General features: G+C 42.1%; 1 protein-coding gene across 1 annotated transcript; it reads left to right on the forward strand.

Moving 5' to 3' along the window:
- The first annotated feature begins 27474 nt into the window (after positions 1-27474).
- Positions 27475-59314, forward strand: CFL2 (cofilin 2). The gene is made up of 4 exons (XM_072115516.1): positions 27475-27693; positions 48679-48986; positions 55302-55378; positions 57444-59314. Exons 1-4 carry the CDS (start codon positions 27691-27693, stop codon positions 57557-57559), a joined length of 504 nt encoding a protein of 167 aa, XP_071971617.1. The 5' UTR covers positions 27475-27690; the 3' UTR covers positions 57560-59314.
- The last annotated feature ends 294 nt before the right edge of the window (positions 59315-59608 follow it).

The raw sequence follows: 59608 nt of genomic DNA on the forward strand, positions 1-59608 counted from the left end.
TGGCCATGGTGCGTTCGTTGGCCATGGTGCGTTCGTTGGCCATGGTGCGTTCGTTGGCCATGGTGCGTTCGTTGGCCATGGTGCGTTCGTTGGCCATGGTGCGTTCGTTGGCCATGGTGCGTTCGTTGGCCATGGTGCGTACGTTGGCCATGGTGGTGCGTACATTGGCCATGGTGGTGCGTACATTGGCCATGGTGGTGCGTAAGTTGGCCATGGTGGTGCGTACGTTGGCCATGGTGGTGCGTACATTGGCCATGGTGCGTACGTTGGCCATTGTGCTGCGTACATTGGCCATTGTGCTGTGTTCGTTGGCCATGGTGCTGCGTTCGTTGGCCATGGTGCTGCATTCGTTGGCCATGGTGCGTACGTTGGCCATTGTGCTGCATACATTGGCCATTGTGCTGCGTTCGTTGGCCATGGTGCATTCGTTGTCCATGGTGCCTTCGTTGGCCATGGTGCCTTCGTTGGCCATGGTGCGTTCGTTGGCCATGGTGCGTTCGTTGGCCATGGTGCGTTCGTTGGCCATGGTGCGTTCGTTGGCCATGGTGTGTTTGACCAGATCAAGAACGATGACCTATCCTCTCAGTTTGGGAGATCAAATTATATTATGTGTCTGTGTGCACCTGAAACCTCAATACCTAGACAAAGCCAGTAATCTAGTTCCCAGACACTTGCAGTCAACAAGAGTGCCTACTTCCTGTATTCAGTGCGTCTTATACTAAGCACAAGCCTATTGTGGTTTCCCACGTCACAGCACAGCAGATATTATCCAATCACAACAGTTTACAAACTTCTAGGGCGCTGTCCTTGATGGAGGGGGCCATTCTCCTCTTATCATGCGCAGAACAATTCTTAGTGCGTGAAATCTTCAATGTTCTTTGCTTCTCTATTTCTGCAGCTGCAAGCTAGGGTGGAAGTGTGTGGGTTTCCTGAGTACGAAATGGCATCATGTCATATTGTCAACTGTAGCAATTTGAGCAACGTGCCTCGAACAAAAGACAAAATAAAATAAGTAACAAAGAAATAAGAAATATGTTTTTTACCATTTTAAGTAAGCCAAGCATATAAGCTACACTACAGGTTCTTGGTCAGTTTCTAGGGGGAAATGAGAAAGTCATAAGAATGTTGATAAGCTGACCAAGAACCTCGTATAGCTTATATGCTTGGCTTACTTAAAATGGTAAAAAACATATTTCTTATTTCTTTGTTACTCATTTTATTTTGTCTTTTGTTCAAGGGACGTTGCTCAAATTGCTACAGTAACATCTTCTAGACCAGTGATGGCACACCGTTTAGAGCCCGAGTGCCCAAACTTCAGCTAAAAGCCACTTATTTATTGCAAAGTGCCAGCACAGCAATGTAAGCAGTAATTTATTTCTCCTTTTTCTTTGACAATTTTTAATCGTTCAGCCTCCTAAAGACACCAACAAAGTTGAAAGGAGGAGGGCAAATTCATCTAATATTGTAGGAAGATTCTCCAGGAAGATTCTTTGAGTCCTGTCTGGTGAACTTCATGCTGGGATGATGGCCTGGGTGCCCACACAGAGGGCTCCGAGTGCCGCCTCTGGCACTAGTGCCATAGGTTCGCCACCACTGTTCTAGGAAGATGGGAGGGGGTTTCTTTACCTAGAGGCTAAAATACTTCTAAGTTGCTGCATAGCAGTGTTGGTCGGCTGTTCATATGCTAATCCCCCCCCCCCCCTCTTCCTTCCTGACAGCTCCTGGCTCTCTGAACACAAAGACCTAGAGATTTATTCAGTATCCCTCATCTTGAGTTATCTAGGGTCTGGGCATTCTAAGTGGGTAACCCTTTCATCCTTACATCTAATGCACAGACTCACGGCTCCCTCACATCGGATGGTCCTCCAAGGGGTTCTATATTATCTCTATATTATCATACAGAAGGGGCAATGTGGGGGCTAGGCCATCCACAGAGCAAGGTAGCATCTTCTTGAAACAGGATAGTGCAGCCCGTGATCAGGGGCATTATAAGCAGAAATCCTAACAATAATAATAATTCTTTATTTATATAGCACACGCAGATTACGCAGCGCTGTACAAAGCATGACAAATTGGGGCTCACAATCTAAACAACCCACCAGTATGTTTTTGGAGTGTGGGAGGAAACCGGTGTACCCGGAGGAAACCCATGCAAACACAGAGAGAACATACAAACTCTTTGCAGATGTTGACCTGGGTGGGATTCAAACCCAGGACCCCAGTGCTGCAAGGCAGAAGTGCTACTCAGCCACCGTGCCGCCCACACAAAGCTGCAGCTACTTGGAAGAGGATTCCTTTCCAGTTTCCCAACCACAAAGTGAAGGACAAAGTGTCCACTCCAGAGTTTCTGGACAGTCCTTAAATTTTTTCGAGGGGTGTGGGTAGTGGATCCATAAGGGGGGCGATCGTGGGGGAAAGACCACCCAAAGGCATGTTAAATGCTGCGGTCGCACTGACTGCACTCCGACTGCAGGTGTTACACAGGGGTGCCGGCTATATGTTACAGCCCGCACCCCGTGTTTCCGGATGCCGATTCGGCTCAGATCTTGAGCTGAACCGGCATTCGTTCAGCGTCCGATAAAGTCACCGATAAATCAGACGGTGAGCATTAACAGGTTAAAGGGGGGTCCCTGCAGAGGTGGGGAAATCTCTAGCCTTCCATATGGGTTCATAGTCGTGTTTATACCCCAGAACATTATCTCCAGAAAATTGCCAAAGTCAAGAAGCTTCATCCCATATCCAAGTGCCAAAAAAGTAAAATAAAATATAACTTTTATTCAATCTCAGATAAAAGATTTCCAGGTAAATAAAGTTTTGAGCCCAATGTGTTGTGTGGAGGTAATACAATAAAGTGATTATCTTTTATTTTTTATATATAGCCTTTCGGTGTAAGTGTCTGTTTCTATCTTTGGTAGCGCTAGAGAGGTATAAATGCAAAGCTCATTAGCTGGATTATACACTGGATGCACAATAGCTAAATATTGACACTAGGGGGCACATTTACTTACCCGGTCCATTCGCGTTCCAGCGGTGGCTTCTATGACGAGCGTTCGGGTCTTCCGGCGATTCATGAAGGTCCTGCGCCCGATGTCCACCAGGGTTTTCGTTCGGTCACGCCCCCCGATTTCCGTCGCGTGCATGCCAGCGCCGATGCGCCACAATCCGATCGCGTGCGCCAAAATCCCGGGGAATACAGGGAAAATCGGGGCAAAATGGAAATATTCGGGTAACACGTCGGGAAAACGCGAATCGGGCCCTTAGTAAATGACCCCATAGATGTCAGTGTTGATCACAACATTTATTATGATTCCCGTAGCTACAGATCGCTACAAAGTATCATCTCGCTGACACTACCCTAAGCTGACGCTCCCTATGTAATAACAACTGATACTTTGTTGTCGGCTATTTAGCCTTTCCTACAGCTGCTCTGTCTGCACTACAGAGATATCCATATACGCTGATCGTGTCTATTACTCCTCACACACATTGGGGAACATTTACTAAGGGTCCGCGGACCGCATTTCAGTCGGGTTGTCCGACGGCACGCCCCTGATTTGTGTCGCGTGAAAGTCGGGAAACCCGACTGATTCGGACTAAGTGCGGGATGTAACATTGACCTGAGCGGGGAAGCGACACATGCAGGAAATTGGACGCACAATCTTAGTCAATCGCAACAGCTCCGAATCATTGTCGGACAACGTGCCTCGGGGATCCAGACGGGTAAGTTAATGTGCCCAAATGCTCATATACTATGAGCTCCACAACATGTTTCACCAGTTCCCTGGCTTCATCAGGGAAAATGGGCTATAGATAATGGCAGATAGAAGTTTGTGAGCATATAGGGGGACATTAATCATAGTCTGTTAGACTGTTTTGAGAGTTTTTTTTCGCAAAAATCTGGCGCACGGCAAAGTTCGGCACTTAGTGGCTTTGAGTCCCTGCGCCTTATCTGACATAGTGAGAGGCTGAAATACAGATGTTTGCACGGGATCTATCACTAATTTGCGCCTAAAAAGGCGCAAAAATGAACCTACTCTGAGCAGGTTCACTTCCAAAAAACTTCACTTTTCAATTCCTTAAAGGAAACCTACCATTTCAAATGGTCGGTGTAAGCTGTAAACACCGAGCACCAGCTCAGGGTGAGCTGGTGCCGGTGCTTAGTTTCGTTAGTGTTAAAACCGCGGTATCGCGGTTTTAACACTTTTTAAACATTATAGCAGAAACTGCTTTGGCGCTGCGTGCGCACGATCGTGCGGGCGCCTACATAGGAAATGCCGCAGGCGTTGCGCGCGCACGGTCGCGCGCAGCGCCGAAGCAGCTTCTGCTATAAAGTTTAAAAAGTGTTAAAACCGCGATACCGCGGTTTTAACACTAACGAAACTAAGCACCGGCACCAGCTCACCCTGAGCTGGTGCTCGGTGTTTACAGCTTACACCGACCATTTGAAATGGTAGGTTTCCTTTAAAACAAAGGTTTTCGTTTGCCAAATGACAAATTATCTCTGCAACATGGAAAATACTTCAGAGCAGTTTTAAAATGTAAAATTTCCCCAGTAAGAACTTCATAATTTTCTATCGGTTCATCTCTGTGAGTAATTATTGTCATATTGTACAGATCTGAGAATATTATCAGTCTCCATTTCCTGTACATTATATTAAAAAAGGCAAAGACTCATTTGAGCAAGAATTTTTTTAAATATCTGTAACTTTTTGTCCCTGCAGTTACATCACAATGAGACTTTTTTGTGTAAAAATGAAGCCCTGAACGTTCTTTTTTGAATCTTGTTCCATTATTAGTCTCAAATGAGATCTACTTTGTAGGGTAAAAATTAGAGACAGATTTGGTGCAAAATTAGGCGCTAATGAATCATACATGAGACAATTCCAAAGTGCATTTACTAAGGCAGAACTAGATCCATCAAAGATCACAAGCCAAAAAGAAGAATAAACCAGGCGCAAAAATAGGTGAACCTAAGACCCACTATGATTAATGTTCCCCATAGTTCATGTTTCAAAAAATACCCATTCGGTGCCCTTAACGGGTACGTCATCAGGCCATATTCTTATGTTTCTTTGTTGGAGTTATATGGGGATTGTTTGGCGCGTAGAAGCTAAGATTTTGGTGCCCATTTCTGACAATATGCGACATTTCAGATGTTTTTGCACAAATTTACAAAATAATACAAAAAAGAATTTATAATAATCTAATCCATTACTTTCCTGTTCTTTTTATATTATTTATAAAGTTTCGCATTCGGCAGGATCCTTACTCGGATATATTTTCTAATTGGCAGAGTGTTATTTCCCCTTGATGTCACTAGAGGGCGTATGTATGTATTTCTTGTGGGTGCAATAATTTTTTTTTTCCCAATAGATGGCGTTAGTGTTCTATTTTATTGGTGGCTATGGGGTGTTTTATTTTATATTCTTCCACTAGATGTCCTCAGTGTACATCCCGAAATAAAAACTAAAAGAAAAAATGCCATCTTGTGGGGAAAACATAGTACTACAATCACATAGACAAATCTACCAGAAAAATCCCCTGGACACTGAGGACATCTAGTGGAAGAATAGAAATAAAACAGTAAGCCATTACAGCTGGACAAAGTTGATCAAATGACTAAACTGTTTTATGAATTTGAAGATATAATGAAAGTTGAAACAATGCATCATCTTGATATTATGTATCTAGACATATATATATTAAAGAAGGGAATGCACCAAGAGGATTACGCCTAGCAGCACCCTCCACATTTCCTGAAGACATCACTTATACAGAACAGTGGGAAAAATGTCAAGATAAGTATAGTAAGTATAATGTTAAAAATGCTCCATCACAAAAGATTAGAATTGTATAATAAAGCACATGATAAAATAAAGACAATATATAAAGAGCTATCCCAATATTCCAAATATAAAGACTATGAATATATATGTAACAATATATATACATATACAAATAACAGACTTAGAAACAGAAATAACAAAGGAAAAAACACTAAAGCTAGAAAGGGACAGGAATGACAGAGCACAGGGAAGGTATAGACAATGGAATAAAATCAAGAACAGGGACAAACAGTATAACACTACTAACAGATCAATACCTCAGAACGGAGAACATACAATAATGCAGGGAAACATACATACTATCAGAAAAACAGCAGGGAGCCATCAAAAACAACATATAGGTATACTAAACAGTTCACCAATAGCAAATTTCATAAGAGAAAAGGTCCCCAGCCACCCCCAAGGGATAATACAGATAACACCAATGAAAGAGATCGTAAGACTAATACAGCGGGAATGATACATACAGACACAAATGATATAGAAAAAAAACAAACCAGAATACAGAACACATTATACTGTATCCAGGGACACAAAGACAAATACCCAGGAGAAGGTTATATCACGACCGCTTCTGTCACCCATTAATAAGAAAACAATCACCCCGAAAATATCTGGAACCCTTGCATCAGGGAACAGTCCAGCACAAAGAAACCAAAGGCAGTCAGAACCCAGAAATTCTGACCTCCAAATCCCCTTGGACTTAGTCAATAAATTAAGAGAACTGAGGGAAAAGAATGAAGAATTCAAAGAAAGGTATCATAACCTAAATAGGAAGCTGTCACAAAGGGGAAACTTAAATAAATCAGATTTATCACTCAATACATCAGATTTAACCATACATCTAGAACCACGTATTAAGAGATTTTTATCTGGGACTCAAAACAGTCCTTCATGTTGTAAGGTGACTTTTGAATGAACCCTTTATAGACAAAAATGGCTCCCTGGTACCGGGACGAGGGCACACACTAAGACACACAAGTCTCTTAGTAAATGCAAACTCAACCTTTATTAGCGCGCAGCCACATATATAAAACACAGAAAATCTTCTGCATAGAGGCGTGAAAAGTTGATAGAATACTGCAATGCTATTGGCCATAATGAATATACCAGGACATCCTCTTTAAGACATTCTACCAAAAGGTGGTTGAACTATACACAATTTTCTCTGAGGCCTTGTTCTCACATAAACAGTATGTTTATATTGTCCCAGCTACAAGATGTACAGAGAATGGCTCCAAAAGCTTCCTGCTAACCAAAATATACGATACGGGGAAGAAAACAGGCTGAAGGACAACTATCTCTCACAAGTGTCAAGGAGAAACTGGGAAACAAGCAAACAGATTACTCAAGATGACTGAATCATGACATGAATAGGCATTAAACAATATGGCTTCTGAATTTACAACAACTCCCACTATCACAAAATAGCCCCAGTCATATCGATGGCATCTGTAAAGGAATATATCTCTTACACATGTACATCAACACAAGAAGAACGGCAGGAAGAAATACAATACACCCAAAAAATCCAAGCACTATTGAAGATTTTTTTATGCCTAACCCCCGACTCAAGTTGCGAAAATGAAAACCCCAATCAAGCCTATAATCGCTTATTTCCCCACACAAAATCCAAACAGATTTCTGAAGAGAAAAATAGAAGAAGAAGGGGTAATAGAGGGGGGCAAACAAACCAATAAATAAAGAATGACTAGATCAGAACAGACGATGGAGAGAAGAGAACCTAATAAAAAAAATTTTAACCTCTCAAAATATTGTTTAACAACCCAGGAGACACAAGTACTAGAGAAAGGTCTTTCGTTCTGCCCACCCAATAATACGGACCCTTCTGAAATCTTCCTAGACTTACACAGATTTACGAGACAATTAACAATAAACAGACATTTTAATAGACAATCAAGACCAGACAAAGTATCAGAAAAAGGTAAAGTAAAAGAAAAAAAAGAACTCCGACTCTGAAGATGAAAATAGTAGAGATCAATACAAACATATAGGGGCAAATTTACTTACCCGGTCCATTCGCGATCCAGCGGCGGGTTCTCCGGCGCTGATTCGGGTCTTCCGGCGATTCACTAAGGTAGTGTGCCCGATGTCCACCAGGTGTCGCTGCTGCGCTGAAGTTGGAGTTCACCAAGCTATTCCTGGGTGCAGGTAAGTGCGTGTCAAGCGACACATTTTTTTAAAAAAATACGGCGTTTTTTTCGATTCCGTCGCGTTTTCTGATGGCCACGCCCCCCATTTCTGTTGCGCGCATGCCGGGACCTATGCGCCACAATCCGATCGCGTGCGCCAAAAACTGGGGGCAATTCGCCGCAAATCGGTAATTTTCGGTAAACCGACAAAAAAACGCAATTTGGGCCCTTAATAAATGACCCCCATAGATATAAAGTGACCATCATTCTTTTACCCCCCAAAAAATCATATCAGAGTTTTTAATGAACTGGTAGAGAAAATAATTCAGGAGGTAATTGAAAGTAAAACAACAAGCAAAATGAAATACAACCTAAAAATGAAAGACTAGCGCTAAAATCCCTAGCAAATAATAAAGAAATAGTAATCCGAACCGCTGCCAAAGGCGGGGGCATTGTGATACAAGATTCCAATCATTATCACAATGAAGCACAGAATATACTATCAGATAAAATCTACTAGGATACAGTTGATGGACATAGAAGTAGGAAAACAAGTGGAAGAACTAATTGAAAAGGCACACAAAGATAAAATAATAAATCCGATCGCGTGCGCCAAAACCCGGGCCAATTCAGTGCAAAACGGAAATATTCGGGAAAACCCGACGGAATCGTGGCCGCAGGACCCTTAGGAAATGTGCCCCATAGAGTGGGATGGACAATACATGCTGGTATCCCTTGAAGTATCTGCACTCTATACAAATATACATCATAATATAGGTATAGGTTGTGTAGAATATATATTGATGCAAGACAATAGTATGCAACATAAACAAAGAGGGATTAAAAATAACTTCTTTACATACTCAGATACCATTTATCATCAATTAAGGGGAACGGCTATGGTGACACAGGTAGCTCCCTAATTTTCAAACTTATTTATGGGGGTATTTGAGGAACTGCATATTCTCACTAAACCCAAATATAAATCCAACATAGTGGGGCTTATTTACTAAGGGTCCCGCGGCCGCATATCCATTGGGTTTTCCAAATTTTCAGGGTTCGCATCGCTGGGACAGTCATTTATAAGGGGATTTTGTGATCGGATTTTGGCGCATCGGTGCCGGCTTTCATGTGTCAGATATCGGGGGGCTGGCCGCCAAACAATCTGATGGATTCGGACTGATTGCAGGATTTAACATTAAAATTGTGCCGCAAGACAATGCACTTACATGCACCGGGAAGAAGAAGGTGAACTTAGCGGTCCTCAGCGGGGAAGCGACACATGCAAGAAACCGGGTGCACGATCTTAGTGAATCGTGCCGGAGTCCATGATCGGCGGACAACGCACAGCGGGGATCGTGACAAGACCGGGTAAGTAAATGTGCCCCAGTGAGTTATAGAAGATGTGTAAATGATCTGTTCCTCGTATGGAAAATTGACGAAAAATCCTTCAAGGATTTCCAAGAAGAACTAAATAAAAATGAATGGGGGATACAATTCACCCTGAACTATAATAAGAAGGAATTCTTAGACCTAATTATATTCCCCCAAGGACAGAATGTATATGCTAAAACATATTTTAAATTACATAGACAAATCTACCCGAAAAATCCACTGGACATCTAGTGGAAGAATAAAAATAAAACAGCCCATAGCCGCCAATAAAAAAGAACACTACCGCCATCTATTGGGGAAAATAAATTATTGCACCCACAAGAAATACATACACATTCTAGTGACATTAAGGGAAAATATATGCGAGTAAAGATCGTGATGAATGCAAAACTTTATGAATAATAAAAAAATAACAGGAGAGTAATGTATTAGATTATAATATATTTTTTTGTGTTATTGTGTTAATTCTGCAAAAACAACTGAAACATATCGTCATAAATGGGCAGCGAAATCTTAGCTTCTAAGCACCAAAAAATCCCCATATTACGCCAACAAATCCTAAATAAAAATACATTTGTACTGTGATTTTAATTATAGCTTATTTTAAACTAGAGCAGTGTATTGGACTTCAGTGCAAGTATGTTTAAGTAAAAAAAGTTAAAAACACTAAAGTTTAAACATTAGAATACATTTTTAAAAAATAATAAATAAAAATAGTCACTTTCCCATAAAAACACTTAATAAACACTTAATAAAGTATAAAAAAAACAAACACACAAACCCCCCACCCCACATATTTGGTATTGCCGCGTCCGTAACAATCTGTATAGGGCGTAGAACAGATCAGGAAAAAAAAAGGTCTGAAATCAAAATTTTAAAAAAACGGCGCAGACCATGTAAGATTTTGGTGCACATCTCATTTGTGTCTGCATTTTTATGTCGCCCGACTGATTAGTTCCGTCTGCGCATTAATTACTTACAGCTGTGCGATACTTTAATACATCAGGTTATGCTTCCCATAGTCTGATCTCAGATACCGACTGTCGAGGTTGCAACAGAATTAATAAATCCCTCCCAATGTGTCACGAGAAAACAATCTCAAAACCCACACATATTGTGTATCGCTGCATCCGTGACAATCTGCATAATAAAACAGAATGGTTATTATTATTAGATCCGCAAAGTGAACACTGTAAAAAACAACCCCAAAAAAGTTCAGAAAAAAAGATCATTTTTAATTAATACCCTTTAAAAAATGCTCTAAAAAGTGATTAAAAAAGTCTTTAAAGACCACTAAAAAGAACAATCCTTCTTGTCAAAAATAAGCCCTTAACCAGATTTGTCAGCCGGAAAATAAAAAAGTTATGCATATGAAAGTCGGTGATGCTAAAATGTAACATTTTCACCTTCACATTACTTTTTATTCAGTAAAAATGGGAAAAAAAAATCTATAAAAATCAGGTATTTTCGTAATCGTGGTGACCCATAGATTAAAAATAAACTATTTTTACGGTATGGTAAACAGCCAAAAAAAACCACAAACAAATTTCCTTAAAAATTGATGATTTTCATTTCCTCCACCAACAAATAGTTATTAAAATCTCACCAATTAGCTATAGATTCCCCCAAATTACGTACCAGAAAAGTGCATCTCATGTGGCAAAAGAAAAGAGCCCCTATATGTCCACATTAAAAAAAGAAAAAGAATTATAGCCTGTACAGTGTGACATAGCAAATCTGCTCTGGATGGCGCCTCCTTCCCTTCTATGCCCGGCCGTGCGCCCATACAGCAGGTTACCACCACATAGGGTATCGGTGCACTCGGGAGAAATTGGGTATCAAACTTTGTGGAGCCTTTTTTTAAAATAGTCCATTGCAAATGTTTAATTTTCCACCCAAAATGAGTGTATTGTCAAAAAATATTACAATTTGTAGACTGCACCTCCATTTTGTTTTAACCCCTATAAAACACCTAAAGGGTTAACAAACTTCTTAAAAGTGCTTTTTAATACATTGAGGGGTGTAGTTTCCACAATGGGATAATTTATGAGTCTCGCTATTATTTAGGCCTCTCACAGTCAATTAATAGTTGAGCAGGTCCATCTAAATGCAGGTTTTCCAAAAATTTTCAAAAATGGCACCCAAATTCTGAGCCTCATAACATTCTAGTAAAATCTTTAAAAAACATCCAACATAAAGCAGACATTTAGGAAATGTAAGTTATGAATTTATTTGGCTGCTATGACTATCTGCATCAAAACTAGAGAATTTAGAATTTTTCCAAATTTATGTCAAATTTTGCTTATTTTCATAACTAAACACAAAAGATATCATCCAAATTTTAAAAGTAATTTGAAGTACAATGGGGCAGATGTATTATCTTATGTGTGCCAAAAAACTCACGGGAACTCACATTTTTTTTGGCGCAAAAGTGTTGTGGATCCTTTATAATGCGTTTGCGCCAGAAAGGATAGTTGTTTCCGATTATCCCGACTCGTCCACCTTATTTTGGCACCTTATTTTTGGGTGTGGCCTATATTTTCCACATCCGCCACATTTATGTGGAGTTTGTTGGCTTTTTTTGGGCGTAGAACAGATCAGGAAAAAAAAAGGTCTGAAATCAAAATTTTAAAAAAACGGCGCAGACCATGTAAGATTTTGGCGCACATCTCATTTGTGTCTGCATTTTTATGTCGCCCGACTGATTAGTTCCATCTGCGCATTAATTACTTACAGCTGTGCGATACTTTAATACATCAGGTTATGCAGGGGCGTAACTAGGAGAGGCTGGGCCCCATAGCAGATTTCTGCATGGGGCCCCCCTTCCCCTTAAAATATATATATATGGCAGGCACACGTCGGGCGCGCTGGAGAGGAGAGGTGAGCGCAGCTCACCCCTCCCCTCTCCATAGAGAATAGAGCGCATGGCTGTTCTTACGGCCATAGATGGAGCACGCTCTATCTCTTTTGCTCGAAACAGTGAGTGCTCGTTGTGCTCACCGTACCAAGCCCCGGCGTATAGAAGCCTATGGGGGAAGAATATCTGGCAGCAAATTTGCGGACAGATATACGTCCCCCATATGTTCTTGGGAAGATACCCCTATACCAGTGATGGCGAACCTTTTAGAGACCGAGTGCCCAAACTCCAAACCAAAGTCCATGTAATCATCGCAAAGTGCCAACACGTCTATTTAGCCTAAAATCACACCATACCACTCTATAAGGGACATATAATACTGCTACATGATGACCATTACTAGTACAACAAGATAAATACCACCATACTGATAATAAACAGATCACCATAGAAAGACCAACATCAGCAACTATATCACAAAGCAGGAGCAAGTACAGCGAGGAACACTACCCCCATCCAGCGAGGAACACTACCCCCATCCAGCGGGGAACACTACCCCCATCCAGCGGGGAACACTACCCCCATCCAGCGAGGAACACTACCCCCATCCAGCGAGGAACACTACCCCCATCCAGCGAGGAACACTACCCCCATCCAGCGGGGAACACTACCCCCATCCAGCGGGGAACACTACCCCCATCCAGCGAGGAACACTACCCCCATCCAGCGAGGAACACTACCCCCATCCAGCGGGGAACACTACCCCCATCCAGCGGGGAACACTACCCCCATCCAGCGGGGAACACTACCCCCATCCAGCTAGGAACACTACCCCCATCCAGCGAGGAACACTACCCCCATCCAGTGAGGATCACTACCCCCATCCAGCGAGGGACACTACCCCCATCCAGCGAGGGACACTACCCCCATCCAGTGAGGATCACTACCCCCATCCAGCGAGGATCACTACCCCCATCCAGTGATGATCACTACCCCCATCCAGTGAGGGACACTACCCCCATCCAGAGAGGGACACTACCCCCATCCAGAGAGGAACACTACCCCCATCCAGAGAGGGACACTACCCCCATCCAGAGAGGAACACTACCCCCATCCAGAGAGGGACACTACCCCCATCCAGAGAGGAACACTACCCCCATCCAGTGAGGAACACTACCCCCATCCAGTGAGGAACACTACCCCCATCCAGTGAGGAACACTACCCCCATCCAGTGAGGAACACTACCCCCATCCAGAGAGGAACACTACCCCCATCCAGAGAGGAACACTACCCCCATCCAGTGAGGAACACTACCCCCATCCAGTGAGGAACACTACCCCCATCCAGAGAGGAACACTACCCCCATCCAGAGAGGAACACTACCCCCATCCAGTGAGGAACACTACCCCCATCCAGAGAGGAAAACTACCCCCATCCAGAGAGGAACACTACCCCCATCCAGTGAGGAACACTACCCCCATCCAGTGAGGAACACTACCCCCATCCAGTGAGGAACACTACCCCCATCCAGAGAGGAACACTACCCCCACCCAGTGAGGAGCACTACCCCCACCCAGTGAGGAGCACTACCCCCACCCAGTGAGGAGCATTACCCCCACCCAGTGAGGAGCACTACCCCCACCCAGTGAGGAGCACTACCCCCATCCAGTGAGGAGCACTACCCCCATCCAGGGGCAATATGAAGGATTTTTGAATTCGGGAGGGGGTGTGTAGGGTAATGTGTATGTTGTAGGGTGGGTGCACTGAACAGCAAATCTACATGGAACCAGGGAGGTGAATTTACCATCAAATCACCACATATGACACATGTCTGTGGTCACACACACATACATATATACATATATATACTGCTCTTGGTCTGGAGCTCTGGGCACCTGTGCCATGCTGTCAGTGAGGGCAGTATAGCGCACCCCAGGGTCACTGGCAGCATGGCACAGTGACAGGAGCACTGGACCAGGGGCAGTATACATGTGGCCACAGACATGTGTCATACAGGGCAGTTTGGGACACTAAACAATAAGCACCTACAGTTGTTCAGTGTCCCAAAGCTGCCTGCCTGCTGCCTGTGCCATATACACACAGAGCAGCTCCTGCCCTCCTGCTGCACTTCTGTACTCACTGTGCACCGGCTGCGTGCTCCGGCAGTTATCTCTCTTCTCCTCATGTTCCCGGGCTGAAGGGGGAGGGGGTGGAGGGGCGGGCACAGACCTGCTGCTGTGTCTCTAGGCAGCATTAATGAGCACAGAGCTGGTCAGACGCAGCCGTCAGTGAAAGAGATCACTGGAGCTCTCGGCGATTATATATGGACAGCAGGGGAGATGGTCCGCGTGCCCACAGAGAGGGCTCGGCGTGCCCTCTCTGGCACGCGTGCCATAGGTTCGCCACCACTGCCCTATACAGACATGTTTATACAATTACACACATTTATACACTGATATATACACACCTTTATATACACACATAAAGTTCTACACTCGTATACTCGCACCCATATACATACAAGTATAGACCTATACACACACATTTTTGCACTCATATACATTTATACACTAATATAGAGTGTATACAAACTCATACAGTATACACATTATATACATATAATACATATACAACACACACACACATTTATATATATATGTATACATATATATATATATATATACAAACATACACACACACATACAGTATACACTGACCATATATACACAGTATATATACAATATATACACATATACACAGAATATATACAATATATACACATATACACAGAATATATACAATATATACACATATACACAGAATATATACACATATACACAGTATATATACAGTATATACAAATATACACAGAATATATACAGATATACACAGTATATATACAATATATACACATATACACAGTATATATACACATATATACACATATACACAGTATATATACACATATATACACAGTATATATACACATATACACAGTATATATACACATATACACAGTATATGCACATGTACACAGTATATATATATATATATATATATATATATATATATATATATATATATATATATATATATATACACAGTATATGCATATAAATACATATATACATACAGATAAATACATATTTCCTCTCGTCCTACAGGCAGCACTGATGGGTAAGAGTCTGGAGTCCTAATTATGACAGAAGAACACAATAACAATGTTAATTAACAATAAATCAATTAACCGACTGCCCTATAAGTATCCTAGGAGTCAAGGAAGAGGCGTGTTTTTTTCTTCTGTCCTAATTAGGTTTACTGCCAGTATCCTCTTGCTCCCCTGAGGCCTGGGCTGTGGTGCACGTCCAGCAGGGTAGAAGCAAATGTCTTACCAGTGGCAATCCTGGTGAAATTACATTCTGAGGCTGTCCTTCCCCCCGTGGTGGCGGAAGTCCAGTATTTTCGGAGTTTCTGGATAAACTCCCCTCCTACTGCGTCTCCCATTGGAAGCGGGAACCGCTGTATTCTCAGGTACGGCTTTTGAATAAGCAGAGAAGTGGAGGTCAGATTTGTGTTGCACTCAATACTTTGGGGTATAGCTGCTGTATTGCCGCATCTCCCCTTCCTGAAGCCACCATCTGCTATGTACCGTAAAGTGGTTTCTATATTGTTGTGAACAAAGCTCTTGCTAACCTTAGAGCTCAGCGCGTCCCCTGCATCCTTTTCTTATGTTAGAAGGATTTGGTTGTTAGCCCGGGTGTCGCCTCTGACCAGGTGCATTGCATTTCCTGTTGGGATTGTTTTAAGGCTGTACTGTTGAGGTATGCTCTTTGCACCTGCCAGGCAGCAGAGTCAGTCTGAGCTTAAGGTTTGTTCCTTTCATTTTGGATGGAGTCCCTAGAGAAGAAATTTATGAGAATTTGTCTTCTGTTAAACTTGCAGGCGATTTTCTGTGTGATTTTTCTCTTGACTCTTTAAAACTTGCATCTAAGAACATGCTAACGGCTAACTCTGCACGTCGTGCCCTGTGGATAAAGCCCTGGACAGGGGATGTAGCTTCCAAACATCACTTCTGTTCACTTCCCTTCCACCCATCTTCCTTGTTTGGGAAAGACCTGAAGGAGGTGTTGAAGAATCTTAGTGAAGATAAGGGGAACTCTTTTCCTCAAGTAGCCAGTACCTCCAAAAAACCGAGCTTTCCACCTAGAAAAGCAAGACCTGAAAGACCTTTTCGTGCATTTCGTAACCGACGTAGAGGAGTTCAGAAGTCTAAAGACAGAACTATCTTCCACAGTAAAAAAAAAGAGAAGCCTGACTTCTGACGCCATGCCAGGTCTGTCTCCAGTAGGTGCAAGGGTGGCAGACTTCGCTCACTTATGGACAGACATCACATCCGATGCTTGGGTACTGTCCACAGTAAAAAACGGATACGCTTTGGAATTCGACAAGACTCCGCCAGAAAGATTTTTGAGTACAAAAATCGAGAAATCTCAGATCCTTCCCTTGTTGCACGAATTTATCCAAAAAAGAGCTCTAGAAGAAGTCCCTTTGTCAGAAAGAGGAAAAGGAGTGTACTCCGCCATATTTGCTGTACCAAAGCCAAACAACAGGTGGAGATTAATTATAGACCTCCGCTATCTAAACAGATTCTTGACCAAAATTGCATTCAAGATGGACTCCATAAAATCAGCCACCGCCATTCTACAGCAAAGCAACTACATGGCCAAAATAGACCTGGCCGATGCCTATCTCCACATTCCCATCAGGAGAGGTCACAGAAAATATCTGAGAATAGCAATTGTGACCAATTCAAGAACTCTTCACTACCAGTTCACCTGTCTGCCATTCGGCATTACATCAGCCCCTCGCGTCTTCACCAAGACCACCATAGTTCTGGCGGCTGCACTGAGACTTCGGGGGATACAGATCGTGCCCTATTTGGACGACTGGCTGATTATAGCAGAGAATCAATCTCTCTTGAAACTTCATCTTCAGATGACAATCGATCTTCTACAACAACTGGGTTTCCTAATCAATTGGGAAAAATCCCTTCTTATTCCAACAACCAGAATTCAGTTCCTGGGGTATATTCTCGACTCGTGCAGTATGACTATTCATCTTCCTCAGGAGAGAATCTTGAAAATCAAGCAGTCCGTGCACTACCTTATCAAGACAAGATGCACAACGGTCAGAACAGCCATGAGGGTCCTGGGTCTGATGACTTCAATAATAGAAGCAGTTCCTTGGGCAAAGGCACATTTCAGACAGCTACAACTCAACATTCTGGCTGTTTGGAACAAATCTCCAGCAGGATTCGACAAACCGATTGTACTAACTCCTCAGACCAGAGTCAGCCTCGGTTGGTGGTTGAGGAAGAATTTGGCGTCCGGCAGATCTTTACGTTTTGTTCAACCCCAGATCCTGACAACCGATGCCTCATCCTCAGGTTGGGGGGCCCACCTCGGCAATCTCTGGGTTCAGGACAAATGGAATTACACAGACAGGACTCTGTCCTCAAATCAAAGAGAATTGAAAGCCATTTATTTAGCCCTGAAATTCTTTCAGACCCAGCTGAAAAAACAGCATGTGAAGGTACAGACCGACAATCTGTCATGTGTTTATTGCATAAACAAGCAAGGGGGTACCAGGAGCACACCCCTCATCAAACGGTGTCAAAAGATTATCTCCTGGGCCGAGGAAAACCTTCAGAGTCTGTCAGCAGTCCACATTCGAGGGTCTCTGAACACTCGGGCAGACATTTTAAGCCGCTCTCAACTAAGACCAGGGGAATGGTCCCTGAACAGTGTTATCTTCCAACAGATTGTCAGTCGGTTCGGTTGTCCACAAATAGACATGATGGCGACCAAACAGAACTTGAAGTTGCCAATGTTTTGCTCTCTTTACAGGTCAGACCAACCCTATGCAGTGGATGCCCTGTCTCTTCCCTGGACCAACCTGTTCATTTACATATTTCCTCCGATACCGCTCATTCAGAGGATACTTTACAAAATCAAAGAAGAGAAACCGAATGCAATTCTGATCCTACCATTTTGGCCACGCAGAGTATGGTTTCCTCTTGTAATGAGGTTGTCCAAGGGCGAATATTGGAAACTTCCTGCAGTTCCACATCTCTTGGAACAGATGGGGTTTTTCCATCCATCACCACAGAAGCTACAGCTTACGGCCTGGAGATTGAGAAGAAGACCCTAACAGGTCTAGGTCTTTCATCCAGAGTTATAAACACATTGTTGTCAGCTAGAAGACCAGCGACCATTAAGTCCTATGGTAGAGTTTGGAAAGTCTTCACATCCTGGTGTTCAGATAATTCTGTATCTGAACCTTCAGTCTCAGATATTCTTACTTTTCTACAGGACGGCCTTGATAAAGGTTTAAAACCTGCTACCTTGAAGCTTCAGTTTGCTGCAATCAATGCTTTAAATAACAATAGATTCTCATCTAATCATTTAGTACGGAGATTCTTCAAGGCTTTACGGAACATCAAACCTCCTATTAGGTCACCATGTCCACAGTGGGATCTTGCCTTGGTCCTACATCATCTCACAGAACCTCCCTTTGAGCCTATACAGGAAGCTTCTCTCAAATGTTTATCGTGGAAGACCTTCTTTTTAGTTGCCGTTTCCACTGCTAGAAGAATTTCAGAGCTGCAAGCCTTATCCTGCAAAGAGCCATACTTACAGATAAGACCAGACTGCATCATACTAAGAACCGTTCCATCGTTTCTTCCTAAAGTGGCCTCAGTTTCTAATTTAAATCAGGAATATTATCTTCCAGCTTTGTGTCCAACTCCTGCTAATGCTCATCAGCAAGTTCTGCATCTTCTGGATGTTAGAAGATCCGTCTTGACTTATCTAGAGAAGACAAAATCTTTTAGAAAATCTGAATCTCTGTTTCTCCAATTTCAAGGTCCAAGAAAAGGGATGAAGGCCTCTGCAGCCTCTCTCTCTCGATGGATAAAGCAGAGTATTTCTATGGCTTACAGAGCCTTGGGACAACCTTCACCTTTACAGATTAGGGCTCATTCTACAAGATCTACTGCGAACGGGGGGGGGGGGGGGGGGGGGCGAGCGGGGGGGCAGAGTGTCGATTGTGCATGTCAGAGAGGTGGATGGGGGGGCGGGTCAGAGAGGTGGCTGGGGGGGCGGGTCAGAGAGGTGGCTGGGGGGGCGGGTCAGGGAGATGAGGTGGCTGGGGGGGCGGGTCAGGGAGATGAGGTGGCGGGTCAGGGAGATGAGGTGCTGGGGGGGCGGGTCAGGGAGATGAGCAGGCAGGCGATCCCGGAAAGAGGTGGGTGGGCCAGGAGAGTTGTGTAGATGCACAGAGAGGGAGGGGCCCGGGGGCACGATCCGGCAGGCACCCGGCACAGCAGCCCCGGACCACTTACTCCGAGCGAGTGGCAAAGCAATGCAGGGAGTGTGCATCCCCGGGCCCCGTAGCAACCGCTACGGCTGCTACGGCGGTAGTTACGCCACTGAGGTTATGCTTCCCATAGTCTGATCTCAGATACCGACTGTCGAGGTTGCGACAGAATTAATAAATCCCTCCCAATGTGTCACGAGAAAACAATCTCAAAATCCCAGTGGCGTAACTAGAAGCTGATGGGCCCCAGTGCAAAGACTGTGCCAGGCCCCCGACTATAATGTATGGTTTATAGTAATAGTCTTCTCATTTGGGAAAGGGACACCATAAGGGCCCCCTAAACCTCTTGGGCCCTGGTGCGACCGCAACCTCTGCACCCCCTCAAGTTACGCCCCTGCAAAATCCCCTTGATATCTTATAGCGTTCCAAAGCTATAAGCACTTATAGAGACACAGGGCAGATTTGAGAAATGGGGCCGCGTCCTAGAGTCCCAAAGGGGTTAAGCAGACTAGTGTGTTGCCCTGTCTTCAATGAATAAATCAATTAAAAGTGGAGCACAGGTTTACACTGCAGACTTCATCATTACTGAATGCATTGTATGGGGAAAACAGTAGCCCTTTATATAACCGCACAGAGCAGGATTTCTCAAGGTTTGATATGATCATAATCTCCAGTTTTACATTTATGTGGAACAAAGAAAATGGAGCATGAGATCTCCTGTGGGGTAACTCGTGTTACAGCTATTGTCTACACTGGGGACATAGGTGCTAGTAGGAGAAACCGATTACATAAATGTGGAGACTGAGGTATGTGCTGTGTCACATAATGGAGGTCATTTACTAAGGGCCCGATTCGCGTTTTCCTGACGTGTTACCCGAATATTTCCGATTTTCCCTAAATTGGCCCAGAATTGTGGCGCATCGGCGCTGGCATGCACGCAACGGAAATCGGGGGCCGTGGCCGAACGAAAACCCGACGGATTCGGAAAAACTGTGTCATTTTTAAAATAAAAATGTCGCAAGACTTGCACTTACCTTCACTAGGAATAGGCCGGTGAACTTGAGTGCGTTCCGGGGAACTTCAGCGCAGCAGCGCCACCTGGTGGACGTCGGAGGAACTACCTTAATGAATCCCGGCCGGACCCGAATCCACTGCAGAGAACGCGCCGCTGGATCGCGAATGGACCGGGTAAGTAAATCTGCCCCAATAGGTTTACACAAAAAAATGCATTTCCAGCCTTTCATCACTTAATTTACTGGTGTGTTAGACTTATAGAAGTGATGTCTATAAAAGCATATCCAACCCCATATGCCCCCCATACACATACCCTATGCTACTTGTACACAAGCGAGTTTGTCCAAACGGACTTGCCTCGTCCTATCATATCATGCACCTAATCCTCTAATACAGTATATCTGCATTATAAGAAATTATGTCCTGGAATACATTAAACAGGAGAATATAAGGATTGTGTATGGATGCTTAACAGAACTTGAGATTCCTAAAGACTCCTAAAATTCCAACTGGAAAGCAGAATTTTTAGTACAATTTTAAGGATGAACCATCTGCATGGGACATGTGCAAATAGCAAATGTATAACCATGTGGCAGTCATGAAGTGGTTAATGTATCTGAATCTGGGATATTCTCCTCTAGAAATAGCAGCCGTAATGCATTTATGTGAGCTTTCAGCTTAATTAACCTTTTGAGACAATTTATTTCAGAAATTAATGAAGCAGGTAAGCGTTGTGGTATACTTTATTCAGCTTCTCTTTACCCTTTTTCTGCTCTTTCTCCTGTAGTGAGCAGTGTGTCTGAAAGCCTTCTGAGGTTCATCCACTTCAGACAGATAAGTGTCAGGATTCGGGATGAGTGGATCCTCTGGACCACCGCGGGAGGTGGTACTAGACGACACCTGGAACCAGAATCTAAGTGGCACCTGGTATTCACCAGAGCCGGTGAAGCGGGATGGTCTTGCTGCGGCAGGATACCACCAGGTCGTTCCACAGGTGCGACTAGCCGGCGGTGGCAGCGAAGGTACAGGTACAGGGTCAGGGCAGGCGGCAGAGTTGCAACGTCAAGTTCAAACCGGGGTCAGCAACGGGAGGTCCAGGCAGATGGGAACGGGAACACAGGAACGCAGGAACACAGAACATGGGAACTCAGGAGCAGGAACACACAGGAACACAGGAATATCACAAAGAAGCTTTAACAATGGCGTGTTATCGGCACGTGCGCCCTAGCAGATGGGGCCTCGCGCGCCGGACCGCGGGAGCCGCAGAAACCGCCGGTGGAGCCAGGAAGAGGTGAGTTCCCCAGCGTAGAGGGTCCGGGGGCAGGGATCGCGGGAGCACCCGTGACAATAAGAACACAAATAACGGAATTATAAAAAAAAGGACACAAATGATTAACTCTTTCCATGCCTAGAGAATAATTTCCTTTATGATTCAGCTATCGAAAGAGAATAGACTATCCCAGGGACTGTCTGTAAGGAGATAAACTATCTAATGATTTATCCGTTTATCTCTCAGCTGTCAGTTAAGACAGGACAGAAAGCTCATTTACACAAACTGCTTAAATAAGGAAATAAGGCAGAGGAAAAAGAAGACACAGGAGCAGATTTCTTTAACCTCTTCAAAACCACACATTGAAAGGTTGTACAGTTTTTTTAAATGGTATCAAAAGGTATCAGAAAGGTCATCCCATCCTGCAGACAATGAGACCTTACACAGCTCCATACACTGAAGTATGAAAAATTTATGGATGACACCATATGGCGAAGCAAGGCATTTTATTAATGCAAGGTTTTTGATTTTCTTTAAAGTCACTGAGACTAAACTAAATAAATTTGGTATCACTGTGATCCAAAAAATAATGGTGATCTATCATCTCGACCGCACCTTGAAAGCCATGCAAATAACGCCCGTCAAATTTTGGCACAAGCCTGTTACCAGAGACCCTCCATGCTGTAGCTTCAGAGGCTGTTACACTGTGCAGGAGCATTTAATTCCTCTCTCTGTCTGTTAAAACTCCCTTCTGCAGTGAGGTTGCACGAGGCTTAGGAAGGGGTGCTGAGAGAGAAGGAGGAGACTGTAACAGCCGGTGAAGCTGCAGCACAGAGGGGTTTGATAACAACCCCCCAGAAACAATCTGTATAATTGGCAACGGCTCTGGGTCCGTTCCCAGAGCTCCTGTGTGCTGTACAGGCTGTTACACTGTCTCCAACCCTTCAGGCTCATTAGAATAATTTAAAAAGTTAATTTTAGAAGGAAAGAGGCCATGGCTAACAAATATAAGAAGATTACCACAGCCTGGATCTATGAGTAATTGCCTCCTAGTTTATGAAGCTTGATGGTAGATTTCCTTTAATAAAGTGTATTACAAAGTTTACTGTCATCACGTGCACTATTCATTAATGCAATTCTTTTATAAAGTTTAGTTTCGTTTTAAGGCTGTGTTCACTAAAAATCTGTCCCTCAGATCTTCTATTCCTAGGTGTGGTTTGTAGGGGTAAAAAATAAGCTACATGTCCTATATTATGGGTAGAAACCACTAAAAATATTGAGTAAGATTACCAAAATATATGTTAGAAAGCCTGCCTGGATTCTCTGATGGAATTTTATTATTTTCTTCTTCAAGTGGAATCAATGGAAGCTCAAATTCCGTATAATAACATCTGACATCAAAGAGACCTGTCAGAAAGTAAGTTACTAATAGGGGTCTGTGAGCTAACATGTGATTACCATATCGGGTCATTTAAACGCTTGGACCTGGAGTCCGCTGATTTCTGTTTTAAAGGCTGCATTCATGTCCGCGGATGTGCCTGTCTCAGTCCCAGCATACTTGGTGTATGACATGTACTCAGGAATGTGAGCACTGCTGAGCATTAATGCATCTAACCATTCCTACTAACCTTCAGAAAACACTGGCAAACACTGAAGGAAGAAAAAACTAAAATGTCAACAATTAAAAGTTTATTCCTAAAAGAATAAACTAAAGTGGTTTTACTGTAATTTGTAATACACACATTCTAGCTGTGCTTTAAGAATCTATCTACTGTTTTGACCATACAAAACTGCAAACAGTGTTATATATTGGCACTGGAGAGCTGTAATTCAGTTCAGAAAAGCTAAAAGCACAGCAGTGTGAGGATGTAGCGGGAGCTGCCTTAAAGTACATTTACCATCAAAATCTATCATGATAATCCAGGGACACTTACTCATAGATCCAGGCACCGTGACTGTGGTAATCTTCTTATATTTATTATCCATGGTCTCCTTCCTTCTGAAGTCAACTCTTAAAATTATGCTAATGAGTCCAGAGGGTGCTTGGGAATGTTACCAGAGCACCACCATGCTGTAGTTTCACAGGCTGTTAAACTGTGCAGGACTTTTTCCCCCTTCCTCCTGTGTGAGATTACATCAGGCAGAGGAGAAGTGTTGAGGGTGTAAAAGCTTATGAAGTTACAATACGGAGGGGCTCTGGTAACGTTTGATTGGTATGCATTGATTATCAGCCTTGTCACTTCTAAAAGGCTTTTATATGTTTGACTTTTGTGATATATTATGTAAAATTCTTAATGAAAACATATGAAAAAAGCTACCTTTTACAGCAACAAAATCTGGTACAACTCTTAAGCTGGACTTAACTCCAAATTTATGATTATGTTCACAAAATTTTAATATGTGATTGCCCCTTTCCAAACAAACAGACTGATGCCCATATGTTCACTTTTTTCTTTCCAGAGTTATAGCATTTTTCCCTTTTAAGCTACTTGTTAGAAATCCTCCTCAGCAGTAATGAAGTGGGTGGAGACTAACTTCTTCCTGTCATTGCACTGAAGCTGAGTCAGTTATAAACTGCCCTCACCTCCCATGATGCTTTGTGTTTTTTAAAGACGTAATGTAGCAGCAAATCCAGTGAGATTCCAACAAGTAAATCCGCTGAACACTGCATAGTGTGTACATACAGGACTATATAGTGAGTAGCCTGGCAGGAATTTAATATGTCGTCTCTTTTTCTCACCACCAGAGGTGCCTGGGGTTGACTTACTCCCCTCTTCTCATGTCAGCTTTATTATAGATCAGTAAAGTACAACTCTGTGTGCACAAGGGTAAATGTTTGTATCAGTTGTACTATAGAACTGCTCCACTAGAAATAATAAGCATTTATGGAGTCATATACGTTTTATACCCAGTTGTTGGACTTACACCCACTACCCCTACTATGCCTGCCCTGCATGCCTCCCATATTTTTCTTCTTTAATATGTACACAAAGGTAAAATCTGGTATCACCATCCACATAACAATCCACTGCAACGCTCCTCTGCAAATCCCAAAAACCTATTAACCCCCATTACCACAAGCACATGATAGGTCATACATCATCAACATATATATTTCCTATGGGTTGTGTAAGAAGTATGTAATCTCATCTAATGCTTCTGTCATCATGTAGTTATCTTCTACTTCCCTGGGTCTGTTTCACTGAAGAGTGTCAGGGTTAAAATGAACCGACGGCTGACTTGTGGGGGAGTAAGAACTTATGACATGGAGGGAAGATTGGCAGGGACAACTGGATGAGCAGTCACAACGATTACCAATACATGGCATGCCCCACGCTCATTCTCTCCTACTGTACAGGTCAGTAGTTCTCTGGGCATATGTGAGTAGGGCTGCAGATCTTTGCATCTATAATACATTCACATTTGTCTTCTGGGTCAAAATGAAATAGACCTGATAGACCTCAATAGATCCTAATGGGCAAAGAACAATCAAAAACTTTGGTCAGTAACCGAGGAGCACCATATGGCAGTATACCCTCTCCATTCCTGTTTACTTTATACACTTCTGGCTTCCACTATCACTCTGACACCTGTCACCTTCAGATCTTCAGATGATTCAGTCATTGTTGCCTGCATACAGGAGGGTGATGAAAAAAACCTATAGGGAAGTCATCAACAAATTTGTGGAATGGAGTGAAGGTAATAACCTCCTATTAAACATAGAAAAAACTAAAGAACTGGTCATCGATCTACGGAGAAGAAAAAGCGGCTCATGATCCTATCTTAATTGAAGGTTGAGCCATCGACCAGATCCATACCTATAAGAATCTTGGTGTCATAATTGATGTTAAGCTGGAATGGACAGCAACATGGCACTCAAAAAAGCTTCCTCCAAAATGTACTTCCTCAGGAAACTTAAGACATTCAACATCTGTAACAAAATCCAAAAGATGTTTTACGGATCTACTATCACAAGCATTATATACTACGCTATTGTCTGCTGGGGAGGCTCAATCCAAAAGAAGGAATATAATAGGCTGGCCAATATCACCAGAAGGTCACAAGGCATTGTAGGCGATAGCCTGAGCCCAATCTACAGCATTTGGAAGGTTAGGAGTCGCAGAAAGCTTATTTCCACTGCAGGAAACGCATTACACCAAATTGCATCAACAACTGAGCAAAATAAGTGACCGGTAAAGGCTGCCGAACAACGAGGTTTCAGAACTCCTTTATACCAAAAGCCATCAATTTCTACAATAAATGGACTCAAGAGGCAGCCAAACCAACTCAAAGGAACACTCCAGTCAGAGCTAATTCATTGAATAATACATGTAATACATGGTGCCGGGCCTGGAGGGAAGAGCAGGACTAATTTTTATTGTATTCCTCAAACCTTGCTAGAATCTAGAGTCCTGCTCCTCCCATCAAACCCTGCACATTATATATAATTATAATAATATAAAAATAATTCAATGAATCTGCTGTGACTGGAGTGTTCCTTTAACCCTTGTGCCCCAGTCATACCAGTTGTCTATTGCATCATCCCCTTCTTCATTGGGATCAGATACGTCTCCATGTTTCGAGATGAGTGCATTCTGATAATACAGAATCTGTTTGGCTCCATATTTGTGGTAGCATGATCAAACCTGAGACGCTGAGGCAACTGTAAACTATGATCATGTGTTATTGTTGCACCACCATTTGGTGATCATACTGGGACACTGAGGGTCAATTACTACAGCACTAACACCTCTACATTTAAAGGGGTAGTCTGAAATGGGAATAATATTGCACTTCAGCTCCAGTCATTTAAAGGGCTTCTCCCATATTTGATTGTTAGCTATCTGACTGGTGATCGTTTGACTTCGGGGACCCACTATGATCACAAGAATGACAGTCCCATTCTTACTTATTGATATTTTGGGAAATCTGGAAAGTGTTGAGTGCAACACCCAGGTATTTCCGCCACTCCCATTTATTTTTCTATGATTCTCTAGGATCATATAGTTGTATGATCGGTGGAGATCCAACCACTCCTCTCACATGGGGGGGATTCCTGTTTTTGCAATCAGTAAGAACCCAAAGAGCAGACAGGACAGTTTCCCTGAAACTACCCCCACATTTTTTTTATCTATACCTTTTTAAGTTCATAATCAATCATTTCAGTCAATAGCTACTTGTGCGACCTTTCATACACAGTTCATCTTAGCATGAGTAGGGAGATGGGAGTAATTCAATGACATCTGTCAGAACAGATTAGAGAGGCCTTGCTAAAAACAGTATCTTTACTGTAATATTTATGGGCACCTGGATGTAGCTTCCCATGTACAATCCCTGGGATACAATGCAAGATGTTGAATAGTAGGATTTCAGCAACTAAAGGACCAGACAACTTCAACTATAACCAGCCCATAAAGAGTTAAGTGCTCCTTGGTGTAGATGACCTAGGCACAGTGCAGCTGTCAGTACAGCATGTGTGCTATGAGTATGAGCAGGGCATTGAGTGACTGGCTGCCTGCCTTCTCCAATGACCCACCCTCCTCCAAACTATATTACACTTGTCTTCATCAGACTACCCTCTCTTTGCCTTTCTCGCTCTTCCCTTAGCCTGTCCTTACATTGTGACTCTCCACTTTTCACTTCAGCTTCTCCTTTCCTGGTCGTCTCTTCTTTACCAGGACACGCTGCCCTCCACATCATTTACTGGAGTTCTTGACAAGTTTGGAAAAAGTCCCAAGCCCCCGGATACATAGAGCTCCCCTTACACAAAGCCCAGCATGGTAAGCAAATCAGCAATCTCTGTTTGACTCTAATTCTTACATTTCTTCTAGTCTGTGCTCATCTTCATTCTTAAATTATCAAAAGTTTTAAATATCTTCATGACCGGCCAAAAGTAACTTTCCCTCCATTTATAGATACATTCTATATGTGGATGTGATGTAAAATGTATCTTTGAAATGTGTACATAGTATATATAATATACATGTAGACCCCATATAACTTCACTTTCTATTGCGTGTATCTTGGATAAGGTGACATTTTCCAGGTCCCCCCCCCACATAAGTTACATTTAAAGAAGTTAGATAAAACTTTTTAGATTTTATATGAGTTCATGATGTAGTAATGACTGAATGTACGTGCTAACATTTTCTGATTAATTGGGTAGCCGGATATTGTATAAAGCGGCCGGCTGTAGGAGCATAACTCTCACAATGACTACAGCATATGTGAGAACGCCTTAAAAGGTCAAGTAATGGAGAATAATCCTTACCATAGTTATTGTTTGACAGGTGGCGTAGACACTGGGAGCGGAGAAAGGAACTGAACATCCTCTCTCTCCCTCTCTGACATTTATGTGTAATGGAGTCACATATTATATTTATTTAGGCAGATACAGGGAGTTACAAAAGTCTTCAAAACCCCATAACTTTTCCATAATTTTAAAATGTTACAGCTACATACTAAAAATTAAATTTTATTCCTATTTTACGTGATAGAACAACACTAAGTATTTGTGAAGTGTAAAAAAAATTGATATGTACTTTGGCATAACAGAAAAGTATCAATATGTTGTTGGACCACCTTTAGCTGTTGGGTTATGTCTGTACCGGATTTGCACATCTAGTGGCTGGAATTGTTGCCCATTCTTCTTTGTAGTATAAGTCTAGGTCCGTCAGAGAACATTTGTGAACATTTGTGAAGTTTTCATGTCAAGCCAGAGATTCTCATTGGGATTTATGTCTGGACTTAGACTGGGCCATTGCTCATACATGGAAATGATTTGATGTAAACCTATTCCATTGTAGCTTTGACTGTATGAGGGTTATTGTACTGCTGGAAGGTGATTCTATATCCTAGTCTCAAGTCTTTTGCATCAGCTTACAGACCCTGGACCTCTGCTGTTTTTCATTGTCTGGGCTGTCAGTTTAGGTGGGTGGCCATGTCTTGGTAGGTTACTATTATAATTCTTTATTTATATAGCGCACACAGATTACGCAGCGCTGCACAAAGCATGTCAAATTGGTCCCTGTCCCCATGGGGGTCACAATCTAAACAACCTACCAGTATGTTTTTGGAGTGTGGGAAGAAACCGGAGTACCCGGAGGAAACCCACGCAAACACGGAAAGAACATACAAACTCTTAGCAGATGTTGACCTGGGTGGGATTCAAACCCAGGAACCCCGGCGCTGCAAGGCAGAAGTGATACCCACTCAGCCACCGTGCCACCCTAGTAGATGTGATGTGAGATGTTCAGAGCTTAGGCTATTATTCATATTTATCTCTGAGCTGTATGGTGCGCTCCTTGGTTTTCATGATGCTGTTTGTTCAGTTATGTTCTATAACAAACTTCTAAGCCCATCACAAAACCCTTGCAGTTATACTGAGAATAAATCACATACAGATGTGCTCTAGTTACTAACAAAGTGACTTCTAAAATCAATTGGACACACTGGAGGTATTTTAGGGAAATCTGTATACAGGATGGGCTGAATACATATGCATACCATCCTTTTCAGTTTTTTAATTTACAAAAGCATGTATTATTTTCTGTACTCTTCAAAAATACCTGAACATTTGAATTTGTAACATTAAAATATAAAGAAAGGTTCAAGGGGTTGGAATAAAATTGCAACCCATTTTATATTATACTGCACTCCCTTAATCACACCTATATTAATGGGTTAGATTTATCAGAAGTGGCTGAGAGCAGACCTGTTTTAGTTGCCCATGGTAAACAATCAGAGCTCAGCTTTCATATTCCCACAGCTGTTTATAAAATGAAAGCTGAGCTCTGATTGGTTTCCATGGGCAACTAAAACAGTTTTACCTCAGACATTTCTGAGAAATCTCTACAAACATAAAATCAATGGGGGAGATGTATCAGAGCTGTCTGAGGTAAAACTATTTTAGTTGCCAATAACAACCAGTCAGAGCTCAGCTTTTACTTTTCCACAGCTATTTACAAAATTAAAGCTGAGCTCTGATTGGTTTCCATGGGCAACTAAAATAGTTTTACCTCAGACAGCTCTAATACATCTCCCCCATTGATTTTATGTTTGGAGAGATTTCTCAGAAATGTCTGAGGTAAAACTGTTTTAGTTGCCCATGGAAACCAATCAGAGCTCAGCTTTCATTTTATAAACAGCTGTGGGAATATGAAAGCTGAGCTCTGATTGTTTACCATGGGCAACTAGAACAGTTCTGCTCTCAGACACTTCTATATTATGTTTTCTTACTTATTTTTTTATCCATGTTTTCTGTGATAATAAAATGTAGTAGCATAGTGAATATATACCACTATTGTGCTATGTACTAACCTTCATATCTATATGTAAATACCTGGCACTAAAACCTTTGTATGAGGGACGGACCATTTGTACAGCGTGTGCCCAGGGGCCCAATAGCCCAGTTGTCCTTTAATCCACCTCCTTAGTTCTATTAGATTCTATGTAATTGCCTGAGTTGATGAAGTTAACATACTAAAAGTTTGTGAAGAAGACATAGGGATGGTGCCCTAAGATATAGTATGAATAACAATAGGCCTCTATACTATACTGGCAAAGAAGCCCTCTACTGTCTGTGTCCGCCATGCTGTGGGAGCTGACTCTAAGGCCTCATTTACACACCAATCATTTCGGTGGACTTTTTATTGGAGACCATTTTGATACCACATATGTGGGTTCTGTTTTTCATAACCCTAGCCAGGAGATGTTCCGTAAAGTGCATTTGTGTAGTTATGTAACCTTTTAGTAGTTGGACCAAAATGAACCTCGTTTCGATTCTATAAACGTTGAAATTAAAATGTTTGGCGTGGAGGGCAAATCACATACCACTGAAATGGCATACTGAAAAATAGACCCTTTTGTTGCAGATAAAAAATTGATACAACATGTGAATAAAGGATAAAACCTGTGTTAGTTTTTATGCATTTTTTTTTGAGCCAAGGATAGGTAAAACCTGATAGCTATCCACTTTTGTATCCGTTCCTGTCTTTTGTGAGTTCTGGTAGCGTAAAAGAGACTCTGCAGCCTCCCATTTCTTTCAATAGGAGAGGAATTTTGTCCAAAATCCTGCATATTAACTTGCCATTAGGTATATTTAAATTATTGTGACTGCTTAGTTGTGTAATGTAGTGTGGGAATGATGACTGACATGTGGTCAAAGTAGCCACATACCTCCTACCGCTGTAGAAATACTACCAGAAAGTTGTCCTATGTTAACGCGACCTACAAGTAAATATAGGATTCTATCTATAGCCGAGGGACAGAGATTTCCCCACTGCAAGTCATCCTCACAGATACCCAGACAACAAGCAAATATGGTATCTGTTTTTCCATTGTGTTTTATCTTTTTTTGAGTAACCTCCTTGGAAGTGTAACATAACTAAGTGTTTTTTCGGTGATATACTGTATATACTTGAACAGCCCCCTTGTATATAGCCAGCTGCCTCCCAGTATATAGCCAGCCCCTGCCCCATATTATATAAACAGCTCCTACCCCCTATTATATATAGCCAGTAGTCCCCTGCTCCCAGTATATAGCCAGCAGCCCCCTAGTATATAACCAACCCCCTGACCCTAGCATATAGCCAGCAGCCCCTTTGTATATAGCCAGCAGCCACCTGCCCAGCCTTAAAAAAACAAAAACTTACCTTTCCGACTCCCCCAGCAGGTCCTCTTCTGTCTTCAGCTTCGGCTCCGTCTTCGGTCCCCGCACTGTGTTGTTGCATATACCATGATGTCAGGCCTACTGGTGGGATTTCCCGGACCAAACCTTGAATCACAGAACAGACATGCTAAGTTCAGTCCAGTGATACAAGGTTCAGTCCGGGAAATCCTGTCAGCACATGGAGCAAGCTTCTCAAATTCGCTTGTGGGCAACGCATTTCGGGTCCAGACTAGACCCCTCATCAGGTAACAAGTATATACAATTATATTTAACACAATAAATTTAGTAGATTTAAAGCCAATAAATATTATCGTTTGTATAATGGAAATAATAGCAATATCGGTAAACAAATAATAATATAATATTATTTATTGTAAAATGTAAAGTTATACTAATTTCCAATATAATTTTCGTATCAAGTCCCTTTTTTTTACCTATTTTCTGGTTAATTACCCACTGGACTGTATAGTCACAATCTAAAATGGTAAGCATAATAGTGACTAATAATATGTGGCCCAGTAACTATGATGTTCCTGTGCAGCTGGGGTTCACGCCTGACGATTGCAACACCATTGGTGTTCATGCTCTGCGGATCTACCATGGATTCTCCAGTTTCCTCCAACATTCTACAAACATACTGGGAATTTAGAATATGATCCCTTCTAGGAAAGATGACAAACTCTGTACAGTGCAGTAGAATACGTTGGTGCTAATAGTTTGCAGTTTTCTAATAGTTTGTTAATTAGTTGTCTAATAATGAATTAGTAGTTAGGGCATGTAAAGGAGATGTAAACAGATATAGATATAGATGCAAACAAAATAGGCAGGTAACAGGCTCACGTGAACAGAGGAAAGACACACTGTGGGTTTTGAACACAAGACTCAAAATCTTCCCAGCCGGCACTTCAGTGCGTAACTGTATCTACTAGGATGCTCTGGCCTCTTAGTAGATCAGGCGTAAAATCTGATCTAACACCAGGTCAGATTTGGCAGAGTTTTTTGCAGAGTTTTCTGACTATTGTAACTCCGTCAGGGCTTACACCCGATTTATGTGACTTCTCAGCTTAAAAACTGGCAGAGAAGGCATAATGAATCTCCACCATTGAATGCAAGATGATTCCATGTACACACTCATGTTTATCTTTTCAAAAATGGAAATAAAATTTTTAAAAATTTCCTGGTCCTTCAGTTTCCTCCCACACTTCAAAACATACTGGTAGGTTGCTTATATTGTGAGCCCCATGTGTACAGGGACAGGGATTTGGCAAGCTCCGTGCAGCGCTGCGTTATCTGTCTGCGCTATATAAATAAAGAGTTCGTTTAAATTTTTTAATTAAGCTGGTTCATTCTATATGTAAACTGTACCGTGCGGCCCCTATGTATATGCTAACATCTTTTTTTTCCAAAAATGGAAGTCTGCAGGAAAATGTTAAACAACTTTAAAAATCAAACGTTCTTGACCCCAGATATAGAACTTTTTTGGTTTGCAGCAAGCCACACTGTCACCTCTGACCCCCCTTCCCCCAAACAAGACTAAGCAGTAAGTCATGGGATGTAATTGCAGCTGGTTAGTTGCTAGTGGATAGTTATAGAAGACCTGTTGTAATTCCTACAGGAATTTCCTGAGTTTCTTTTGCAGCAGTGTCTTGTACAAAGACCGCTTTTTGAACTTCCAAGACCAACATTCAGCAGCAGAGTCATGGCATCTAGTTGTAACCTAAACAACGCAAATTCCAAATATATATTAGTTACATTTTTTGTAGTATGTGCAGTACATTTTGAGATACCCTTTATCTGTGTGTTACCTGTGTATATTTCACATTAGCTTATGTGGCTATATGAGCATATGTACATATGTTCCTCCTACTACTCCCTGGAACTGCCTAAGAGACCCAAGGAGAAGTGATGTTTATGAAGGAATTACTCACAATGTAACTCCTTCATGTAAGATGATATTCTTTCAAGTTCAAGTACAGAAATACTCTGTTATACTCTGCTATACATGAGCTTTGATAGTGAACTAATAATACTACAGAGCACCAAATGCCATAGTGCAACATAATGGACCACCCCAGCAGCACAGAATACCTTCCCAGCAGCAATTACTACCTCTCCAGTAACACTGACTACTTCTCCAGCAGTACTGACTACCTCTCCCGGAAGAAAGGACTACCTACCCATCAGTAGTGACTCGTTTTCTCAGCAGTACTGAATACCTCCCTAGCAGCACTGACCACCTCTGCAGCAGCACTGACTACCTCTCCAGCAGCACTGACTACCTCTCCAGGAGTACTGAATACTTCCCTAACAGCACTGACTACATTTCCAGCAGCACTGACTACCTCTCCAGTAACACTGTCTACCTATCCAGCAGCACTGACTACTTCTCCAGCAGCACTGACTACCTCTCCAGCAGTAGGGACCAGCTCTCTCAGCAGCACTGACTACCTCTCCAGCAGCACTGAGTACATCTCCAGCAGCACTGACTACATCTCCAGCAGCACTAACTGCCTGTCCAGCATTACTGACTGCATTCCAGTAGTACTGAATACCTCTCCAGCAACACTGTATACCCCCCAAGCAGCACTGAATACCTCTCTAGCAGCACTGAATACCTCCCCAGAAGTGCTTATTTGTACAATGCTGCACTAAATATCTTCTTGGCGATAACTAATATACACCAAAATGCAACCCAAAAGTACCCACCCCAGAAGTGCAAAACAGAACCGTGCAGAACTGAATATCTCCCCAGAAGAGCTAAACCAGTAGCACTGTACTGCAAAATTTTTCCATATCTCACCCCTGTTTACTGGAACCATACTTTCCCTACTTATAACTCTAACATTTTCACCCTTATTACTCATTGGCAGTAACATCAACATTCAGGTCACCCCAAACCTTCTGGTGCTAACATTTAATACCTTCCTCACTGTTGGCAGTATTCTTTCATCCATCCTATTGGCATCTCATCCACACTGGCAGCTACATCTATGCAGATTTAGTGATACTAGAGATATATGGTGGTGGGAGGTTGGTAGGAGATGTTCACATTATGAATGTACATTTACTGTAGACTAAAATCGAGATGCATGTGCATATTGACGGTCATTAGCCAGGAGGTCACTGCAGGTCCTTTGCCCCTTCTAGCCAAGTAGACACCAAGTCTGCCTACCTGGTCGGCCTCACCATCAGTGTTTAAGTCCTGGAAAGTTTTTTAATAATAATTGTGGTATAACTGTACTATGACTAATGGTTTCATTATGTTCTAAATTACTAAAGGATAATCCATCCAGATATAGAGAATGAAATCATTCCTAAGTCCTTGAGGCAGTCATTCTGAAAATGTCATCTACCAAACAGGAAACAATCTGATGCAGTAACAGAAATGTAATTTTTATTTCATGGAAAGGCAACTAAATCCGCATCACAAATTGTAAAGTAATTTATATGACAATCACTTTGACCAAAATTGTAGCAATCACTGTGTAACATACAGCAAGCATACATGTCTCTTTTAGAAATGAGAACATGTAACAGGAAGTTAAGGGGTGTGGTTTGCTGTGAGCTAGGAGAAGAAATGATGGATGTCTGACTGCACATGTTATAATAAAAGAAGTTTCTGTTGGAATTCATCTCTGCCTGCTGCTATCACATGGAGACATTACAACTGGCGACGAGGATGGGATGGGTGTCCTGCTGCAGTGAGTACTGACTGCATTCTACATGTGCTCAATGCCAAGGTGTGTGAGATAAACACCTACAGACACAGATAGAAGATCTGCCTCCCTGACACTACAGCACAGCTACCTCCTGCACTACTCTACTGAGCAGAGCTAAGATGGCAGATGGCTATCAGCTACATGTGTTCCCCAAATTTGATACTACTGATACCAACAACCTAGCTCACAACTGGAGAAAATGGATAAGCAGATTTGAGAACTTTCTGGAAGCCATAGACATCAAAGATGATAAAAGGAAAAGAGCTTTACTGTTGCACCATGCAGGCTCAGAAGTGTATGACATATACTGCACACTACCTGCTGCAGACACTGACACCTACAGCAACTGCTGCAAAGCTCTGACAGATTACTTCAACCCTAAACAAAACATCAGATATGAGAGATACAAGTTTAGGATTGCCAAGCAGCTTCCAGAAGAATCCATGGATGCCTATGTGACAAGGTTAAGGGAATTAGCTCAAGGCTGTGCTTTTGCTGATAATGATGATGAAATTTTAACACAAGTAATTGTTTCTTGCACATCTTCTACAATAAGACGCAAAGCCTTGCAGCAAGACTACTCTCTACATGATTTTCTCAAAATGGCCCGTGCCATAGAAATAGCAGATCATCAGGCCACTACAATGGAAAAAGGCGACGTCTCCAATTTAAAGCTACAGCAGACAACAGAACTCAGAAACAAAAGAAATGTTACAGATGTGGAAAAGACTTTCCACACATAAATAAATGTCCAGCATTAGGGCAAACATGCAGCAAATGTGGTAAAGAGAACCATTATGCATCTGTATGCAAATCAGCACTTGCCAAGCCCCCTCCAAATCCATCAAAACAGGCCAATGTACAAGTATTACACCAGGATGAAGAGGAGACATCCGCCACAACCAATGACTATGTCTTTATTACCTCTGCACCCAAACCACTGCAGTCTCTGAGTGTAATAATCACTGTTTTCAGTACTGATATTACATTTACAATTGATACTGGAGCATCTGTGAACATCATGGACAACAATACATATGAACAGATGAGGACAAAACCAGTGCTTAGGACTGTTAACACAAAAATCTTCCCATATGGATCTCAGATTCCGCTACCTACTGTGGGAACATTTGATGCTGAAATCAATTACAAAGACAAAATACAGAAAACAAGCTTCTACATCCTACAAGGCTCTGGAGGTTGTCTTCTTAGCTACCATACAGCTATGAATCTTGGTCTCATTCAGATCATTCACACAATAACTGATCCAGCTGACAAGGAAAATCAAACTATGCTTAATGAATTCTCTTCCCTATTTAGTGGATTGGGAAAATTGAAAGATTTTCAAGTGCACCTTCATGTGGATGAAAGTGTCCGTCCAGTTGCACAAGCTCATAGACGCATTCCTTTTCACCTAAGAAAAAAGGTGGAAGAAGAGCTTCAATCCTTAGAGGATCAGGATATTGTTGAAACAGTCACTGGTCCTACCCCATGGGTTTCTCTTATTGTGGTGGTTCCAAAACCAAAGGATTCTGACAAGGTAAGAATTTGTGTTGATATGCGCCTTCCAAATGTTGCTATTCAGAGAGAAAGACATATCTCTCCAACAATGAATGACATCATTCATCTACTAAATGGAGCAGCTATTTTTTCAAAACTAGACCTCAATAAAGGCTACCATCAGCTGGAACTGAGCCCAGAGTCAAGATATTTGACAACATTTTCAACACATTTGGGCCTAAGAAGGTACAAGCGCTTAACCTTTGGAGTCTGTGCTGCAGCAGAAATTTTCCAAGATGCCATTCGAGTTGTAATCCAGCACATTCCCAATGCTTTCAATTATAGTGATGACATAATGGTATTTGGAAAAACCCAGAAGGAACACAATCGTGCATTACATGCTGTTTTTGAGTGCTTATCAGCTCATGGACTCACATTAAACAAAGAGAAATGTGAATTTAACAAAACTTCTCTAGAGTTTTATGGTCATATTTTTTCTGCTGCGGGAATACAGCCCGATCCTAAAAAGGTAGAGGCAATAAAAATGGCCTCTGTTCCTGAGAATGTCAGTGAAGTTCGTTCCTTCCTTGGGATGTCCAGCTACTGTGCTAGATACATTCAAAATTTCTCAACAATTAGCGCGCCACTAAGAGACCTCACCAAACAAGGTTGTGAATTCAAGTGGTCTCCAGAATGTCAAACCTCGTTTGAGACTATTAAAAATGAACTGTGTTCAACTACAACAATGTGCTATTTTGATCCAGCTTTACGCACTGAACTGATTGTGGATGCGAGTCCAGTGGGACTGGGAGCTATTCTAGCACAATACAAACCCAACAGTTCAGATCCAAGTATAATTTCATATGCCAGTTAAGGGTTAACAAATACAGAAAGAAAATACTCTCAGCCTGAAAAAGAGAGTTTAGCTGTCGTCTGGGGATGTGAGCATTTTCATCTGTTTCTGTATGGAGCTCCTTTTACCATTGTCACAGACCACCAGGCTCTCCTAACTATCTTTGGAAACCCAAGAGCCAAGATGCCAGCTAGAATTGAACGATGGGGTCTACGACTTCAAGGATATAATTACAAAATTATTCACAAACCTGGCAAATACAGCAATCCAGCCGACTACATTTCAAGGCATCCTACAGAAGTGGATCAAACTACTCAGTGGTCAACTGAAGAATATATCAATTTTGTTACTGCTCATACAATTCCTAAGGCCCTTTCAGCTGATCAGTTTGTGACAGCAACCGCACATGACAAGACACTCTGTGCCTTGATACACATTATTCAGAATGGCAAATGGCATGAGATTCAGAGAGCAAAATTTCCAGACCCTGAAATAAGTCTCAAGGAGCTCAAATCCTTCTCATGTGTGAGAGCAGAACTGTCAGTCACAGAGGCGCACCTTATTCTTAGAGGCACCAAACTGGTTGTTCCCAAAACATTGCGTCGCTCCGTAATACAGATTGCTCATGAAGGACACCTGGGAATAGTTGGCACAAAGAAACTTCTACGTGAAAAAGTGTGGTTCCCAAACATGGATCAGCTGGTAGAAGACATGATAAAGCATTGCTCCACATGTCAGCTGGTGACTCATTCATCAAAACCTGAGCCCTTACAAATGTCTCCTTTACCTACAGCTGTCTGGGAAGAAATAGCAGTTGATATCTATGGCCCACTGCCTAATGGGCAATACATTCTGGTAGCAATTGATGAATATTCAAGATACCCTGCAATTGCATTTATTTCTTCGACTTCAGCAAACAGTGTAATTCCAGAGTTGGACAACATTTTCTCAGCATATGGTATTCCCAGAGTAGTCAAAACAGATAATGGACCTCCATTTAATGGCCATACATTTGTACAGTTCTCTGAATATCTGGGGTTCACACACAGAAAGATAACACCGTGCTGGCCACAAGCAAATGGAATGGTGGAAAGATTCATGCGCACTTTAGGGAAGAGAGTTAAAGCCTCTTACTTGGAGCACATACCACTGAAACAGGCGCTCTACAGATTTCTACGCAACTATAGGAGTACACCTCATTCAACTACTAATGCTGCTCCTGCCCACCTACTATTCAACAGAACCCCTCGTATCCGTATTCCTGATGTTACCAGTCACGTCATTCCTGATGATTCTACTGTGAGACCCGCAGATTTTAACAACAAGCAGAAAATGCAACAGTATGCAGACAAGAGCCGTCATGCTCAGCCATCTTTTATAAAGAGGGGTGACAAAGTGGTTGTACGTCACAAACAGAATAACAAGACCTGTCCAACGTATGACCCAGCAGAATACCATGTAACAGCCAAGAAAGGAAGTATGGTCACAGCTGAGCGAGATGGACATTCTATTACCCGGAACGCCTCACACTTCAAAGTGTTACCAGAAAATAGATTACCTGACAATGGATTACCAGAAAATGATGCTGGTGAAGCCTCTCAGACCCACATAGAAGTTACTGAGAGTGACAGTTCTCAACAGGACATAGCCAGCTCTTCAGATAACAGTGTTCTTCAACAACCAAGACGCTATCCAGTGAGAGAAAGAAGAGCCCCATCTAGACTTATTGAGGAGGTGTAATTTGGGGTTTATATTCTGCTTATCTAGAAATGGACCATTAATGACTGTTAAATTGCAACATTCAAGATCCAGTTGTTTTTTCCGTTAGCAGTTTTAACTTATGTTGTTTCATTATTTTGATTATTATTCATTTAAAAAAAAGGGGGGTGATGTAACATACAGCAAGCATACATGTCTCTTTTAGAAATGAGAACATGTAACAGGAAGTTAAGGGGTGTGGTTTGCTGTGAGCTAGGAGAAGAAATGATGGATGTCTGACTGCACATGTTATAATAAAAGAAGTTTCTGTTGGAATTCATCTCTGCCTGCTGCTATCACATGGAGACATTACACACTGGAGATGTTAACTTGCTGTCTTGTACTAACGATGGACATTACTCTAAGAACTATTTTCCCCACCCATTTCATTTTTATCCCAAACTTCTTCATTTCTTATAGGCTCATCAGGAAAACCGACAAATAAACTGAATTTTAGGCAGAAACCAGAATAGAAAATCAATTAACTTATAGGAAGGTTCTGTTAGTGGAACATGTTTCTTTTTTTTGGTAAGAGAACTCATACCTTTACCCAGGGAAGCATTACATGGCCTAGAGGACTTTTTATGCCCTATATATACAGGAATGTATGTATAAAGGAATCTAACACTGAGGGTCTTTATGAATGGATCAGTAGATCGATTCTGAGCTTATGTTTAGACAAATACTGTTTAAACAAAGGAGGAAGTCTAGTCTGAGTTTTTACAAATACAGCTAGTGACAGGTGCTCATGACACCCTTTTTTTTAGCTATCCCCATAAAATCAACTTTGTTATCTTACCTGGCATACAGCTAGATGTAGTAGGAGTTGGAGGGGGTAGCTTCTTTCCATCCCAGATGCCTCCTTTTCGCCATTCAGCATGCCATGTCATCTAAGATCCTTTACCCACTAACATTTGCAAAGTCTACCCATGTATATATCTGATCGCATGAAATGACAGCATGCCTCGATGTGGTTCACTCCGGCAGTAGATGTCTTTTGCTTCAAGTCTTTATTTTCTTATAGTCCAAACATTACACGGCAAAAACAGATATCAAATATAGCATCACCATGTGTATCAGCAGGATACAAGGCTTGTATCCTGCTGATACATACGGTGATGCTATATTTGATATCTGTTTTTACCATGTAATTTTTTGACTGCAAGAAAATAAAGACTTGAAGCAGAAGACATCTAGTGCTGGAGGGAACTACATTTTACATGGTACAAGTGTTTAAACGTTGGGCTCCAGACACATTCCAGAGCACGATGTCCTGTAGGATGGACGTGAGCCGTTGAACATTTCTCTTTTACACTTATTGATCAGCTACATACATGGGGTAGATTTTACAAATGTTATAGAGTAAAGGAGCTTAGATGACATCACCAAGGTCACATGATGTGAAGTGCTGAAGAGGGCATGTGGCATGGGGCGGGGACACTGAACTTTGCTAAGCAGGACATACCAGGTATGATAACAAAGTTGATTTTATAAGGATGTGAGGGAAACAATTATTAGCTAAAAGAAGGGTGATATTTAGTTAATAAAGCTCTATGGGAACCTATCACTAGCTGTATTTGTGAAAATGTTGTGACCGGTTCCCTTTAAGGGGTTGTATGTTAATATTAACAATCTGATCAGTTAGGGTCTTACTGCTGGGAGAACATTCAGAAACGTGTTGGTCCCTTTGGCTTTCCATCTGTGTTATCTCTGACCTCATTAAAGAAGAATCCTATGGCTCTCAGGACTGCCTCTGTGCACAGTGTATTAACAGTGATACAATGGGGCACATTTACTCACCAGGTCCTGTCGCGATCCAGCGGTGCGTTCTCAGTCGAGGATTCGGGTCTTCCGGCAATTCACTAAGGTAGTGCGCCCAAAGTCCACCAGGTGTCGCTGCTGCGCTGAAGTCCGCCGGAGTTCACCGGAGTTCACTATCCTATTCCTGGTGCAGGCAAGTGCATGTCGAGAGACACATCTTTTTTTAAAAATTCTGCAGTTTTTCCGAATCTATCGGGTCTTCCAAAGGCCACACCCCCAGATTTCTGTCGCATGCATGCCGGCGCCGATGCGCCACAATCTGGTCGCGTGCGCCAAAAACCCGGGGCAATTCTGGGAAAGACAGCGCAAAACGGAAATATTCGGGAAACCCGACGAAAAATAGCAATTCCTTAGTAAATGACCCCAATGGGTCAGAACACTGGACTAAGTGTTTGTTTCTAACTGCTGGGAACCTCACCCATCATGGGAAATGTATCCCAGCAATCCCATACTATAAAATGGAGCTGCAGGGCACATGCTTGTCCAATCGATTCATTAGAATGGGACTTGGGGGTTCTTTGCTGGCGAGGAAACATTTTTAAACTTTAACTTTTGGTGATTTTTAGCGATGGAGCCTTATTATTAAATCAACTTGTATATGTTACTGGAACCTCACATTAGATTTAAATATAAAAATCTGATGAAAGGTTCCCTTTAACATATCCTTACTTACTTTACACCAAAATGAAGCATACAGAAATAAACTGTTGTGATTGCACCTCATTTCTATTTGTTAACTTCCCTCTTCATATTTCAAGATTGCAAATTCCTATCCAAAGTTCTCAAAGATCCAGAAGAATGAGGAGAGAATAGTCACCTTTGGATTTAGCAGTGAGCAGATCATTGGAGACTTTAGTAAGGGCAGTTTCAGTGGAGTGCATAGAGCGGAAACCAGATTGTAGGGAGGGAGTTTGCTGAGAGATGACGGGTTAGTCAAGAATAGACCAGTTGTTCAGCTGTAGAAAAAATTGTGCACATCTGCAGATATCTATACTTAAAATTTATACTCAAAACCTATAACTCTGCCCTTCATCTTGCTAAACAGATCTATTTTGCTAATCTAATATACTCTCTCTCTAACAAACCCAAATGGCTCTTTAATACTCTTCACTCCATACTAACACCGAAGGTGCAGCCAGCGTCACAAGCCTTGATGGTGAAGATCTGGCCACCTACTTTAAGGATACAATTGATTGCATTTGCCACTCACCCCACTAATCCCCTTCCCTCTGGTTCCCTGTTCACTCCCTCTTCCTATGAGCCGGTCACAGAGGATGAAGTTTCAAGGCTCCTTTCCTTTGCTCGCCCCACTACCTGCACAAGTGACCCCATTCCCACATATCTCTCTCCCAAGCAGTCACTTCTCACGGACACATTGGGGATTATTTACTAAGGGTCGTCGGATTTTGTAAATTTTCTGGATTGGGCAGCTATTTAAAAGGGGATTGTGTTGCACGCGATTGGATTTTGGCGCAATCGCGTCAACTATCTTGCAACAGAAATTGTGGGGTGTGCTGTCGGACGATCCGACGGATTTGAACTAAGCGCGGGATTTAACTTTAAAATTGTGTAACAAGACATGCACTTACATACATCGGGAAGAAGAAGGTGAACTCCGGCGGACCTCAGCGGGGAAGCGACACATGCAGGAAATCGGGCGCACAATCTAAGTGAATCGCGGCACATTACATTCCGGTCGGACATTCCGAATCGGGGAACACGACAGGGACTGGCAAATGTGCCCCATTGTGGATGTGTAGTTCATGTCTTCTTCACAGCCACATTCTCAACATAATTGCATGTCCATTCTGCATCCATGATAGAGACTGAATATGGCTTGCTTAGAGTATAGGGAAGCTATTGAAATATTTAGCTTCATCTACAGTAGAGCAACAAGTCACATGAGCTTCTCTAATCTTGCCCATGTGCTAGAAGTGTGGTGGGATTCTCATTTGGCAATGCTGGTCAGCAGGGAGACTATGGATTGTATGCTAGGATGTCAGCCAATTCTAAACAAACATGATATATTATAACACTTGCCGTCAGCTGATTGACTCGAGAAGCCAGCAGATTAAGTCGATGTGCAAGGAAGCCAAAATAAAACTGGAACTAAACAGTAACCAGATAAAACATGTGGGCGACAGAGTACTGTGAAAGTCAGAAGCCCAGAAAAGCGCAGCTGGGAATCATAAACAGGTCTTTACTCACTGCTTTAGTTTACCTATATCGAAATTCTATGGCAGTTGTATAGGTAACTTCTTCTGATGCAGGACCTTTCTATAAGAGCACTCCAGAAGAAGAGTTCAGGGGTGTATACAGAATTGGAAAATTCTTACATTATCCATCAACAAACTATATTAACAATTATCAAAAAGCATTATGAACTTAAAGGTATTTACACAAACTAGGCCTCACTGTAATGCACTTATGGGTAAAAGACAAAAAAGGTAGACAAACACAGTGTGCTCAGGCACCTAGCCCACTGATCAGCCTACTGATCAATCATACTTGATTTCCTTGCAGACCCTAGTGGTCAGGGACAACTAGGAGACATTCCCAACCTGCGCCAAAGTGCAAAACATAAGACAAGACAATACAAGAGCAGTCAGCAGACCCCGGTTGGAAGCAAGGGGACAAATGCAGTACAAAATCACAATAGCAGAGAATAGTCAGAACCTGAGGTAAAAAAGTTAGACAGAGAACAGTATAACACTATGATATGTAGCTTTCTAGAAATGACTATTGAATGGTGGGCAAAACTCATGTGTTATATCAGAGTCCAGGCCCCAAACAATGATTGGGTCAGAACTCCGGACTCAACAAAGGAGCAAGGGAGTAATATAACTGGAAAGAGAACATGTCAATAACAGCAAGTTAACTATCAATGAACCACAGCCTAGCTGCAGGCTAGTAGTGGATGTGGTGCTAATCAAGCCTAAGGCTGAGTTCACACTGACAAGAAAGAAAGACATAATCAGTGCCTCCTCGGTCCGACTCAACGGACATGGGATAATGCTGACACAGATGTTACAGTACCCACTTTTATGAGGGTACACTGGCCCCTCATCAGTTTCACAGGGTTTTTGGCAATGTTATAATCTGAGGAGGCGTGGAATTTGAAGAGACCCATGTACACTCCTCAGGGTCATATACCAAATATACCCAATACTGGACAGAATTCAGAACCTTATAAGAATATAGAATCCAATTCAAATACAACTGTAACTGGTGAATTAGACAGAACAGGAGGAATGTGTATGTACGTGCTAGGCTTGCGACACAAATTGAATTGTTAAATCCCGTGCGTAGTCCGAATCTGCCAGATCCTGAGACGGCCCGCCCCCCGATTTGTGTCGTGTAAAAAACAGTGCGATTGCAACACAAAACGATCGCATGCGACACAATCCCCAGCACGGTCCCCGAAAAGTCGGGAAGCCCTGTCGGAAATGCAGTCGCAGGACCCTTAGTAAATAAGCCCCATAAGGTGCAAGGTTAAATGCAATCTATATGATACTGGATTTATGATTTTATTTATAGAATATGGACCGATATAACATGGAGCAAACTTTCCTGACAAAACTTTGAGATGCAGGTTCTTGGTGGACAACCCTACCCGCATGGGCGTAACTAGGATGGGTGGGGCTCCATAGCAGACTCCCCTACACTTTTACACACATTTAAGCTCTGATATATACATTTTTACACTTACACAGATCTGTCCTAGTAGCTGCTGACCACATGGAGGAATTACATGGCAGTGATTAGAGATCCCCAGTCCTGTCATTCTGCTGTCCCCTTCCTCTCCCTGATATTTGAATCTGAGCTGCCGATTCATGCTGTTTATTGTGCTGTACAATGTGCAGTATAATATGTACGGTATATAATGGTGCACATCCTCCATTATTTAGTGTGTCCGGCTGGATGCTGGGGCCCCCTGACACTGCAGGCCCAATGGCAGCTTCTATGAAAGAAACCCCTGTAGTTTCGTCACATCCCACCCATTCCCTCAAAACATGCTAAAGAACTGGAGACTGTTTTTCATTTTCCTGATGTTGTTGTCTGTCTTGTGCTCTATACAGATTAAAAAGAGTCTTGTGGGAGTTTTCTGTGTGCCAGTTACTATTGAACTTGATGGGGCAGATTTATCAAGATATCTGAAAGTCAGAATATTTCTAGTTGCCCATGGCAAGCAATAACAGCTCAGCTTTCAATTTGCCAGTGCTCATGAATATTGTAAAGGGGAGCTGTGATTGGCTGCCATGGGCAACTATAAATATTCTGACTTTCAGGCAGCTTGATAAATCTGCCCCGATGTATTGCAGCGGGTTCAAATGGCTGTCTATAGTTATATTTATTAGCCAAGTGCAATATGCTATACTCTTCCTTTTATCCCTTCTTTAAACTTATATTGGTAACTCAGTATGGCTTCCCACTGACATGGTGTTGTAATAATTTCAGAGTCTGTTTTCCCATATTTCTCTCCTGAACTACAATGTTGGATGCCATATGGTTGCCATGTTTTTGGCATTATGCGCTGATCTTCTGTTATACTACTTGCACTGTAATCCATGCAAACTGTCAGAATAGGGGGCCTGAAAAATAATCACGAAAACATTCAGCTGAAGGAGTATACATTTACTTCCATGGTTGCATTTCTTTGTTCTTTGATTCAAAAAGGCACAGTGGACACACTCGCTAACTCAATAATAATAATAATAATATAATGAGAATCTTTATTTAAATAGCACCATCATATTCTGTAGCACTTTATAAATCATGGGGGACATATACAAATAATATAAGACATTACAGAGTACACATAGTCATATGGAACAATAGGAGTGAGGGTCCTGCTTGCAAGAGCTTACATTCTATGAGGATGAGAGGGTGACACAAGAGCTTACAGTCTATGAGGATGAAGGGGTGACACAAGAGCTTACAGTCTATGAGGATGAAGGGGTGACACAAGAGCTTACAGTCTATGAGGATGAGGGGGTGACACAAGAGCTTACAGTCTATGAGGATGAGGGAGTGACACAAGAAATTACAGTCTATGAGGATGAAGGGGGTGACACCAGAGCTTACAGTCTATGAGGATGAGGGGGTGACACAAGAGCTTACAGTCTATGAGGATGAAGGGGTGACACAAGAGCTTACAGTCTATGAGGATGAGGGGGTGACACAAGAGCTTACAGTCTATGAGGATGAGGTGGTGACACAAGAGCTTATAGTCTATGAGGATGAAGGGGGTGACACAAGAGCTTACAGTCTATGAGGATGAGGTGGTGACACAAGAGCTTATAGTCTATGAGGATGAGGGGGTGACACAAGAGCTTACAGTCTATGAGGATGAAGGGGTGACACTAGAGCTTACAGTCTATGAGGATGAGGTGGTGACACAAGAGCTTATAGTCTATGAGGATGAAGGGGGTGACACAAGAGCTTACAGTCTATGAGGATGAGGGGGTGACACAAGAGTTCATAGTCTATGAGGATGAAGGGGGTGACACAAGAGCTTACACTCTATGAGGATGAGGGGGTGACACAAGAGCTTACAGTCTATGAGGACGAGGGGTGACACAAGAGCTTATAGTCTATGAGGATGAAAGGGGTGACACAAGAGCTTACAGTCTATGAGGATGAGGTGGTGACACAAGAGCTTATAGTCTATGAGGATGAGGGGGTGACACAAGAGCTTACAGTCTATGAGGATGAAGGGGTGACACTAGAGCTTACAGTCTATGAGGATGAGGTGGTGACACAAGAGCTTACAGTCTATGACAGTGGTGGCGAACCTATGGCACGGGTGCCAGAGGCGGCACTCCAAGCTCTTTCTGTGGGCACCCGGGTCCTCACCCCAGCACACCAGGCAGGACTCATAGAATCCTTCTGCAGTTCCAAGCAACTTAAAATATGCTGCTTTCAGTGATATTTTGATACTTACTTTGCTACTTGGGACTGTAGAAAGAGGGAGAATGTGTAGACAGGGCTGAATTATCTTTGGAGGACCTCCTGCTGGCCCCACGATTCTCTGTGCACAGAGGGACACTGGAGAGAAGATAAAATTATGCAAATTTTCTATCTTTCTACTGTGTTGATGTCCTCAGGAGGCCAATCTGATTGTTGAAGAATAGGGAGCTGTAAGTTACTGCTTTAATTTTGGTTGGCACCTCGCGATAAATAAAGGGGGATTTGGGGTTGCTTTTTGGGCACTCGGTCGCTAAAAGGTTCGCCATCACTGGCCTAGGAGATAGATCCAGAAAAGCAGAAACTAAAAATGCAGTCAGAGAGATAGGAATAAAACCAAGAGAGTGAGGTGTCCTTCAGGCCAATGGAGAGAAGTCTCCTGAGGAGGAGCTGGTGGTCCACAGTATCAAACGCTGCAGTAAGATCCAGAAGAATGAGGAGAGAGAAGTCACCTTTCGATTTAGCAGTTAGTAGATTTGTGGAGACTTTAGTAAGAGCAGTTTCAGTGGAGTGCATAGTAGAAAAGTAGGAAGTAGGTACCAGAGGGATAACTGGTCATTTGAGAATAGACCAGGTGTTCCAGGAGTTTGGAGATGAAAGGGAGGTTAGAAACTGGTCGGTAGTTAGTAGCACTGGATGGGTCCAGGGATGTTTTTTTTAGTAATGGGGTAACAGCATAGTATTCCTCAACTAGGGTAGTAACTAAAGACTCATGGGTCCCTAGGAAAAGGGTGTAGTTTTCCAGGAATTTTCCTAATGCTCATCATGCATCACTACTAGCCTTGTGTGTCTAGCACATGCCCGATGATGTTTTTCTTCCACATTTTCCAAAAAATATTTTTTAAATATAATTTCAATAATACATCTTCTCTATCCAGATAGTTTAGGTAGTGGCTTAGTGCTGTGGACCCAGACATCTCTATAGTACTGTATGTATAACAGTTGTACATAGTAACAATTGGTTATGTTCCAGTTATATCCAATGATGTAATTTCTTATAGACAGCAAAGATAATTGCTACACACTAAATAAAATTGGTCAAATCTTTCACTTTCAGCAATCATGGCAGACAATCCTATTGTTCTGTGGGCAGATGCTTGAAGGAAATCTAACATCAAATGATAAACTAGGGACACTTACTCATAACCAGGCACCGTGAAGGTGGTAATATGCTTACTATATATACTCGAGTAGAAGCCGAGTTTTTCATCAGAATTTTTTTGCTGAAAAGTCCCCACTCGGCTTATACTCGGGTATATAAAAAAATAAACTCTGTACTCACCCTTCCGACGGCCCAGGCAGCTCCTCTTCTATCTCTATGACAGCGCCTCTTCTTTCTTCAGCCCGGCGCCAGGTCCACTACAGCTCCGTGCGCACGGAGCTGTCGCGGACCTCTCATCTCCCTCTGATGATGATTTCATGTTTTTGTCTATATATCGCAGTGGAACCTAAATGTTATTTTTTATGTTTTGAACAGGCATCTGGTGTTAAAGTAAGTGATGAAGTTATCAAGGTTTTCAATGAGATGAAGGTGAGAAAAGCTCAGTCCCCTGAAGAGATAAAGAAAAGGAAGAAGGCTGTGCTCTTTTGCCTCAGCCCTGACAAACGGGAAATCATTGTGGAGGAGGCCAAACAAATCTTGGTGGGAGACATTGGACAAACAGTTGAGGACCCTTACAGGACCTTTGTCAATCTTCTGCCACTTGATGACTGTCGTTATGGACTGTATGATGCTACTTATGAGACCAAGGAGTCCAAGAAAGAGGATCTTGTCTTCATCTTCTGGTACATTCCTTAAAGTTGTGTGGTAAAAACTAAGCAGGTGCTACTTCTCTGTGTACAGAGTACTGGCAATACTATAGAAAGGGAACATTATAGTCACATACCCATTTTAATATGAACCTTTTCTAAAATGATGATGGTCAGACAAGTTCAATAGCTGTTGAATGACACAGGAATATGTTGCAGCCAGACGCTGGCACTGGCTTATTTCCAGTAAGAACTAAAGGTCAAACATGCCCAATCCATTTTCCACATATATAGTAAGAAATATTGGCAGAAGGTTAATTCTTGAGATCCATGGGCTCACACAGAGGTGCAAATGATCAACTGAACTAAACATGGCTTACAAATCCTAACCTAACGGTATTTTTGGTACGCCGTAGTCTGCCCAGCGCAAAGGTTACAGAGACCCCCTTCCCTTTAGGGAAAACCATATACAAAGCACAAGAGAAAAGAACTGTGCAGTGCAGAATAGTAGTAACAGTACTGTGCTGTGCCCATAAATACAGGATAATAATAGTAGTGCTGTGCTGTTCTCATATAAACAGGATATGAGCAGTAGTAATGAGATGTGCTCACATATACAGAAAAGTAGTATTATTATTGTGCTGTGCCAATATACACAGGGTAGGAGTAGTAGTACTGTGCCGTGCCTGTATATATTGAATAGTAGTAGCAATAATGTGCTGTGACCTCATATAAAAAAATAGTAGTATCAGTACTGTGCTATGCCCATTTATACAGAATAATAGTAGGAGTACTGTGCTGTGCCCGTATATACAGAATAGTAGTAGTAGTAGTGTGCTGTGACCACATATACAGGATAATAGTAGTACTGGTCTGTTCCTATATCTACAGAATAGTAGTAGCAGTAATGTGCTGTGACAATATATACTTTCTGTGCTGGTCTCCATATAAAAAAAATAATAGTAGTGGTACTGTGTTGTGCCCATATATACAGAATAGTAGTAGCACTGTGCTGTGCTCATATGTACAGAATAGAAGTAGCAGTAATATGATGTGACAATATATATTTACTGTGCTGGTCTCATATAAACAAAATAATAGTAGTGGTACTGTGCTGTGACCATATATACAGAATAATAGTAGTGGTACTGTGCTGTGCCCATATATACAGAATAGTAGTAGTAGAGATGTGCATATACGTCAGTGATGGCTAACCTATGACACGCGTGTCAGTGCTGACACACGTAGCCATTTTCACTGACACACGGCTGCCTGAGAGTTAAGTTTCAACCTACATGACCAGGTGCAGTAGCCGGGAGGCTGAGAGGCTGAGGCTGAGCTTCCGGCACTCCTCCCTCCTCCTCCTCTCCCGGGCCGGCCCCTCCCCATGTGTGAGCTTTGCCTAGTGTCTCCAGTCAGCACAGGTATCAGCATGGGGCACAGCAGGAGAGGTGACCCGGCCATATACCCAGGATGCTCCTCTGCAGCTCCTGATAGTTGTGGTGGGGGGAAGATGGCATCACAGTCAGAGGTCACATCGCTGCTGCCTTGTGTGATGTCCCAGCAGCTGCCACCTCTACACTGACCATCTCCACAGCAGGGGCAAGGGAGGACAACCACTCTCATCATATAGTAAGTAAGGTCAGTGCACTGTATGATAGAAGACAGTCATCAGGGCTTGTGTGTCAGTTTTGTGATGTACAAGCCCAGACATTGCAAATCTTTTGCTCCTCACACTTTCTCCATGCCAAGAGGGCATGAGGGAGATGCAGACAGCGGCGCCTGCGCCCTCGCTATAACCTGTGAACTTTCATGACAGAAAGTTCACAGGTTACTAAGCATTTCCACACCTGTCTGATTGTAACCGATCTATTACAATGTGCGATTTGCACATAGTAATAGATGATTGGGAAAATCCCCATATACTGCCATAATGTAGTATGGCAGTACATGGTAGGATCAATCAGACAACCTACGGTTAAAGTACCCTAGAAGTTAAATAGTATACATATTTGTTATTTAAACTATAAATATCACAAAATTATGGTTTTTTTGTCAAGGTGACACACCACCCGAGTTATGCCCGGTTTTTTGGCGAATTTTGACACACCAAGCTCAAAAGGTTGCCCATCACTGATATACGTACAGATTTACAGTAGTTGTATGTAATAGTAGTAGTAACATTTAGAAGAAAGGAGAAGTAGTACTGTGCTGTTCCCATATATACAGAATTGAGGTAGAAGTACTGTGCTGAGACTATACATACAGAATTAGACCTCATGTACACAAACATTATTTGGGGACATATGGTAATTTTTTTTCATTGTTTCAAATACTAGCACATGTCCCCATGTATTTCCATGGTCTCATTCACACATGGCTCTACGTAGTTTCCATGGAGCTTTATATGAGCCACACTGCCTATTTGTGGCCGAGGTTGTAGCTCAGGCAGTCTTTTCTTTTCGTTATTCTACCCCAGACACTGATGACAGTTGCCACAAACAATGCACCAAAGGCCCGCTGCTTAATGATCTAGAAATAAATATGTGATATGATATGGAAAAATAAGGCATAAAAACCATGTTTGGCAATTAAAAAAACACTGGTCACTTCCTGGGGACACGCCAGGGGTCATTTACTAAGGGCCCGGTTCGCATTTTCCCGATTTGTTACCCGAATATTTCCGATTTGCGCCAATTTTTCCTCAATTGACCCGGGATTTTGGCGCACGCGATCGGATTGTGGCGCATCGGTGCCGGCATGCACACAACGGAAATTGGGGGTGTGGCCGAACGAAAAGCCGACGGATTCGGAAAACAGATTTAATTTAAAAAAATGTGTCACTGGACATGCGCTTACCTCCACCAGGAATAGGATCGTGGACTCCGGCAGACCTCGCCGGACTTCAGCGCAGCAGCGACACCTGGTGGACGTCGGAGGAACTGCCTTAGTGAATAGCCGGAAGACCCGAATCCACCGCAGAGAACGCTATATAGATAACACTTACCCATCATTACACACTACTGACAATAGATGATGTCACAGCTTATCTCCGCCCCTCCCTGTACAATGACCTCTATATAGATAACAATTACTCATCATTACATCACTACTGACAATAGATGGTGTCACAGCTTATCTCCGCCCCTCCCTGTACAATGACCTCTATATAGATAACAATGACTCATCATTACATCACTACTGACAATAGATGATGTCACAGCTTATCTCCTCCCCCTCCCTGTACAATGACCTCTATATAGATAACAATGACTCATCATTACATCACTACTGACAATAGATGATGTCACAGCTTATCTCCTCCTCCTCCCTGTACAATGACCTCTATATAGATAACAATGACTCATCATTACATCACTACTGACAATAGATGATGTCACAGCTTATCTCCTCCCCCTCCCTATACAATGACCTCTATATAGATAACACTGACCCATCATTACATCACTACTGACAATAGATGATGTCACAGCTTATCTCCTCCCCTCCCTGTACAATGACCTCTATATAGATAACACTGACCCATCATTACATCACTACTGACAATAGATGATGTCACAGCTTACCTCCTCCCCCTCCCTGTACAATGACCTCTATATAGCACTGACCCATCATTACATCACTACTGACAATAGATGATATCACAGCTTATCTTCTCCCCCTCCCTGTACAATGACCTCTATATAGATAGCACTGACCCATCATTACATCACTACTGACAGTAGATGATGTCACAGCTTAAATTCACCCCCTCCCCAAATAGAACATTTGTGGATAACAATAATAAGATTAACCCCTTAAGGAACGCAGGGTTTTTTTGCTCATTTCTCGCTCTCCACCTTCAAAAATCCATAACTTTTTCATTTTTATGTGTACAGACCTGTGTGAGGGCTTATTTTACTTTCCTGTAATGTTATTTACTTAAACATGCCATGTACTGCGAAGCTGAAAAAAAATTCCAAATGTGGAAAAATTGAAAAGAAAACGCACGTCACGTTCTTGTGGGCTCAGTTTTTATGACTTTGACTGTGCACTCAAAATAACACCTCTACTTTATTCTTTGGTTCGGTGCGATCGCGGTAATACCAAATTTATACAGGTTTTATTGTGTTTTAATACATTTTCAAAAATTAAACGAATGTGTACAAAAAAGAAAAAAAAAAAATTGCCATCTTCTGAAGCTAATAACTTTTTCATACTTTGGCGCACGGAGCTGTGTGAGGTGTAATTTTTTGCGAAATGAGCCGACGTTTGCATTGCTACCATTTTGAGGTCTGTGCAACATTTTGTCATAATTTTTATTCCATTTTTCATGTGATGTAAAAAGGTGTAAAAGTCGCATTTCGGACATTTGGGCGCCATTTCCCGTCTCGGAGGTCACCGCCGGCCGTAACCGGCCGTAACCGTTTTTATATTTTGATAGATCGGGCATTCTTCCTTCTAAATTAACTTTTACAATTATGCTAATGAGCCTGAAAGGCTTCTGGGGATTTTACCAGAACCCCTTAGTTCTGTAGCTTAACACTTTGTTACATTGAGAACCTCTGCCTCTCACTGTGCGCTGAAACTTACTTCAGGCAGAGGGAGGGGGAACGTGCTGAGGGAGCGGAGAGGAAGGGGGAAACAGTGCAACAACCTTTGAAACTACAGCTCAGGGTGGCTCTGGTAACAACCCCAGGATCCCTTCTGACTCATTAGCATAATTTAGGAGTTTATTTTAGAAGGAAGGAGGTCATGTATAACAAATATAAGAAGATTACCACAGTCACAGTGCCTGGATGAAATACCCATGGTTTATCATGTTTGATTTTGATGGAAGTTTTCTTTTAAATCTATCACTACCTATGGCAAAGAGGCTACGGTAAGGCAAATTGATAAGTGCTATTACTAGATTGCAGCATTATCACAGGCAAAAAATGAAAGACAAAGGGGCAGATTTACTTACCCGGCCCATTCGTGATCCAGCGGCGCGTTCTCTGCGTTGTATTCGGGTCTTCCGGCGATTCACTAAGGTAGTTCCTCCGACGCCCACCAGTTCCTCCGACGCTGAAGTTCCCCGAGGCCCGCCGGAATGCCCTGAAATTCACCGGCCTATGCCTGGTGAAGGTAAGTGCGAGTCCCTTTTTTTTTTTTTAATGCGGCGGTTTTTCCGAATCCGTTGGGTTTTTGCTCGGCCACGCCCCCCAATTTCCGTCGCGTGCATGCTGGCGCCGATGCGCCAAAATCAGATCAGATCACGTGCGGCAAAATCCTGGGGCAATACAGGGAAAATCGGCGCAAAACGGAAATATTCGGGTAACGCATCAGGAAAGTACGAAACGGGCCCTTAGTAAATGACCCCCACTATCTTCAATAGAAAAAAAGTTGTTGCCAAGTAAAAAAGAAAATTGGTGATAAATTACCTTTAATTGGGATCCTGTCCGGGCAATTTTGAACACTAAACCAACCACAGGTTCTTTTTGGACTAGTGGTTTACTGTCCGAAATTGACCTCTATTATAGAGCCAGCGCAGCACACATGCGGCTTAACTGCAAATGTAAAATAGATATGGTGCATGCACAATGAAGCATCACAAATGCACTGAGAGTGCCGGAGATGAGTGCAATCTGACTTATCAGACTCACCTCTTGGTTAGTATAAACGCTTGGTCATCCCCAAGATGTTGCACTGCAATTTGATACTCTAAACCACAGATCGACAAGGACTTATAGTTGGTTTAGTGTTCCAAATTACCCACACAGGTTCCCTTTAAAGGAAATCTACCACTAGGATCAAAGGTTGTAAACCAAGCACACTAAGTTGCATAATTTTTAAAGCCTTTTTTTCATAAAAATAAGAGCATAAGAAGTTAAAAGTTTATTCCAGAGGGAGCCCACACCAGTATGTCAGTGTTATTGGTATACAATCCTTGTTCGTGGTGGTAGATGCCCTTTAAATAATGAGCGCTCTCATCAACAGAGCTATTCAGAGCAATGTCAGATTCAATTGATTCAGTTTTAAATAATAAAAAATTGATAAAAGCACTTTCATTGACTATCACTTTCACTATGCTGACAAACCTTAGGGGGAGATGTATCAGGGCTTGTATGCAAGTTTTCTGACTTACAAGAACTGAAATAATTGCAATGTCTAGTAAACCAGGCGTAGAATTGTAGCTGCGCAGCTGCCAGATACATCTGGAGGAAGTGTAGGGGCAGGACCTTCATCATACACTGGCGCACAAGTGCCCACATATAATAAATGTCCCCCAATGTGTTTCAGTGTTTCTTTTTAATACAAGTTATGGTTTCTTATGTTAGTCTTGGCTTTTGGTTTTTATGTTTCTTTTAGGGCACCTGACAATGCACCTCTTAAAAGCAAGATGATATATGCCAGTTCAAAGGATGCAATTAAGAAGAAGTTCACAGGTATGGGCCATAATACTTCCTATGGGTACAACCCCATGGGGGTTAATTTTCCAAACAATCTTCTCTGTGTACATGCCGGATTTAACAGACTAAACCTAGAACTACTAAAAATTCTGCTTGTGTAGAGAGCAAGGTTGTCTGAACAAACTTAAGTTGGCAACACATCTAAGAGGCCATGATGGTCGTTTCCAAATTCATTGTTACAAATGATTTCCCTTCTAGCTAAATGCTAAAAAAATGACTAAAAATACCGGTATACAATAATAATGATAAGACTTTATTTTCCCAAAAGGGAAATTCATTTGTTACATACAGCTCTCATAACATACAAAACTTACATTGCATTTACATTAAGACCAGACAAACACATAAAATGACAAAAAATGGTAATCAAAGTAAAAGTAACCGTAAAAGGTAAAGTGCTAGCCAATATCCTGGGAGCGAACACGATTCTCCAGCCTATTTGTAGTGCGGATAGGTGCTGAAATAAAACTTCCTTTGAAGCTGTTAGTTCTGCACCTTAGTTGTGTGTACCTACTAAATGAACTCAGCTACAAGTAGTAACATAGAACAGTATTTCCCTAGCCTTAATGGGGTTTTACCCACAAAACAAGTCAGGCCCTATCTACAGAATGGGGCCTAATTTGCTGATTGGTGGGGTTCTTAGTGATGAGAACCACACAGATTATGAGAATGGGGGTCCCATCGTCGCTCCCCGAGGTGAGCGGAGCAGCCGGTTGCTCATGGTCGGGCTGCCCTGTTCATCTCTATAGAGCTGATGGAGATTGCTGAGTATGACGCTTGGCAATCTCCATCAGCTCCATAGAGATGAACGGGGCAGCCTGCTATCTGTGATCTGGGTGGGGGGGTCACTGAGATCCCAATCGATCAGCAAGCTAGGCCCATCCTGTGAAAAAGGACTAACTTGTTTTATGGGAAAACCCCTTCAAAAGAACCCTGTCATATAGAAACTGTACTGTAATACGTAACAGGAAGAGTTGAGCACATTGATGTTCCATTTTTTTTAGAAAAAAAAGACAGCTCTAGTCATGCAGATTTATATTGGGAAGACTGACTCCACCATGAGTGGGCAGAAGCCCGGGGCCCCAGCCTTCTAGAGGGGCCCATGGCCACCCAAACCACACACCTAATTTTATATTGAGAAGGAGCTTCACCCATGAAATCCCTGTACATCTGTTCCTGATCTCAATACAAATTTTTCACAGCCATTACAGGACTTTTGAAGGTCCTCCAACAGTCCTGAAACCACAGATTGAAAGCAGGTAAAAAGGACACATCCTCCATTCCCTTAATTAAAGTACCATGGGGCTCATGTACTTACCCGGTCCAGTCGCAATCCTGCGGCGCGTTGCCCTACGAGGATTCGGGTCTGCCGGGATTCACTAAGGTCGTGCGCCCGATATCCACCAGGTGGCGCTGTGGCGCCGAGGTCCGCTGGAGTTCACCTTCTTCTTCCCGGTGCATGTAAGTGCTTGATCTTGCGACACAAAACGTTTTTTAAATTCCGCAGCTTTTCCGAATCCGTCGGGTTGTCCGAAGGCCACGCCCCCGATTTCTGTTAGCTGAAAGCCGATGTGCCAAAATCCGATTGCGTGCGCAATTTGGCGCAAATTGGAAATCGTCTGGAAACCAAGTGCGGCGTTTGGACTCTAAGTAAATGAGCCCCCATATGTGGGAAGTGATTCCTGGCTGTTAGGGGCTATAATATCCATACATCCCAGGGCCTACAGTGGTCTTAATCCTCCCCTGCACCAGAATATACAATCTTAAAATGGGAAATCTTACAAAAACAAAGCAGTAACTCCTTCACTTGCCCATGCGTAATGCACCTCTATCGCGGCGGTGAGCTAGCTACCATTTTTGTGGCCAACTCACAGCCGTCATATATACGGAAATGTGAATGTAGAATTACAAAGCTCTAGTTTTTGTCCAAATTTCCCAGTAAGAGACTGTAGCATATACATATAGAAAGAGAAAGATTCGTTTTTTGTGGCTTATGTTTATAATCACTATATTTTACTTGAAATTATTTTAATTATTTTAGGTATCAAACATGAGTGGCAAGTGAATGGCATGGATGACATCAAAGACCGAACCACCCTGGCAGATAAACTAGGAGGAAATGTGGTTACTTCCTTGGAAGGTTTTCCATTAAAATAAAGCCGATTCCTGCATTTTGGGAAGCGTACAATATTTAAGTAGCAATTCCTGTTATGACCATAGGAAGGTTTTTTTCTTTTCTTTTCTTTTTTCTTTCTTTTTTTTATTTATTCTTTTTTTTTCCATTTCCTTTTACCTCTATGAACTGAATAAACCATTTTGGTGCTTGAGAAATGATGTGGAGAACTAACAAAAGCAAAATAAAAGGTTACATTACAACAAGTCTAAAATAAGCATTGAAGGTTTCTTCACTGTGCCTTAAGATGGATCCTGGCAAACCATAATGCTATCCACTAATGTGGATTTTCTTAGAAAAACAGGGAGCTAAAAGTTACAAGATTAAAATCTATCTAGGATTCCCCTGCTTTAATGTGAGTGTTTTGACAACTAGTACATTCTGTACTGATAAAAGATAAAATTCCGGATACCTGCTGCCACCTCTAGGGGGAGTTTGGGAATGCACTGTATACAGTTTTCTCTGTATAAAAGTATTCACCCCTAGACAGTATTTTATTATCTAACCTGGTTGCCTCATGACAACAAAATGTATCTCTATGAAGATAGATTATGAAATAAGTGGCATTTACCCAACTGGTGTCAATATCAATTTAGATTTCTTTGTTTTATGATGTTAATATTATCATATATGCATTTAACAAATGTACTTCAGGGATGAAATACTGTTAAAGGGATCATGTCACATTAAATTTCAAGTATAACGTTAATTTAGAGGGGGTCCCCGACTTAAAGACACCCTTCTTACAGACGAACCTCTCTGCCCACTTTGACCGCTGGATACATTACATTAGTCCCAGGCTGCAATGATCAGCTGTAAGGTGTCTGTAATGAAGATTTATTGATAATCCATGTTCCCCTGACAGAATAAAATATAGAAAATCCAATTGTCAGGGACAAAAAAAGAATTTTGTCTCGAGCTACAATTATAATATATACCAGTTCCAACTTACATACAACTTAAGTACAAATCTAAAGAACCTATCCTGTACGTAACCTGTATAAATTTATATTTCTGCCTATTCTTTTCTTATACAGTGAGTAGACCTGCTCACTGATTCTTCTCTGTACAAAAGTGTGCAAAGGGATTGCTGATATAGGACCACCCCCTGGACACCCCATTGGACCCCTACGTCTAAAGTACAGATTTATGGAATCTTCTCCCGTAGATTGGACTGTATTTTTAATGTGACAACTTCCCTTTAAAGATAAAAGCAATGGACCTTTTATATTAAAACTAGGATGAGAGAAAAAGTTCTCAAAGCAATACAAAGCATCCAAATAATTGTATCCTGCTAAAAATGACTATGGGGTAGCATAATCATATATTCCACTAAGAAGTCCCACAAAATTGGAATTATTGGTATATTACTAAAAGGGGGAGATTTATCATATGTCTCTTAGAGCAGAATCATTCTAGTTGCCCATGGCAACCAATCAGAGCTCTGCTTTCATTTCCCCACAGCTGTTTATGAAATTAAAGCTGAGCTCTGATTGGTTTCCATGGGCAACTAAACCAATTTTACCTCAGAAACTTGATGATAAACATCCCCAAATGAGTTTCTAGTTCAAATAATGAACAGACAATTTGTATACCACATAATTTTGTACTGTTCAGATTTAAGTGTTAATCGGTACAATGCCAAGAAGTTTTGATTGCAGACATGAGTTATTAAACCAAAGCTATGTTTTGTGGAATTTTGTGCCAAACAATAATAAAACATGTTTGATTATAACAAAGTCGCAATGTTTTTGGGTTATGCTTTGTGACACTCGTGGCAAGTAGTATGGGAAAAAAATTGTCCACAGAGATAGAGAAAATAATTTCACTATGACCGGAGCTCCCAATATTCTTCTTCTTCCTCGTTATTCCATCTTTAACCACCGATGAACAGCACCAATCTTCAGTTTCTCCTGCTGAAAGTGTGTCACCACTCAGACTAGCACCATCGCACTTTCATTATCCTCCTTTAATTATATTGTAGCTGGAAGAAAATATGCAGGCAGATGGTGTGGTACGTTCCAACAAAGTTA

This window comes from Engystomops pustulosus, chromosome 7 (genome assembly GCF_040894005.1).
Source record: "Engystomops pustulosus chromosome 7, aEngPut4.maternal, whole genome shotgun sequence".
In the NCBI taxonomy this organism is placed as follows: domain Eukaryota; kingdom Metazoa; phylum Chordata; class Amphibia; order Anura; family Leptodactylidae; genus Engystomops; species Engystomops pustulosus.

What these genes read in the sequence shown, in the direction of transcription:
- CFL2 (XM_072115516.1), top strand. An exon ending in GATCTTGTCTTCATCTTCTG is followed by an intron (nt 48,987 to 55,301) that starts GTACATTCCTTA and finishes TGTTTCTTTTAG; the next exon opens with GGCACCTGACAATGCACCTC. An exon ending in AATTAAGAAGAAGTTCACAG is followed by an intron (nt 55,379 to 57,443) that starts GTATGGGCCATA and finishes TAATTATTTTAG; the next exon opens with GTATCAAACATGAGTGGCAA.